Source organism: Oncorhynchus gorbuscha, linkage group LG25, assembly GCF_021184085.1.
Source record: "Oncorhynchus gorbuscha isolate QuinsamMale2020 ecotype Even-year linkage group LG25, OgorEven_v1.0, whole genome shotgun sequence".
In the NCBI taxonomy this organism is placed as follows: Eukaryota; Metazoa; Chordata; class Actinopteri; order Salmoniformes; family Salmonidae; genus Oncorhynchus; species Oncorhynchus gorbuscha.
Window position 1 is genome coordinate 23,774,443 of NC_060197.1, and position 72,089 is coordinate 23,846,531.

At 42.0% G+C, this 72,089-nt stretch overlaps 3 protein-coding genes, 1 long non-coding RNA gene and 1 other non-coding gene across 6 annotated transcripts in view; all 5 read right to left on the reverse strand.

Moving 5' to 3' along the window:
• Positions 1-252, reverse strand: part of gal3st4 (galactose-3-O-sulfotransferase 4) — a 19,325-nt gene extending 19,073 nt beyond the window's left edge. Inside the window, exon 1 of the mRNA XM_046327908.1 lies at positions 1-252. This exon is cut by the window's left edge and continues 105 nt beyond it. The gene's annotated coding sequence lies outside the window, so the exon portion shown is untranslated.
• Positions 253-4,332: 4,080 nt separating this feature from the next.
• LOC124013608 lies at positions 4,333-6,524 on the reverse strand. The gene is made up of 5 exons (XR_006834897.1): positions 6,166-6,524; positions 5,968-6,032; positions 5,421-5,506; positions 5,038-5,116; positions 4,333-4,889 (listed from the first exon to the last, which is right to left on the reverse strand). It is a non-coding gene; the product is annotated as an uncharacterized LOC124013608 (long non-coding RNA).
• A 43,203-nt stretch (positions 6,525-49,727) lies between these two features.
• trnal-aag lies at positions 49,728-49,809 on the reverse strand. The gene has a single exon. It is a non-coding gene; the product is annotated as a tRNA-Leu (tRNA).
• Positions 49,810-50,077: 268 nt separating this feature from the next.
• LOC124014565 (transcription cofactor HES-6-like) lies at positions 50,078-53,489 on the reverse strand. Of its 2 annotated transcripts, none has more exons than XM_046329719.1 (5): positions 53,368-53,489; positions 53,086-53,244; positions 52,394-52,489; positions 52,057-52,135; positions 50,078-51,510 (listed from the first exon to the last, which is right to left on the reverse strand). In XM_046329719.1, the coding sequence occupies exons 2-5, from the start codon at positions 53,155-53,157 to the stop codon at positions 51,023-51,025; spliced, it is 735 nt and encodes a 244-aa protein (XP_046185675.1). In that variant the 5' UTR covers positions 53,158-53,244; positions 53,368-53,489; the 3' UTR covers positions 50,078-51,022. The 2 variants fall into 2 exon arrangements, with proteins under 2 accessions (XP_046185675.1, XP_046185674.1); XM_046329718.1 differs by having other exon boundaries at positions 53,345-53,469.
• A 10,172-nt stretch (positions 53,490-63,661) lies between these two features.
• On the reverse strand, positions 63,662-70,819 carry LOC124013592 (lysophosphatidic acid receptor 6-like). Its single transcript, XM_046327907.1, has 6 exons — positions 70,338-70,819; positions 65,864-66,019; positions 65,577-65,775; positions 64,936-65,262; positions 64,718-64,815; positions 63,662-64,596 (listed from the first exon to the last, which is right to left on the reverse strand). Exons 1-6 carry the CDS (start codon positions 70,441-70,443, stop codon positions 64,523-64,525), a joined length of 960 nt encoding a protein of 319 aa, XP_046183863.1. The 5' UTR covers positions 70,444-70,819; the 3' UTR covers positions 63,662-64,522.
• Between the last annotated feature and the right edge of the window lie 1,270 nt (positions 70,820-72,089).

The window sequence follows — 72,089 nt, forward strand, 5'->3', positions numbered from 1 at the left end:
GAGCCCTGGCCGTGCCTTTACCGAAAACACACCGATCAAATCAAGCCATCGCTATAGATTAACGAGTATTATTGTCTTCTGTATAAAACCCCGGAGGTTTTGCTTTACGATTTTAGGCTACCGTAGGTTGCTACGTGACGCCCTCACAGTGCTGTTTTGTCAAGCTGCATTCCCTTTTATCATTGCGCCTTTCCCCTCCTGGCTAGCGGCTCCTTCAGGGCTCTGGGATAAAACAGGTTTGGACGGAGAGAAAGGGGTTGGCTTTGTGAGCGTAAATGTTTATGTGCAGGGGGGGGGGTATGAGAGGCGGGGGAGTCACACACAAACATACACAGACACAGCACACACAAACATACACAGACACAGCACACACAAACATACACAGACACAGCACACACAAACATACACAGACACAGCACACACAAACATACACAGACACAGCACACACAAACATACACAGACACAGCATACACAAACATACACAGACACAGCACACACAAACATACACAGACACAGCACACACAAACATACACAGACACAGCACACACAAACATACACAGACACAGCACACACAAACATACACAGACACAGCACACACAAACATACACAGACACAGCACACACAAACATACACAGACACAGCACACACAAACATACACAGACACAGCACACACAAACATACACAGACACAGCACACACAAACATAAACAGACACAGCACACACAAACATACACAGACACAGCACACACAAACATACACAGACACAGCACACACAAACATACACAGACACAGCACACACAAACACGAATGCTGCGACCAAAAAAGTCACATTTGCGACCGTTTGACTTGACAGTGCAACACACATTCTTAATTGGTTGCCAGGGTTCCAGTGAAAGAAATGTACATGGTCAAGTTTTTTTTTATCATCATGATTTATTCAAAACAGTAATGTGCAATTGACCCAAACTTTCTGAAGAAGCAACAACAAGGGAATGCCCCTCTGTCAGGGTCCGACATACAGGGGATGTTTTGGAAACCCGGATGACCATCCCGTCAATGGGCAGCTAGGGCCAGTTAAATGTTTTTTTTGTTGTTGTTGTAATAATGCTATTTTTGTCATCTATGCTGTATAAATATATATGTTTGTTTTTTAAACGGATGGATACCCGAAGCTGTTCGTTCACTATGTGTATTTATTACATGCGGCCTGCACACATACAGAGCACGGGCTGAGCTCTCAAACAGCATGGGGTAGGGGAGTAGGAAATGTTCCAAGTTATGATAAATGTTAAGGCAAGAATGGGTATGCAAACCAGGAATTTATGAACATGAAATACAGAAATATATCATTTACATATGTAACCTTTGGCTGCAAGTATGGCTGTGAGTCTTTCTGGGTAAGACTCTAAGAGCATTCCACACCTGGATTTATTATTTTCCAAATTGGTCGTTCATCATTGCCAGACAACCATTTTCAGGTCTTGACATAGATATTCAAGTAGATTTAAGTCCAAACTGGAACTCAGCCACTCAGGAACATTCACTGTTTTCTTGGTAAAGCAACTCAGGTGTAGATTTGGCCTTGTGTTATAGGTGTTTGTCCAGTTTTTGTCCAGGGTAAATTCATCTCTAAACATAACACTTTGCATTCAGGACAAAAAGTGAATTGCTTTGCAACATTTTTGGCAGTATTACTTTATTACCTTGTTGCTAAACAGGGTGCATGTTTTGGAAAATGTTTATTCTGTACATGCTTCCTTCTTTTCACTTTGTCAATTATGTTATTATTGTGGAGTAACTACAATGTTGTTGATTCATCCTCAGTTTTCTCCTATCACAGCCATTCAACTCTGTAACTGTTTTGGCCTCATGGTGAAATCCCTGAGCGGTGTCCTTCCTCTCCGGCAACTGAGTTAGGAAGAACGCCTGTATTGTTTTAGTGACTTGGTGTATTGATACACCACCCAAAGTGTAATTAATATCTTCACCATGCTCAAAGGGATATTCAATGTCTGCTTTTTATTTATTTTTATCCATCTACCAATAGGTTCCCTTCTTTGCAAGGCATTGGAAAACCTCTCTGGTCTTTGTGGTTGAATCTGTGTTTAGAATTCAGTGCTCGACTGAGGGATCTTACAAATAATTGTAGATGTTGGGTACAGAGATGAGGTAGTCATTAAAAAATGATGTAAAACACTATAATTGCACAGAGTGAATCCATGCAACTTATTATGTGACTTGTTAAGCACATTTTTACTCCTGAAATTATTTTGGCTTGCCATAACAAAGGGTTTGAAAACTTATTGACTCAAGATATTTCAGCTTTTCTTTTTCAATTAATTTGTAAAAATTTCAGAAAAACATCATTCTACTTTCATATTATGGGGTGGCCAACAATATAAATTGTAATCCATCTTAAATTCAGGCTGTAACACAACAAAATTTGGAAAAAGTAAAGGGGTGTGAATACTTTCTGAATCATGATTATTTGAATCAATCCAGTGTTTTTGAAAACTCTATTCCAAGTGCACTACAGAAACACCAGGGTGGAGCTGAATTAAAGAGAAAGGAAAGGGGATACCAAGTCAGTTGCACAACTGAATGCATTCAACCGAAATGTGTCTTCCACATTTAACTCAACCCCTCTGAATCAGAGAGGTGCGGGGAGCTGCCTTATTCGGCGCCGGGGAAGCCGTTGTTGGGGGTTAACTGCCTTGCTCAAGCATAGAATGGCAGATTGTTCCACCTTGCCGGCTCGGGGATTCAAACCAGCGACCCTTTGGTTACTGGCCCAACGCTCTTAACCGCTTTGTACAGCACCTTCGGAAAGTATTCAGCCCCCTTGACTTTATCCACATTTTGTTACTTGACAGCCTTATTCTAAAATGTATTTTTTTAATGAAATCGTCAGCAATCTACACACAATACCTCATAATGAAAAAGCAAAAACAGTTTTTTTTAATTTTCTCAAATTTATTACAAATAAAAAACAGAAATACCTTATTTACTTAAGTATTCAGACCCTTTGCTATGAGACTCGAAATTGAGCTCAGGTCCATCCTGTTTCCATTGATCACAATTGAGATGTTTCTACAACTCGATTGGAGTTCACCTCTGGTAAATTCAATTGATTGGACATGATTTGGAAAGGCACACACCTGTCTATATAAGGTCCCATAGTTGACAGTGCATGGTCAGAGCAAAAACCAAGCCATGAGGTTGAAGGAATTATTCATAGAGCAACAAAACAGGATTGTGTCGTGGCACAGATCTGGGGAAGGGTACCAAACCATTTCTGTAGAATTGAATGTCCCCAAGAACACAGTGGCCTCCATCATTCTAAAATGGAAGATGTTTGGAACCACCAAGACTCTTCCTAGAACTGGCTGCCTGGCCAAACGGAGAAATCGGGGAAGAAGGGCCTTGGTCAGGGAGGTGACCAAGAACCTGAGCTCTAGAGTTGATCTGTGGAGATAGGACAACCATCTCTGCAGCACTCCATCAATCTGGCCTTTATGTTAGAGTGGCCAGACGGAAGCCACTCCTCAGTAAAAGGCACATGACAACCCGCTTTGAGTTTGCCAAAAGGCACCTAAAGACTCTCAAACCATGAGAAACAAGATTCTCTAGTCTGATGAAACCAATATTGAACTCTTTGGCCTGAATGCCAAGCGTCACGTCTGGAGGAAACCTGGCACCATGTGTCACACATTATTAGAAATGCCTTTATTAATGTTTTCATTCGTAATGTAGACATCTTGCCACATTTATTCTATTACAGATCCCTTAATGCATACTTTTAAATTATATTATGAATCTAAACATAAAAACATACATACAGTATATACACTACCGTTCAAAAGTTTGGGGTCACTTAGATATTTCCTTGTTTTTGAAAGAAAAGCACATTTTTTGTCCATTAAAATAACATCAAATAGATCAGAAATACAGTGTAGATATTGTTAATGTTGTAAATGACTATTGTAGCTGGAAATGACTGATTTGTAATGGAATATCTACATAGGCGTAGAGGCCCATTATCAGCAACCATCACTCCTGTGTTCCAATGGCAGGTTGTGTTAGCTAATCCAAGTTTATCATTTTAAAAGGCTAATTGATCATCAGAAAACCCCTTTGCAATTATGTTAGCACAGCTGAAAACTGTTCTTCTGATTAAAGAAGCAATAAAACTGGCCTGGAGCATCAGCATTTATGGGTTCGATTACAGGCTCAAAATGGCCAGAAACAAAGTCCTTTCTTCCGAAACTCATCAGTCTATTCTTGTTCTGAGAAATGAAGGCCTTTTCATGCGAGAAATTGCCAAGAAACTGAAGATCTCGTACAATGCTGTGTACTACTCCCTTCAAAGGACAGCGCAAACTGGCTCTAAACAGAATCGAAAGAGTGGGAGGCCCTGGTGCACAACTGAGCAAGAGGACAAATACATTAGAGTATCTCGTTTGAGAAACCGATGCCCCACATGTCCTCTACTGGCAGTTTCATTAAATAGTACCTGCAGTCTCAACGTCAACAATGAAGAGGCCGACTCCGGGATGCTGGCCTTCTGTGCAGAGTTGCAAAGAAAAAGCCATATCTCAGACTGGCCAATAAAAAGAAAAGATGAAGATGGGCAAAATAACACAGACACTGGAGAAAAAAAAGTTTGCCATTCAACATTTGTTGGTATCCCCCTCATAAATTCCCAGAACACGTTTCTGAATGCTCAGCATAGTGTTTTTCACTGATGCTACATGCTCAATGTTAAAAACAAAATGGACTCCCATTGCCAATCTCAATCCGATGGAGATGTCCTCTGGCATGTAGCTCCTCTCCATCCAGGAACAGTTGGACTTGGCTCTAATCATTCTAGGTAATGGGGAAATTTACACACTGTAATTAAAAAAGAAATAAAAAATACACATTTTAAAATATGGTTTCTCAAGTCATATTTCAAACAGTATGTTAACAACTGAGCACCCCTTACGCAGTATTATTACTAACTTTTCATTTATCTATTTGTCCGCTGAGAAACACATACATGTCTGTGACGTACAGCCCACTTGGATCTTCTTTGAGGAGGTAGGGGAGGAGCAAAATGGCTGCAGTGGCCTCGAGACCTTCAATTTAAGGGTGTATAATAAAAAGGCTGGATTCGAATGAATGGAATTAGAATGGCTGCATACTGTAAAGGGTACATGAGAAATGTCATGACGGATTATTGGAAGTGAGGTCAGAGGAGCAGACATAGTAGTTAATTACATAACAATAGATGGTCTTTTTATGCTGCTGCGAATGTGATGGAATAACCAATGTGAGAAGTAAACATCTAAGCCAGCACATTATGGTCTGGGTAGGCACAATGGTGTAAAAAGGTTATTAGTGTGTGAATCAATGTGAGTAGGAAAATTCAAGAATTCTTACATATCCCTTCCCTGTCTGGCCTCTCAACAAGGAGTACTTTTGAATGAGAGCTGTGCACACATGTATTGCCGGGTAGTGTGGGGTACCTACAGCAAAATAGAAACATACAAGACAACGTTTAAATTAGCAATTTGGTATGTAATGCAAATTACATTGAATAATGGCGTTGGTTATCATCCAGTAAAGTTAAGTACGTGCTATGCTTATCAGCTGCAGTGACTATGACAAGAGTATGGAGAGAGAGAGAGAGTATGGAGGACAGAGACAGGCGGAACAGAACACACAATAATCACACTGCAAATACATTAGACACAATCACAACATAAACAACATGAGTATTCGATATCAAATGCATCTCACTAATCTGATTGATTTATTCTTCTTTTTTGTCAAGTTTAACATGACCATAGCATGGGTCATCTCTCTGTGTGTGTGTGTGTGTGTGTGTGTGTGTGTGTGTGTGTGTGTGTGTGTGTGTGTGTGTGTGTGTGTGCGTGCGTGCGTGCGTGCGTGCGTGCGTGCGTGCGTGCGTGTGTGTGTGCCTTACCGGTTTGTGGAGGTTGATACATTTCTCTATCACAGCTCCCAGATCCCAAACTATCTACAACTTAACTGGAGGATGGAAAGAGATGGTAAGATAATCTTTTATGGGTTGAAATCGTTTTGTCAAGTTTACAACCAAGTATGCTGGGTTGCAAGTCTAACATAACCTAGATTGGGTCATCTGTGTGTGTGTCTGTCTTACAGCCGTTTGTGGAGGTTGAGTTTCTCCATCAGAGCAGTCCATCCCGACACACCACCCTGAAAGAGATAAATGAAACACAATCAACATGAGTAGTTGATATCAAATGTAACATATACATGTTTCTTTCTTTCAGTTTAGTACATCAGCTTCAAACTGCTGAACATAAAATATTTTGGGTTATAGAAAATATATTTAAGAGAGGTTTAGATGGTACAATCATTCTTTACACAATGAATGCTTGTTTTGACACAAACTGAAATTAGGCAAACTATTAGAATTTTTTTAAATCAGGGAATGGCGGAACAATTTCTGCACATTTCACCTTTAATATAACCTAGATTGGGTTATCTCTCTCTCTCTCTCTCTCTCTCTCTCTCTCTCTGTGTGTGTGTGTGTGTGTGTGTGTGTGTGTGTGTGTGTGTGTGTGTGTGTGTGTGTGTGTGTGTGTGTGTGTGTGTGTGTGTGTGTGTGTGTGTGTGTGTGTGTGTGTGTGTGTGTGTGTGTGTGTGTGTGTGTGTGTGTGTGTGTGTGTGTGTGTGTTTGAAAGTCTTAAGGGAGGAGGATGGAAGGAATGGTGAGAGTGTATTATGGGTTTAAATGAGGATTAACATTTTGTAATATTGCTAGCTAAAGTTAGCTAACGTTACAGTAACTTTAACTAGCAAGCTAACGTTAGCTAAAATGTACCAACAATTAGCAGCTAACATTACAGGCTAGCTGTTGAAAAACGAAGACTACATTACATGATGTACTGTTTTTTTTTGTTTTTTGATATCACTTATCTTTGCTATCGAATAGCTAACATTTACTCACCTTTCTCATCGATCCTTTGCAGTTGTCTCTCACCTGCAGGGGGTCTACAACCATCCACCCGCTTCCCGCTTCCAGTGCATCTTCTGACCAACCGTCTCAATTCGAATTATACGCACGAGCGCCCTTTACTCACGAGCACACAGCTGGTTCCAAAACGCACCGCTCTTTTGAAAAGGGTTCTTCAAAGCACCCCTTAAGTCTACAAAGGTTCAAAAACGAACTGATGGAAAAGTATGGGTTCTTAAATAAACCTTAAGTGTCATTGTTTTATCTTAAATGATCATGAAGGATCCTCCAAAGCAGAGACCGGGCAGAGCGTGTGACTAAACCCAGCTGAACTTACCTAGAGGCAATAGGATCAACACTACCACCACCTAATACTGAATCAGAATACCAGTGATAATAATACTAGTGTAATAATACCCAAATACTGTCATGTCGGATTGCTGGGGTAATGTTTTCGGGTGATATCCCTTGTTATAGATTTTTAAATCTCAATGGGACCACCATAAAATAAAGGATTAATTATAATACCCCAAACTGTAGTGTTTGATTGCTGGGCATGGGGAAATCTTGTTTGGACAAATGTTCCTTTTTTAATCTCAATGGGATGAGATCGCCTATATTAAAATAAAATATAAATAAAATATATAAATAAATCAAAGGATAACCTAAAAATGTATCATCACTGCAATGTAGAGATTAATCTGTGGCAACCAATAAAAAAAAGAAAACTAGATTATTTTTGACAAATTTAAAGGGATCGTTCACCAAAATTATATATTGGTTTCCTTACTCTATAAGCAGTCTTAAGACAAGGAGAGACAGTATCAGCAATCAATGCTTTGGGTTTCATAACCTGGCTGCTATGTGCAATTTTGTAATTTGGGTGAACTATCCCTTTAATATCGACATATAATAAATACTACATCACATAATAATGTTAAGGACCTTATGTACAGTACAGTATCTATTAGAGGTCGACCGATTATGATTTTTCAGCGCCGAAACCGATACCGATTATTGGAGGACCCCCAAAAAAGCCGATACCGATTAATCGGACGATTTTTAAAAAATGTATTTGTAATAATAACAATTACAACAATACTGAAAAAACACTTATTTTAACTTAATATAATACATTTAAAAAATCTATTTAGCCTCAAATAAATAATGAAACATGTTCAATTTGGTTTAAATAATGCAAAAACAAAGTGTTGGAGAAGAAAGTAAAAGTGCAATATGTGCCATGTAAGAAAGCGTTTAAGTTCCTTGCTCAGAACATGAGAACATATGAAAGCTGGTGGTTCCTTTTAACATGAGTCTTCAATATTCCCAGGTAAGACGTTTTAGGTTGTAGTTATTATAGGAATTATAGGACTATTTCCCTCTATACCATTTGTATTTCATTAACCTTTGACCATTGGATGTTCTTATAGGCACTTTAGTATTTCCAGTGTAACAGTATAGCTTCCGTCCCTCTCCTCGCCCCTAACTGGGCTCGAACCAGGAACACATCGACAAGAGCCACCCTCGAAGCAGCGTTACCCATGCAGAGCAAGGGAAACAACCACTCCAAGACTCAGAGCGAGTTATGTTTGAAACGCTATTAGCGGGCGCTAACTAGCTAACCATTTCACTTCGGTTACATCCAGTCCCATCTCGGGAGTTAATAGGCTTGAAGTCATAAACAGTGCAATGCTTGACACACAACGAAGAGCTACTGGCAAAATGCACGAAAGTGCTGTTTGAATGAATGTTTACGCGCCTGCTTCTGCCTACAACCGCTCAGTCAGATACTTAAGATACTTGTATGCTTGTATGCTCAGTCAGATTATATGCAACGCAGGACACAATAGATAATATCTAGTAATATCATCAACCATGCGTAGTTAACTAGTGATAATGATTGATTGATTGTTTTTATAAGATAAGTTTAATGCTAGCTAGCAACTTACCTTGGCTTACTGCATTTGCGTAACAGGCAGTCTCCTTGTGGAGTGCACAAGGACGAGTTAACTGTAAGGTTGCAAGATTGGATCCCCCGAGCTGACATGGTGAAAATCTGTCGTTCTGCCTGAACGAGGCAGTTAACCCACCGTTCCTAGGCCGTCATTGAAAATAAGAATGTGTTCTTAACTGACTTGCCTAGTTAAATAAAGATTAAATAAAGGTGTCAAAATATATATATATACACACTGCTCAAAAAAGTAAAGGGAACACTTAAACAACACAATGTAACTCCAAGTCAATCCACTTCTGTGAAATCAAACTGTCCACTTAGGAAGCAACACTGATTGACAATACATTTCACATGCTGTTGTGCAAATGGAATAGACAACAGGTGGAAATTAGCAAGACACCCCCAATAAAGGAGTAGTTCTGCAGGTGGTGACCACAGACCACTTCTCAGTTCCTATGCTTCCTGGCAGATGTTTTGGTCACTTTTGAATGCTGGCGGTGCTTTCACTCTAGTGGTAGCATGAGACGGAGTCTACAACCCACACAAGTGGCTCAGGTAGTGCAGCTCATCCAGGATGGCACATCAATGCGAGCTGAGGCAAGAAGGTTTGCTGTGTCTGTCAGCGTAGTGTTCAGAGCATGGAGGCGCTACCAGGAGACAGCCCAACACCGTGCAGGACGTTTGGCATTTGCCAGAGAACACCAAGATTGGCAAATTCGCCACTGGCGCCCTGTGGTCTTCACAGATGAAAGCAGGTTCACACTGAGCACATGTGACAGACGTGACAGAGTCTGGAAACGCCGTGGAGAACGTTCTGCTGCCTGCAACATCCTCCAGCATGACCGGTTTGGCGGTGGGTCAGTCATGGTGTGGAGAGGCGGCTGCCTACCTACAGGCTTGATATCATTGGTCACTTTAATAAATGGAACACTAGTGACTTTAATGATCGGTGGCATTTCTTTGGGGGCCGCACAGCCCTCCATGTGCTCGCCAGAGGTAGCCTGACTGCCATTAGGTACCGAGATGAGATCCTCAGACCCCTTGTGAGACCATATGCTGGTGCGGTTGGCCCTGGGTTCTTCCTAATGCAAGACAATGCTAGACCTGATGTGGCTGGAGTGTGTCAGCAGTTCCTGCAAGAGGAAGGCATTGATGCTATGGACTGGCTTGCCCGTTCGCCAGACCTGAATCCAATTGAGCACATCTGGGACATCAGGCTTGATATGTCTCGACTTTAATGATCCATCCACCTCATCGCATATGTATATACTGTATACTGTCTCCTTCACTATCTATTTCAGTCTATTGCATCTTGCCACACTGTCACTGCTCATCCATGCCTGCTGCCATTCCTTACAGAGCAAGCATGGATCTGAACTGGCCAAAAGTTTGGTGCCCCAAAGTTTGGTCTTTAGATATTTTTGCAGATGTTAGCTGAATCAACTTTAGGAGACGGTCCTGAAGCTTGCTGGACTTTCTTCGGTGCCCTGAAGCCTTCTTCACAACAATTGAACCGCTCTCCTTGAAGTTCTTGATGATCTGAGAAATGTTTGATTTAGGTGCAATCTTACCGGCAGCAATATCCTTGCCTGCGAAGCCCTTTTTGTGCAAAGCAATGACGATGGCACGTGTTTCCTTGCAGGTAACCATGATTGACAGAGGAAGAACAATGATTACCAGCACCACCCTTCTTTCGAAACTTCCAATCTATTATAGGAACTCAATCAGCATGACAGAGTGATCTCCAGCCTTGTTCTCGACAACACTCACACCTGTGTTAACGAGAGAATCACTGACATGATGTCAGCTGGTCCTTTTTTGTGGCAGGGCTGAAATGCAGTGGAAATGTTTTTGGGGGTTTCAGTTCATTTGCATGGAAAAGAGGGACTTTGCAATTAATTGCAATTCATCTGATCACTCTTAGTAACATTCTGGAGTATACGCAAATTGCAATCAAACAAACTGAGGCAGCAGACTGTGAAAATTAATATTTGAGTCATTCTTAAAACTTTTGTCCACGACTGTACAGTTGAAGTCAGAAGTTAACATACACTTAGGATGGAGCCATTAAAACTCCTTTTTCAACCACTCCACAAATTTCTTGTTAACAAACTATAGTTTTAGAAAGTCGGTCAGGACATCTACTTTGTGCATGACACAAGTCATTTTTCCCAAAATTGTTTACAGACAGATGATTTCACTTATATTCACAGTACCACAATTCCAGTAGGTCAGAAGTTTACATACACTAAGTTGACTATGCCTTTAAACAGCTTGGAAAATTCCAGAAAATTATCTAATGGCTTTAGAAGCTTCTGATAGGCTAACTGACATCATTTGAGTCAATTGGAGGTGTACCTGTGGATGTATTTCAAGGCCTACCTTCAAACACAGTTCCTCTTTGCTTGACATCATGGGAAAATCAAAAGAAACCAGCCAAGTCCTCAGAAAAACAATTGTAGACCTCCACAAGTCTGGTTCATCCTTGGGAGCAATTTCCAAATGCCTGAAGGTAACACGTCCATCTATACAAACAACAGTATGCAAGTATAAACACCATGGGACAACGCAGCCGTCATACCTTCAGGAAGGAGACGTGCTCTGTCTCCTAGGGATTAATGTACTTTGGTGTGAAAAGTGCCAATCAATCCCAGAACAACAGGTACAAAAGTATATATATCCACAGTAAAACGAGTCCTATATTGCCATAACCTGAAAGGCTACTCAGCAAGGAAGAAGCCACTGCTCCAAAACCGGCATAAAAAAGCCAGACTACCGTTTGCAACTGCACATGGATACAAAGATTGTACTTTTGGGAGAAATGTCCTCTGGTCTGATGAAACAAAAATAGAACTGTTTGGCCATAATGACCATTGTTATGTTTGGAGGGAAAGGGGAGGCTTGCAACCCGAAGAACACCATCCCAACCATGAAGCACGAGGGGGGGGGGGGGGGGCAGCATCATGTTGTGGGGGTGCTTTGCTGCAGAAGGGGCTGGTTCACAAAATAGATGGCATTATGAGGGAGGAAAATTATGTGGATATATTGAAGCAACATCTTAAGACATCAGTCAGGAAGTTAAAGCTTGGTCGCAAATGGGTCTTCCAAATGGACAATGACCCCAAGCATGCTTCCAAAGTTGTGGCAATATGGCTTAAGGACAACAAAGTCAAGGTATTGGAGTGGCCTTCACAAAGCCCTTACCTCAGTCCAATAGAAAATGTGTGATCAGAACTGAAAAAGCGTGTGCGAGCAAGGAGGCCTACAAACCTTACAAACCTGACTCAGTTACACCAGCTCTGTTAGGAGGAATGGGCCAAAATTCAACCAACTTATTGCGGGAAGCTTGTGGAAGGCTACCCGAAACATTTCAGCCAAGTTAAACAATTTAAAGGCAATGCTACCAAATACTAATTGAGTATATATAAACTTCTGACCCACTGGGAATGTGATGAAAGAAATAAAAGCTGAAATAAATCATTCTCTCTACCATTATTCTGACATTTCACATTCTTAAAATAAGGTGGTGATCCTAACTGACCTAAGACAGGAATTTTTATCTGATTAAATGTCAGGAATTGTGAAAACTGAGTTTAAATGTATTTGGCTAAGGTGTAAACTTCCGACTTCAACTGTATGTAACCAATAAAATTTGATTTGATTTGAAGTCAAAAGGTCTCTGTCACTCACTTCGAATGCTGAACATCCAAGAGAACTTTGTCTAACCACTTTTTACAAGTTCACTACTTCTACATGTGCCCTATGGCCCTGGTCAAAGGTAGTCCACTACATAGGGAATAGGGTGCATATGTAGGATACAACCTCCAGTTCAAGCAGTAGCAGTAAAGAGTGGACTTGGCGCTAATTCGCCGCTGCAGAGTTCAACGGGAAGCAATGGAATGTGATAATGGAGGGGAAGGCTACAGCAGGCCGTTATCACTTCTAGTGAAGTGTGTCTCCGTGCCATGGCAAGCTGTGCAGGCTGTGCAGGGCCTGGGGGGAACATTCAGAGCACTGCACAGAGAAATATAATGAATAGGGCCAACAGTTCTGACTTTTAACACTTGAAGACTTTCTCCGACAGAGGTCTCAGCAGAGCCTGGGTTGTAATTGGGGAATTGAAATGTTCAGAACGTTGCAGAAGAATACAGATAGAAATATAATGAATAGAGCAGACAGTTATCACTTCAAGTGAAGGGTGTCTTCTCTCTGTGGCTGGCCATATAGGACCTGGAGTGAAACGTCTGACTGCACTTAGAAAAATATAGAGATTGCATATAGAAATGTAACACATAGAGCAGCAGACTCAAACACATTTCTATCTGAACAGCCTGTAATGTTGCACCCTTGAACCTTCCAAGCCAGGGCCTGGGGTGAAACATTCAGAATGTTGCAGATAGAAATATAATGACCAGACCAGAAGATAGCATTCCCTATAATTGTAGGCATACATGACAGACAAGACAGTGAGACTCATATACAGTGAGTATTCAGACCCCTTTACTTTTTCCACATTTTGTTACGTTACAGCCTTATTTTAAAATGAATTATATAAAAACATTTCCTCAGCAATCTACACACAATACCCCATAATGATGAAGTGAAAACAGGGTTTTAGAAATGTTTACCAATATATAAAAATAAAAAAAACAGACATACCTTATTTACATACAGTACCAGTCAAAAGTTTGGACACACTTACTCATTCCAGGGTTTTTCTTTATTTTTTACTATTTTCCACATTGTAAAATACTATTGGAGGCAACAAAAACTATGAAATAACACATATGGAACCATGTATTAACCCCCCCCAAAAATTACAAATCAAAATATAATTTATATTTGAGATTCTTCAAAGTAGCCACCCTTTTACTTGATAATAGCTCCGCACACGCTTGGCATTCTCACAACCAGTTTCATGAGGTAATAACCTGGAAACCATTTCATTTAACAGGTGTGCCTTGTTAAACGTTCATTTGTGGAATTTCTTTCCTTCTTAATGCATTTGAGCCAATCAGATGTATTGTGACATGGTAGGGGTGGTATACAGAAGATAACCCTATATGGTAAAATACCAAGTCTGTATTATGGAGAAAAAAAACTGCTCAAATAAGCAAAGAGAAATGACTGTCCATCATTACTTTAAGACATGAATGTCAATCAATCAGGACAATGTCAAGAACTTTGAGTTTCTTCAAGTGCAGTCAGAAAAACCATCAAGCGCTATGATGAAACTGGCTCTCATGAGAAATGAAAGGAAGACCCAGCGTTACCTCTGCTGCAGAGGATAAGTTCATTAGAGTTACCAACCTCAGAAATTGCAGCCCAAATAAATGCTTCACAGAGTTCAAGTAACAGACACATCTCAACATCAACTGTTCAAAGGAGACTGCGTGAATCAGGCCTTCATGGTTGAAGGACATCAATAAGAAGAAGATATTTGCTTCTGCCAATAAACAAGAGCAATAGATATTAGACCGGTGGAAATCTGTCCTTTGGTCTGATGTGTCCAAATTTGTGATTTTTTGTTCCAACTACCGTGTCTGTGAGACGCAGAGTAGGTGAATGGATGATCTCTGCATGTGTTGTTCCTACTGTGAAGCATGGAGGAGGAGGTGTGATGGTGTGGGGGTGCTTTGCTGGTGACACTGTCTGTGATTTATTTAGAATTCAAGGCACACTTAACCAGCATGGCTACCACAGCATTCTGCAGCGATACGCCATCCCATCTGGTTTGTGCTAAGTGGAACTATCATTTGTTTTTCAACAGGACAATGACCCAACACACCTCCAGGCTGTGTAAGGGCTATTTGACCAAGAAGGAGAGTGATGCATCAGGTGACCTGGTCTCCACATTCACCCAACCTCAACCCAATTGAGATGGACCGCAGAGTGAAGGAAAAGCAGCCAACAGGTGCTCAGCATATGTGGGAACTCCTTCAAGACTGTTGGAAAATCATTCCAAGTGAAGCTGGTTGAGAGAATGCCATGAGTGTGCAAAGCTGTCATCAAAGCAAAGGGTGGCTACTTTGAAGAATCTCAAAATTGAAATATATTTTGATTTGTTTAACACTTTTTCGGTTACTACATGATTCCATATGTGTTACTTCATAGTTTTGATGTCTTACAATGTAGAACATCGTAAAAATAAAGAAAAACCCTTGAATTAGTAGGTGTGTCCACTCCTCAGTAAAAGGCAAATGATAGCCCGCTTAGAGCTTGCCCAAAGGCACTAAAAGACTCTCAGACCATGGGAAACAAGATTCTCTGGTCTGATGAAACCCAGATTGAACTCATTGGCCTGGATGACAAGCGTCACGTCTGGAGGAAACCTGGCACCATCCCTAAGGTTAAGCATGGTGGTGGCAGCATCATGCTGTGGGGACGTTTTCCAGCGCCAGGGGCTGGGATACTCGTCAGGATCGAGGCAAAGATTAACGGAGCAAAATACAGAGAGATCCTTGATGAAAACCTGCTCCAGAGCTCTCAGGACCTCAGAATGCAGTGAAGGTTCACCTTCCAACAGAGCTATTTGAGAATATTCCCAATGTCAAACCACCTAGAGAATGTTCCTAGAACATTACCAAAATGTTAATGAAATGTAACCATTTTTTAACTTTTGGTAACATTCTGTTGAACTAATGAAATACCAAGAAAATATAGTTTCTGTCAAGTTCCTTAAATGTGCTGAGAATGTTCCAAAGCCAAGCAACTATCCTGCTCCATTCCCAGAAAGTAGTGGGAAGGTTGCATGAAGAATAACCATAGGACAACCACAATCTCACCAAGCACTAAGAAACATATGGTTCTTAGAACGTTATGTGCTAGCTGGGCAATTTTCTACACTGAGGCTTTGTGGATATGGCCCCTGTTCTATACAATACATTTCTATCTGGATATTCTGCAGCGTTTGCACCATGATGAACAGGCCCTTGTTGTACTGAGAGTATTGCGGGGTTGAGGATGCATTTCAGTGCGAATGAGATGGACAGCAAGGCTATCCAAAAGGTTATCTTCAATAGGATGCATTTCAATCATTGGGGGAACTGACTACGGCTCTTATTTCCTGCTGCTGCTGTTCAGTAATTGTATACGGGTGCTGTCGGCAATGTGTACACAGCCACATGCAAGTATGCACTCACTGCTGCACACATGAACAAGAAGGGTTCACTCTACTAAAACAAACAATTGGAACACGAGACTGTCTTACGTTGCACCAACTAAACTGTGAAAAAAGAAGAAACCCGCACACTGCTCTTGATAGTATCACTGCTCTTTATTAAGCTTCATGTATCGGCCTCAAGAACTTCGACAAGAGCTTTTGTGAGTGTTTATAATATGCACCCGTACGTAAACATTGCTCCCACCCACATCCGTCCAATGCTACGAAAGGGATTGGAGTCGAGGGAAAATAAGCAAGTGTTACCAAATATAACCATGTGCAATTCATAAGTATACTAATAAAGTGTGTACATAAAACGTATTAAACACATCTATAAAACCACAATGAGGACGTCGACCTATCAAGTCATTTTTCATAAATCATTGGGTGTAGTGCAAGAAAAAACGTCAGAGTAATCTGAAGTGGTGGCATTAACTCACGTTCACATTTACAACATAACATGCATGCACCTGCAACAAAGTTAGCTCAGTGCCTTTTGGATTTTGAACCAACTAAACTGTCCCTTAGTGGTAGAGCGTGCTCACCCCATGGACGTTGTTGTGTGCTGATGTTTGTATGGTTCTCATACCTTTCTTAATCACAAACAATTAGTTATTCTTCGGATTAATTGTCCTGGCTATAGCAAGAAGTAAGATTGTCTAACTCGCCCGAAATGACAAAGGCTAACAAGTCTGGTTGGCGTTCGCGACCATGTCCCAATGAATTAAAAGATGCTAACATATTGTCCAGTATGTCTCGGCTCGGTGCATGATCAGGCTGCCCTTGCTCATATCGGTTAATGTGCGAGGTTAGGGGACTGTGGGCACTGTTCCCCTACTAGTCCGTGGCGCAGGTTCTATTGATTATAGGGTAGCATTATCTAGGGAGCTTGGTGTTTCCGATAGTAACTTCCTCTCCCGGTTGCCCGTACCTCAGCAAGTTTGAGTTGTGGGAGGCAGAGATGCGTTTGGACCTTGGTTGGGTTGAATGTCTCCCGGCTCCTGTGCTCTCTGTCGCTGGTTACGGGAGGCTACTCAAAGAGAGAGCCCGACCAGGTTCTGTGGGTATCCCCCCAACGCCTGTGCTTGCCTCTTCCCAGAAGGGTCTGGGTCCCACCTCAGTGATCCAGTCCTACGTAGACTTTTAAGACCATGCTAGCTACCAAGCGCTGCATAGCATGCTAGCCAGATTGGCTAACTCTCAGAGTCGAGCTAGCAATTGCTAGCTATCCGGCTTCCTAACGGTGGAATTGCTTGAGTAGCTCTCTTGTTTAGTATACGTAGCTAGCGTTGCGTCGCTTGGGGGCCCCGCAGATAGCATATGAACACAATGGCAAAATTGCAGGAAATGTGCTTTAACGGTCAACTTTTGGAACAAAAACGGTCCAACTCCTCCTCTTTCTCCATTTTCAAACAGAAATGTGGTGTGCCTTTGGTGGTTCGTTGAGGTGTCATTCTGGTCATGCGCCTGGACCGCCTTGGCTAGTTTGTTAGCTAAGCTAGCCACTTGTAGCTAGCCAGTAACTCCTCCAGTATGTGTTGACGTCATTTCACAGGATTTGTTTTTGGATGGAAGCTGTAGAGATCAGTAACAAATATCTTATTCATCCATTTTTGGGATTAAGCATTAAATGACCTATGATGGTGCATTGATCAGTTATACAGTTTAAAGCCATTCATTTAGCATTTTTTTCCCAATGTTGACCTTTGAAGAAACTGTGCAGTGTTTCCAGATTTCTATGAAATAGATTTCTTTGAATATTTTCATCCAAAAATGTTTAATTAAGTATATTAAAAAGCAGCTTGTCTGTGTTGGAATGGTGTGGGTGTTCCCCAACAACAGAACGGTGTGGGCGTATACCGGGTCATTAAAAATATTAGTGCGAGTAGACCGCTGATTGGCCATCCTTTATGAGGAAAAGGGAAGCATTTGAGATACAAGTTTGAGGGTTTTAACATGTTTTTATAGGATGAGTCATAGAGTTAATAGAATATGAGATTTTCACTGGACAGGTACTTAAAAACTGCAACATTTTCTGTCATCCTCATGAGTAGCAGAAAATTTGCTTTAAAACTGGGAAAAAAATAATCCTCATGGAAAAATGTAAGGAATAGCATGAGATGAGCTATAAAACAGCATTGTTTTCAAAATACCTCCCCAGAGAGTCATAATTCATGTTAAACTGTGTATATTTGCAGGAAGTGCGTTTTAAAATGTAGGGGGAAAATGGGGGGGGACTCATCTACTGTTCGTCCGACCCCTATATATACACCACAACTTTCAAGAGGCTAGTTAGCCTAGATTAGACTAGAAGCCTCATCATGGCTAACGTTGTCGGATAACCCCCAGAGCGAGGGGACTTGGCGCGGGTCTGAGCGACCGGTGCGCCACCCGCCACAAAAGCATTGCTGTGACGTCAGTGCCCCTACGTTTGGTTACAACCAAATGGGGTGCTACGTCAGCCATTGCCGGAGCCCCCTGTGTCCATAACGTCTCCGGGTTCACCCAGGCTATACAGTCTCACGGAAGGTAGGGATGTGACGGTAATAGAATAACCGTGTAACTGATGGATGAAGACCGTCGTGAAATTGAAATAACCATCAAAACCGTTTAAATAGGCCTACATTAATTCTAGGATTTAAAAAAAGGTTTTATTAACTTTATTTTCATATAGATAAACTAGACTTAATAGCAGAATTGTTTACTAATGATTATAAGCAATTGTTTTGCTAACTTTGTCTGTATATTAAACTACTTTCTACTTTCCAACTGTCCTTTGTTGCTATAGCAGCTAATCCGCTCATAGCCGCGGGAAGTAGTAATTTTTTCCCCACGTTTTTTCAGGGGGTGCTACAGCACTCGCAGCACCTCTACTTCCCACAACTATGAATCCGCTAGATGTCAGGGAGTGTAGAGCGCTATAGGCTATGGCACTTCAGTAAAACATATCTTTGATGTGTGGACTTTCTTTTATACAATGCAGGTTTTCATTGCTTGCTAGTAAATCAATAAATGTTATCTTCTTTTGAGGATATGTCTTTAATTATTCAACAGCAGTCGACAAGGTTGTTTTGGCTCTGAGGCCTATAATGCACTAATGTTGTATCAATGGACAATGTGCCACTCTTCTCCAAGCTGGCATGTATAATGTTATATGGAATCTTTTCTTAATTCATAGACTAATCAAAGCTGATCAGCCCCAGTCCTGCACCAGGCAAGACAAAAAAAATAGCCGCCCTCCTATACCTGCAAAGTAGAATAGTAGCCTAGGCTATACAGTGTCGGCCTTGCACTTTTATGAATACCCATGTGGTAGCCTACCGTTTGTAAAACAGGACATTTACCATTAATCCCTGTCATTTGGTTACTTTAATTTCTGTTTATTCATTTATTAATTATAGTCATTTACCATTCTCATTCGGAGTGGAAACATTGTTTGCAGAGTTCACAACCTGCTTAGCTTGTGAGAAACAAGTTTTGGTTTTTCTCACGCCATGTGTCTGATTTCTCTGTCCTGTTAATGTAGACGGAGCACTCGCACCTGAGCACGCATAGAAGTACCTGGCCTGTTTCTCGTAAATGTTAAATGTAAGAAAGTGCCCAGCTGGGCTTCTCAGTGATTTTTTCTTCACCTCACACAGTAAGTCAATTCAATTCAAAAGATAATACACTGAAAAAAAATATAAACACAACATGCAACAATTTCTATGATTGTACTGAGTTAAAATGCATATAAGGATATCAGTCAATTGAAATGAATTCATTAGGCCCTAATCTATAGATTTCACATGACTGGGAATACAGATATGCATCTGTTCATCACACATACCTTAAAAAAGTAGGGGTGTGGATCCGAAAACAAGTCAGGTCCACTCTTAAAAGCTAACTTTTTTGATGAATTTAAGCAAAATTCCCAAAATTGACCAAAATTAACTTCCCATGGAAACTTTCTGGAAAGTTTCCAGAAATTTACATGAAAGTTTCCGACCCTTTGCAACCCTGGTTAATTTTGGTCAATTTTGGGAATTTTGCTTAATTTCATCGAAAAAGTTAGCTTATAAGAGTGGACCTGACTGGTTTTCAGATCCACACCCCATGTCTGGTTGCAAAGGGTCAGGGTTGCAAAGGGTCAGAAACTTTCAGGTAAATTTCTGGAATTTTTCCGGAAAGTTTCCATGGTAAGTTAATTTTGGTCAATTTTGCTTAAATTCATCAAAAAAGTTAGCTTAAAAGAGTGGAGCTTTTTGTGGGATACACATCAGGCAATTCTAGGTCTTGTGGTATATTTCAGTTAAACTATCCCCAATTCAATGGAATTGCAACCCTCTGCCTGCACAGTACATTCTTCCATCACATATGCAGTGCACTCTTCCATCACATGTACAGCTGATTCTCAAGATCTTGCACACTAATGAGATGCTATTGAGCCAACACTACTACACTGTCTGAGCCAAAAACGACATGCTTTCTGATTATTTTTAATTACAATACTGGGTGGGGTGAAGATATTTTAGATGACATACATTATTTTTTGTTAACTAGTAAATAGTAGCCTACAGCAAAGTGTGTTTAAATAATTTCATACTTGTTAACAATTTCTGGTACCATGTGGGTTTTAGCTTGCTTGAGCCTGCTAACTGAGGAGTGTTAATTCACCTGTTTCCATACCTGTTTCATTTTAAAACATTTGTCATACAAAGGAGTTGTTTAATCGAACTGATTAACTATTTATCTGTACATGGAATTGTATTTGGTTTTTTTTAAACTTATGATCTTCTAATCTTTACAGGAAAATGCCACGGACACTAACTGATGTGTGGAGACATTTCACTGCAGCTAATGTAGAAGGAAAAGCTGTGTACATTTGCAAATACTGTGCCAAATCATATGTGAAGAATGCAACAAAGATGCAGAATCATCTGGCCAAGTCCCCTCAGCGCTCACAACAAGCAACCTCTGACAAAAAGTACTTCTACTTCTATTCGAGGTGAAAATGATGAATCAGACACCTTATCGATTGCAACAGCTCATGGTCCTCCTGGAATCAGGAGGTTTTTTTGACTCAATGAAGGAATGTAGTCAGAGAAATGCAGATGAATGTCTTTCTCGAGCTGTGTATGCAACTTGTTCACCTCTGATGCTCACAGGCAATGTGTATTGGAAGAGATTTCTGAATGTTCTTTGCCCAGCATACACCCCTTCAGCTTAATCTACTAATTTGCTGGATGCAGAGTTCAACAGAGTTCAAGTGAAGGTCAAGCAAATCATAGAGAAAGCAGACTGTATTGCAATCATCTCTGATGGGTGGTCGAATATTCATGGGCAAGAAATAATTAACTACATCATCTCCACCCCTCAACCAGTATTCTACAAGAGCACAGACACAAGGGAAAACAGACACACCGTCTCTTCATTGCAGATGAGCTGAAGGCAGTCATCAATGTCCTTGGACCACAGAAGGGATTTGCACTGGTGACAGACAAAGCTGCAAACATGAAGGCTGCTTGGTCTAAAGTGGAGGAGTCCTACCCTCACATCACACCCATTGACTGTGCTGCTCATGCATTGAATCTGCTCCTCAAGGACATCATGGCACTGAAAACAATGGATACACTACAAGATAACCAAGGAAATGGTTAGGAATGTGAAGAGTCATCAAATTATAGCAGCAATCTACCTCACCAAGCAGAGTGAGAAGAATAAGAGCACTACATTGAAGCTGCCCAGCAACACCCGTCAGGGTGGTGTTGTCATCATGTTTGACAGTCTGCTGGAGGGGAAGGAGTCTCTCCAAGAAATGGCCATATCACAATCTGCTGATATGGACCACCCCATCAAGAGGATCCTTGGGAGAGAGTGATAAGCAGCCTGAAACTCCTGAAACCTATAGCAGTAGCCATTGCACAGATTGAGGGAGACAATGCCATCCTGTCTGATGTTCAGACTCTGCTTGCAGATGAAAGAGAAGAAATCCGTACTGCCCTGCCCATTTCACTGTTGCTCCAAGCAGAGGAAACTGCAGTTCCTCATCAAAAGGCGTGAAGACTTCTGCCTGAAGCCCAGCATACATTTTGGACCCCAGGAATGCTGGCATCACTACCGTGTCTCGCCACCTAGGCCTGGATGAGGGCAAGGTTCTTGGCAGTCTGGTAAAGTACACTTCCAAGCGAGGGCTTTGGAATGGAGATGCAATATGGCAATCGTGCCAACATATCTCATCAGCCACCTGGTGGAAGAGACTTTGTGGATCTGAGGCTCTCTCCCCTGTTGCCTCCATCATCCTTCAGATCCCACCAACATCAGCTTCCTCAGAGTGTAACTGGACCTTGTTTGGGAATACACACACACACCAAAGCACGCAACAGGCTGACCTGGGTTGAAAAATTGGTGGCCATTGGGGCAAATGTGAGGCTTTTTTAGCCTGACAACAAGCCATCCTCGACAAACCGCCGGAGGCGTGGGAGCCCGACGAGCCGCATGAGGGCGTGGGAGCCCGACGAGCTACATGAGGTCGTGGGAGCCCGATGAGCCGCATGAGGTCGTGGGAGCCCGACGAGCCGCATGAGGGGATGGGAGCATGACGAGCCGGCTGAGGCACGGGCCTGGCCCTGAGAGGGCCAATCTGATGGCTAGAGGGTTACCTCCATATATAATAACTATCTTCAAAGTAAAGACTTCGGGGCGTCGGTTTTGAAATGAAAGCTTATTTTAGTAATAATACATGTTCACGTTACATTTAACAACTTTAGATTCTACAAAACAATAAAACAAAGTTGCTAGCGAAAGTCAGGATAATCACTTGTCACCTTTTTTTCTACTACCTGTTGCAAGGCATTCTGGTACTTGCAGTCAATAGTGTAATCCAATACCAACCAATACAACAGAAATACAGTGCCTTGCGAAAGTATTCGGCCCCCTTGAACTTTGCGACCTTTTGCCACATTTCAGGCTTCAAACATAAAGATATAAAACTGTATTTTTTTGTGAAGAATCAACAACAAGTGGGACACAATCATGAAGTGGAACGACATTTATTGGATATTTCAAACTTTTTTAACAAATCAAAAACTGAAAAATTGGACGTGCAAAATTATTCAGCCCCCTTAAGTTAATACATTGTAGCGCAACCTTTTGCTGCGATTACAGCTGTAAGTCGCTTGGGGTATGTCTCTATCAGTTTTGCACATCGAGAGACTGACATTTTTCCCCATTCCTCCTTGCAAAACAGCTCGAGCTCAGTGAGGTTGGATGGAGAGCATTTGTGAACAGCAGTTTTCAGTTCTTTCCACAGATTCTCGATTGGATTCAGGTCTGGACTTTGACTTGGCCATTCTAACACCTGGATATGTTTATTTTTTAACCATTCCATTGTAGATTTTGCTTTATGTTTTGGATCATTGTCTTGTTGGAAGACAAATCTCCGTCCCAGTCTCAGGTCTTTTGCAGACTCCATCAGGTTTTCTTCCATAATGGTCCTGTATTTGGCTCCATCCATCTTCCCATCAATTTTAACCATCTTCCCTGTCCCTGCTGAAGAAAAGCAGGCCCAAACCATGATGCTGCCACCACCATGTTTGACAGTGGGGATGGTGTGTTTAGGGTGATGAGCTGTGTTGCTTTTACGCCAAACATAACGTTTTGCATTGTTGCCAAAAAGTTCAAATTTGGTTTCATCTGACCAGAGCACCTTCTTCCACATGTTTGGTGTGTCTCCCAGGTGGCTTGTGACAAACTTTAAACTACACATTTTATGGATATCTTTAAGAAATGGCTTTCTTCTTGCCACTCTTCCATAAAGGCCAGATGTGTGCAATATACGACCGATTGTTGTCCTATGGACAGAGTCTCCCACCTCAGCTATAGATCTCTGCAGTTCATCCAGAGTGATCATAGGCCTCTTGGCTGCATCTCTGATCAGTCTTCTCCTTGTATGAGCTGAAAGTTTAGAGGGACGGCCAGGTCTTGGTAGATTTACAGTGGTCTGATACTCCTTCCATTTCAATATTATCACTTGCACAGTGCTCCTTGGGATGTTTAAAGCTTGGGAAATCTTTTTGTATCCAAATCCGGCTTTAAACTTCTTCACAACAGTATCTCGGACCTGCCTGGTGTGTTCCTTGTTCTTCATGATGCTCTCTGCGCTTTTAACGGACCTCTGAGACTATCACAGTGCAGGTGCATTTATACGGAGACTTGATTACACACAGGTGGATTGTATTTATCATCATTAGTCATTTAGGTCATTTAGGTAACATTGGATCATTCAGAGATCCTCACTGAACTTCTGGAGAGAGTTTGCTGCCTGAAAGTAAAGGGGCTGAATAATTTTGCACACCCAATTTTTCAGTTTTTGATTTGTTAAAAAAGTTTGAAATATCCAATAAATGTCGTTCCACTTCATGATTGTGTCCCACTTGTTGTTGATTCTTCACAAAAAATACAGTTTTATATCTTTATGTTTGAAGCCTGAAATGTGGCAAAAGGTCGCAAAGTTCAAGGGGGGCGAATACTTTCGCAAGGCACTGTATGTATGTTGTTCTCTCAATCTCCATCACATTTGTAATTAACTGTAAAGAAAATATCTTTAGACACAGCTCAATTAATTAACTGTAAACATTAACTCTGTAACCCATTAAAAGTTACAACACTCCGAACGTTATTGCTACTATTCAGTGTGCAAGGGCGGGGGGGCTGTAGGCGTGTAAAGTGGCAAGCGTTTGAGCTCTGGTGCCAAGATAAAGGGCTGGTTCCTTGTCAGTGCTTATGTTCCTACAGGAACATGGGGCATTTCATTTGCGAGAGTGTGACACCCTAGTATTTTGTACCTCGTTTCCCTCCTTCAGGGAACAGTAGTTATAGTCATAACATTACGGTCTCAGTTACTAGAAGGAAAGCATCTTAGTGTGCAGGGTTTTGCTAAGAGCGAGACTATTTAAGTAAAGTAATCGAGCTATCAGAATCAAATTCATAGTTTTTTCTTGGGTAAGGCCTATTCCCAGATTTGACAGAAATCCTGGTTGGACAATTCCTGGAATCAGGAGGTTCCTGGAATCAGGAGGGAATAAGAAGACATTCCAGAAATCCTCCAATCCTCCAATTTCCAGAAAAGGTGGAAATTTCGTGAAAACTAAGCATACATAGCATTAACCTATTTCCTCAAGTGACCCATTGGCATGGCAGTCAGACAGGGTAGTGTAGGTAGGATTCATTTGTAGACAGTATAGTACTATAGGGTTCATTTGGAGGCATTATAGTACTGTAGGGTTAATTTGGAGACGTTTTTCCTCATGATTCCTTAGGCCTATAGTGTGGAGAAGAAAGGCCCTTGTTCATAACGGAGATAACAATAGAATAGAATAGAATAAATAGAATAGAATAGAATAGAATAGAATAGACGTAGCTAAATGGAGCTAAATTAAATTGTAGGATAACAAAGCATCAAGAGCCCAAAGCACATGACCAACCAATCTGATTGCGGTCCCTTAACATCGACCCTGAACTTCTCGTAGAGACAGAGCGAGTGATAGACTTAAACATGACTCGGCAGAGTTGACATTCTTGCGTGTGTGTCTATGCGTGTGTCTTCAACTCAAAATTATGAACTAGTTCACACAATCGTGTCAGCCGGAGGTGTCACTCACAGTGACTGCCTAGTTATGGTCGCTACAGTTACTGTCTTAGCCATCCTCCATTGGGTGCACTAGTGGAAGCTTAGGGGTTCAAACAGTATTTGAAACCTTTCCTGGAATGGCAACTCTGCCAGGGTTGGAGTTTGCACTTCAGGATTTTTGTGGACTATTCCATTGGTTTCATTTGTGCCTTCAAGTTCAATCACAGATAAAGTTATTTTATCTTTCTAATACTATTCGAACCCAGATCTGGCTTAGGGAAGGAAGACCTTAGGTCCTGAGGCTGAAGATATATTTAGTTTTAAAGCCACTAATCGTTTAACTGTAGCTGGTCCTTGGCAGAGAATGGCCCCTAGGCTCTAAGCCCCAACACACCAGCTGCCCAGGTCCTGTATCCCAAATGGCACCGTATTCCCTTTACAGTGCACTACTTTTGACCAGGCCCCATTGAGCTCTGGTCAAAAATAGTGCAATATATAGGGAATAGGGTTCCATTTGGTTTGCATCCCAGACCTTCCACCCTTCTCCTTTCCTCCTTCCCTCCCTCACATTAAGCATCTGTGGAGGAGGAAAATGTGCCATGTGGTAGAGATAATGATCACTCAGATCTGTAAGGCTGATCTGAATGCCTCAAGTGTTTCTTTCTTTACCCTGGTCCCCACCAGTGAACTAGTAAACTATTTGTGATTGATTGTCTTTATGATAGTCATGAGAGCTGTTGTTTGACAGGTTGTAAGATTTCAGATAGGCCCATAGGCAACCTATATGTTGGTATGTACTGAACCTTCATTACACAATTATGAATATAGAGTGCTTACACTTTTTTACGATTGCTTACACACAAAAAATGTACTTTTCCCACAATTAGCAAAACCTTACACTCAAGGAGCAAAACACAAGGTTAGATTTGCAAAACTGTAAGCACATTGTCAGCTATTTGCAAAACATTACACACAGTAATTTGCAAAACACTAAACACACTTGTATACATCAGACACAGAAGTATATCATGATGTCACTTCCTTGCAATTCCAAATCACTGACTGTCAAATTACCACACCTATGAGCCAATCTGTTAAACACAGCCATCAGGTGCACAAACGCACGATTGCTAAATTGTAGACGCACCAATCAGGTTTAAGCACTATAAAAATGCAGCAGGTAGGTTCACCTGCCTTCAACCAAAATGGAAGGAGTCAGAAGAAGAGTGAGGGTGAGAGGAGGAGTACACAGAGGAGGAGAAGGAGGTAGAGGAAGAGGCAGAGGCCGAGCCAGAGGTCGAGAAAGACCTGAAGCAAGAGGAGAACGTGCACAAAGAAGAAGAGGACCAAACTTATCAAATGACATTCGTGCAACACTAGTGGACCATGTTGTGAACCACGGATTGACGCTGAGGGAGGCTGGACTGAGAATTCAGCCAAATCTTAACAGATATACAGTGGCATCTGTCATAAGGACTTTTTGACAGGAAAACAGGTAGAAGATCTGTCTAGTTACAGTAATCAGCAGCTCATTGTCTGCACCATATCAGCACTTGTGATACCCCTTCCTGTGACATTGTACAGTAAGTTACATGTATTATTCTGTACATAGGATTGGGGGTCGGGAACGACAAGGAGGAAGGGGGGCCCATATTCAAGCAGGAACAAGAGAGAGAGATAATAAACATGGTTTTGGCCAATAATGCTATCAGACTCAGAGAACTACCATGCCATTTTCAATAATGTCCATCAGGTCTCTCAGTCAATACTGGCACGCATCTGGAAAATACATCAGGTTCAAATGAAACAACTTTATCGAGTGCCTTTGAGCGGCATTCAGAGAGGGTCAAACGGCTGCGGCATGAGTATGTGGAGGTTTGTATTGTTCACTTTAGCACTGTGGTGTTGCATACTGCACACATGACTTTTTTTTACATTGACTGTATACTAGACTTATCCTGAACTACACAATCTTGTCTTTCACTGTATTTCAGGGAGTTTTGCAGATGGATGCTGAGGAAATCCTGCATGAATTCATATATATTGATGAGGCAGGGTTCAACCTCACAAAAGCAAGAAGGAGAGGCAGAAATATCATTGGCCACAGGGCTATAATCGAGGGCAACGTGGGGGTAACATCACCCTTTGCGCTGCCATTTCACAGCATGGGGTTGTCCTTCGTCATGCCAAAATGGGCCCTTACAACACACCTCACATTCTCACATTTTTGGACTGATTGAACCACATCGTCACAGCAGGTAATGTAATGTACCAGATGCAATACACGGTCATCTGGGACAATGTGTCATTCCACCGCTCTGCTTTGGTCCAGAACTGGTTTCAACACCATCCACAGTTGACAGTACTATACCTTCCACCATACTCTCCGTTTCTAAACCCTATCGAAGAGATTTTCTCTGCATGTGTAACGGATGTGAAACGGCTAGCTTAGTTAGCGGTGTGCGCTAAATAGCGTTTCAATCGGTTACGTTGCTTGCTCTGAGACCTTGAAGTAGTAGTTCCCCTTGCTCTGCAAGGGCCGTGGCTTTTGTGGAGCGATGGGTAACGATGCTTCGTGGGTGACTGTTGTTGATGTGTGCAGAAGGTCCCTGGTTCGCGCCCGGGTATGGGCGATGGGACGGTTTAAAAATTATACTGTGACATTGATGCTGTTGACCCGGATTACTGGTTGCTGCGGAAAAAGGAGGAAGGTCAAAAGGGGGGTGAGTGTAACGGATGTGAAACGGCTAGCTTAGTTAGCGGTGTGCGCTAAATAGCGTTTCAATCGGTTACGTCGCTTGCTCTAAGACCTTGAAGTAGTAGTTCCCCTTGCTCTGCAAGGGCCGCGGCTTTTGTGGAGCGATGGGTAACGATGCTTCGTGGGTGACTGTTGTTGATGTGTGCAGAAGGTCCCTGGTTCGCGCACGGGTATGGGCGAGGGGACGGTTTAAAATTATACTGTTACACATGGCGGTGGAAGGTTTACGATCTCCAGCCCCAGGCTCAGGTACCCCTCATTCAGGCCATGGAGGACGCCTGTAACCAAGTCTACGCCTCAGCTGTGCAAGGATGCATTCGACATTCAAGACGGTTCTTCCCGCGTTGTCTTGCTAATGACGATATTGCTTGTGATGTTGATGAAATTCTCTGGCCAGATCCAGCAAGGCGAAGAGATAATGTATGGTATGTTTACTGTAGTATTTTCTGTACAATATTTTTTCTGATTATTTTATATGTTTGTTGTTGTTGTTATTTACTGTAATTATAACCTGTACTGGATACAGTACTTTACCTTTGTCTGTTTGCTGAGCTAACAGTGTTGCTACTATAGTAGCATGAAAACTGGGACATGTTTTGTTGTGATTCTCCATATTGACATGACTGATTTGGGTATATGGAGAGAAATAAATGATATTTTCCTCAGTCTGCAGCATTGGTCTTGTGTAGTATTTGTATTATCGCACTTTCTCTGTGTACTTCATTTACAGTAATCTAATCACTGACAATTAGACTTGCTAAAAGTGTTTTAGGTTGGCAACAGCAGTGTGTAACTGGTTCAAAAAGATTGAAGTCATCTGAAATGTGTGTTTTGTATGGTAACAAAATATTATTTTTATGAAGCAGTGTATAGTTTTGACAAAAGTGTTCCATTTTGCAAATGATCTGAAGTGTTGTGCTACTTTGGTGTAGGGTTAGGGCCCTGTTTTCAAAATTGTGCTTAAACAATTGCAAAAAACTGTAAGCTCGCTATGGGTTGCAAGTGTTTTCCCAGCAAATTGCCCTCCATCTGTTAAGGATGGCCAAAAGGTAACTAGAAACAGTGTGCAAACAAGTAGGGGTTTCATTCTCCAAATTTGCAAAAATACAAATTACTACAAGAGAAAATAAACCAAAATGTGCTTTAAAATAGACTAAATTGATAATTTATTTTAAAACAAACTGTAATTAAATTACTGTCATATTTTAAAGTTTCAACTTTTAAAAAAGATGTATGATTGCCTGTTTCTGCCTGAATGCCCGTCTGTCTGACTGCCCCTCTGTGTGTGTGTGTGTGTGTGTGTGTGTGTGTGTGTGTGTGTGTGTGTGTGTGTGTGTGTGTGTGTGTGTGTGTGTGTGTGTGTGTGTGTGTGTGTGTGTGTGTGTGTGTGTGTGTGTGTGTGTGTGTGTGTGTGTGTGTGTGTGTGTGTGTGTGTGTGTGTGTGTGTGTGTGTGTGTACTGTAGTGTGGCTCGCAGGCAAGAGGCTGTACAGGACAGGGTGGAAGGTTAACAGATTGTGACATTTTCAGTAGGGCAGAGAGATCCACCGAGAGAAAGAGAAAAACTGTGAGAGAGCTAGAGAGAGAGAGATCTAATTATATTCCAAACCAGTGTTCTAGAGTTCCATCTCGAACTGTAAACACACTTAATCACCTAATCATAAAGCCTTGGATGAGTTCAATGAGGTGTGTTAGTCTTGTCCTGGGGCAGCAGGGGTGATTTACACTAATCTAAACCATGTCTCAGCACTGAAGGGTCAGTCAGTATCCTTACTACTACAGACATTTACATTACATTTACATTTAAGTCATTTAGCAGACGCTCTTATCCAGAGCGACTTACAAGACCAGATGTAGGCTACATTCTATCGGAAGCAGGGGAGTTGTTGTCGAGACACTTTGACAGAGAAATGAATGTGTATCGTCCTATCCAATGTCTATAAATTGGCCAGAGAGAGTATCATGTGATAGATTAACAGACTAGCTAGCGACTGAAATGGTATCCCAAAGGGGACCATTAATTTTGACTCTATGTTCATGTATCATCACTCAACGTTCACCCCTCCATATAGCACGTCAGACAGTCTTTGGGAGTTATATTTCTATAGTGATTGGGAGTTCCATAGGGCGGCGCACAGTTGGCCCAGCGTCATCCGGGTTTGGCCGGTGTGGGGAATTTGTTCATAACTGATTTTTTTTTTTTAGAGGGTGGATCAGCTTAATAATGTGGAAAGAATGTTGCTTCCAATGTAATTGTCTGCATCATTTCCTATCCCCCATATTTTGGGGGGAAATATATATATCCATACACGCATACATACACATACCTATATAGACATACATACCTTTTGAAATAATATACCTTTTTTGCTAAAATAATTATTATATTATTGATTGATTGACTATGACTTTTCAAATCACCCAGTATTGCTATCTGTAGTGTTAGTTCTAGGCAAATGTTGCAATTCTTCATAACGGTTCATAACGGACTTGCCTAGTTAAATAAAGGTTACATTTTTAAATTTAAATTAAAAAGCACCGTTGAGAGCCACTGGTGGAGGCGGAGCCGGGGCCAGTCTATTGATTTGACTGTCCAAGCCCCCACCCAGTATGGTCATTATATAATTCAAACCCCATGATACGATGCCTCATTGAACACATCAAACGGCTGTCAGATATTTCACAAAGATATTGATGTTTTTTTCTGCTGGCAAATGTCAACCAATGTCATTGCTTACATGAGATAATTGAAAATGCATTAAATATATATATTTAGCTGAAATAGCCCAATTCAGTGTGTTTATAACTGTTTAATAAACTAGTAATAACATTAGTACTAAAATGGTGAGTATTTGACGTGGTTGATGGAGTCAAATTGAATCAGGGTTATGTTCAACATAAAGAAAGTTTATCAATTGCAATGAAATTGCTGACATTCCAATTTAGTTCCATGTAGGCCTACTTCACAGTGAAAAACAGGTGCTTTGTTTAAAATGGCCTAAATCAAATCAGTACTCAAGGAGGAAGGAACAAAACAATATTGTGTGCATTCTTATCCAACGAAAATGTCACAGGTGAAGACCTGAGTTGTATCCTCTCCATCCTATGCTATCATGAGAAGGCTAAATGTAAACACGTCAAAATGCTCTTACTTAAAGCAGTTTACTGAGAACCTTCACCAGGGACCACAACAACACGCATACCTAGATATACTGAGCCATAGGATCAGCCTAAACTAGATTAGCCCATCTGATTGTCCAAAACCCTGGCCATAAGCTGTCTACTGCCCAGAACGAGTTCAACAACAGGGGACAGACAGCCCCATATAGTCCCTCATTGTCTTGTAGCCTAGTCAGTGAACGATCGATTCACCTATGTTTATCGACTACCTGATGTTGTGCGTCTGAGCCTCAAATACTATTGTTATCATTGCTAAAAACCCAATTATACAAGACTTCGTGATGTTTACATGGTTGAGTATAACAACTGTATGACTTAGTTGGTATGGTAAGGGAATTGCAACGCCAGGGTTTGGGGTTCGATTCCCACGGGGGACCATTACGAAAATGAATCCAACAAAATACGACTGTTTAGTGCAAAGTAGCTCGCTAGCCCTTTTATGGAGAGTTAGTTGAATAATTTCTCGTGTGAACGTGATGTGTTTTCTAAAAAATAAATATCCCCAAAGTTATTATTAGCGACGTGAATTACCAGTCTGTCCATTGTGGATTCACATGGCTAGCAAGATCTGTGCTAAAGTTAAAATCAATATTTTCCAACCATAACTTATAAAGTATGCACCATTGTTATGCAGACATTTTACTCACCCGATAGGTCGTTAAGTGGAATTTTCTTGCCAATGTCTGGACGAGGATTTTTCTCGATATTGCCAACCCTTTCTATGAAATAATATTTACTTCTTAAACTAGCTAAAGGCCAGTATGCCGCTAACTCATCTCATGTCTAGCGAGTTCGGACCTAGCACTCGCACTTCCAATATCTACAAGGAACAACAGTGAATGTGGTCATAAAGTTCACTAAACGTGTATCCTAACGTTATCATCTGAAAATCGAATAGATTTCAACCAGACAGCATATTTTCTTGCAGAGTGCACTGCTTCTGAAGTCCTCTCTCCTCAGCAGCCTACTTGCTCTAACAATCAACCCTTCCCCCACTCTCCTCCTCTTATCCCTCCCTCTCTCCCTCTACACCAGGCCAGTCTGTCAGTGCTGCCTACTTCCCCTCTCTCTACTTCAAAAGTAGCTGTAACCATAGACTGTGTTTGAGTGAGAGTGCGTGTGCGTGTAAAGTCCCCAGTCATGCAAGCTCGAGTGCTGTAATCTTCATTTGTGAGATATTAAACCTTATGAAAGAGCTGGCTGAGGTCAGCAAGCTACCTTTCTCTCCTATAAAATCAAACTTTAAAAATATTTATTTAGTAGGGGACTAAGTCAATGAAGTGATATAGTCTCTAAAGTAAAGGCTATCTGTTTTATTCAAACAATAATGGCAACTCTGGTGGTTGGCCAAAAATATTTAGGCTAAACCATTCAAAGCCTTGTAAAAACGTTTTTAAATGGATGTAGACTAGACTATAGAGACCCAATGCAGTCAGTCAGTCAAGAGAGGTTGAGCACAAGTCAGCATCCAAGCTCTTGTGTCATGGTCTATCGGTCCCTGTTCCTCTTCCTCTAACCCCCATCTGTTCGCCAAGCATTATATTCCCGCAGAAAACAAACGCTCCATTCATACATGCTCCTCACGCGCTGGCGCAGGAGAATGAAACCATGAGCCCTACATGAGAACAAACTTTCTGGGCCCCGAATGAATGAGCAACCTGGACTCAGGGGTAGACGTAACATAGTAAATGTAAACCCAAAACACTCTACTTATGAATGTTACGTTACATATGTTATGTATTCATTTGTGGATGTCGATCATCCATTTCAAATAATATATTATGAATTTGCAAAATGTATATGTTACAGGTTACAATTTTTTGTGGGTAACATTAGCTAGGTGGCTAATGTTAGCTAGGCTAGGGGGTAGGGGTTAAAGGAACCTGGTCTCAGAACATTTCATATTATTCTGTATGTAAATCCGAGACACTCCATTTAGTATGATATGTTACGGCCGTATCGGCACTTCTGATTTTTTGGGGGAAATGCATACCAGTTCCTCTATAAAATACAAAGTAGCCTATTGCTGGCCAAGATTCACACATCGAGGCAAAAAAAGTTGATCAAAGCGGAATGAAGGCAGGACCTTCATTGAATAGCAGTGGGGGTTTATTTCCTCATTCCGCTTTGTTCAAGTTTATTTGGCGCAATTCTGTGAATCTGTGAGTGACAGTAGGCTGTTCGAGATAGTACAGATTGGAAATGTGCCAGCCTTAATGGCATGATGTGCTTTTCCAAGTTGTCAAATGAGGGTTTGTACATTTGTTTCAGAATTCTTGTTAATGTAATTCATCAAAGCACCCTTTTAAATATGATCAATCAATTTTTTTAAAAACATATCAGTGTCACGGTGGTCGTAAGAACTGGACCAAGGCACAGCGTACGTAGAGTTCCACATCTTTATTATAAAGTGAAACTTAAGCAAAACAAAAAAAAAGTAAATGAACAACGAAACGTGACTATGTGATGCACATGCACAAACACAAAATAATATCCCACAAACACAGGTGGGAAAAATAACTACTACAATATGATCTCCAATTATAGGCAACGATTACCAGCTGCCTCTCATTGGGAACCAAACCAAAACACCAACATAGAAATTTTACTAGAACACCCATCGTCACGCCCTGACCTACTGCACCATACAGAAACAAGGGCTCTCTATGGTCAGGGCGTGACAATCAGCCATTATCGGAATGATCCTTCAGTGCATGTCTGTGGTGCAGCTTGTGTGCAAGTGAGAGTGGACAATTGCCAAGGAGAGAGAGGGCAACATTTCAGCAGCAAGTATAAAATAATGACAGACTAACTAACTAGATCACCAATTCAAATAATAACTTGTAGCAGTTATTGCACTAGTTAACTATAGTTAACCAATAATTAATTTCGTTGTTGCCTTTCCACTGTAGAGTCTAAATAAATCTGCACTGTTGGAAAGCTGGGATTCCCCTCTATTAAACAGTGGCCATGTAATTGCGACAACATAAACAAATATTCTAAGAATAGCCTAATTGACAAATGACTTGCTGTGCATAGATCTCCCCTACAACATAAATATTTTAGTCTGATATTTACAGTGAATTTGGAAAGTATTCAGACCCCTTGACCTTTTCCATCTTATTTATCTACACACAATAGCCCATAATGAAAAAGCGAAAACAGGTTTTTATACATTTTTGCAAATGTATTAAATATAAAAAACAGAAATACCTTACTTACATAAGTATCAGACCCTTTGCAATGAGACTCAAAATTGAACTCAGGTGTATCCTGTTTTCATTGATCATCCTTGGTATGTTTCTAAAAACTTGATTGGAGGCCACCAGTGGTAGATTCAATTGATTGGACATTATTTGGTGTCACGCCCTCATCTGTTTCACCTGTCCTTGTGATTGTCTCCACCCTCTCCAGGTGTCGCTTATTTTCCCTGGTGTATTTATCCCTGTTTCCTGTCGCTCTGTGCCAGTTTGTCTTGTCCTCTTTTACTAATCCTCCCAGTTTTGACCATTGCCTGTTTTTCTGGACTCCATTCCTGCCTGCCTGACCATTCTGCCTGCCCTGACCTCGAGTCTGCCTGCCATTCTGTACCACTGGAACTCTGAACTGGTTTTGACCTTTTGTCTGTCCATGACCTTTCTCTTGACTGCACCTTTTGGATTGTTAATAAACATCTTGGACTCTAACCATCTGCCTCCTGTGTCTGCATCTGGGTCTCGCCTTGTGCCCTTATAATTTTGAAAGGCACACACCTTTCCTCTATATGAGGTCCCACAGTTGACAGTAGAGGTTGAAGGATTAATCGGCATGGCCGATTTACATTAGGGCCGATTTCAAGTTTTCATAACAATCAGTAATCTGCCTTTTTGGACCCCGATTATGGCCAATTACATTGCAATCCACGAGGAAACTGCGTGGCAGGCTGACCACCTGTTACGCGAGTGCAGCGTCAAAAGGATCTTGTGGCTGCAATGAGCCAAGGTAAGTTGCTAGTTCGCATTAAACTTATCTTATAAAAAAAAATCAATCTTCACATAACCACTAGTTACCTACACATGGTTGATATTACTAGGTTAACTAGCTTGTCCAGTGTTGTATATAATCAATGTGGTGCCTGTTCATTTATCATCGAATCAGCCTGCTTCAACTTTGCCAAACGGGTGATTTAACAAAAGCGCAATCGTGAAAAGCACATTCGATGCACAAATGTACCTAACCATAATCATCAACGCCTTTCTTAAAATCAATACACAGAAGTATATTTTTTGAAACATGCATATTTAGTTAGCAGCAGTATTAGCTAGAGAAATTGTGTCGCTTCTCTAGTGTTCAGTGCAAGCAGAGTCAGGGTATATGCAACAGTTTGGGCCACCTGGCTCGGTGCAAACTGTTTCTTCCGAACAAAGACCATAATTACTTTACCAGAATTGTGCATAATAATGACATAACATTGAAGGTTCTGCAATGTAACAGCAATATTTAGACTTAGACTTGGGGTTGCCACCCATTCGACAAAATACGGAATGGTTCTGACAGAATAAACGTATTGTTTTTTAAATGATAGTTTCCGGATTTGACCATATTAATGAGAAAAGGCTCGTATTTCTGTGTTTATTATAATAAAGCCTATGATTTGATAGAGCAGTCTGACTGAGTGGTGGTAGGCAGCAGCAGGCTCGTAAGCATTCATTCAAACAGCACTTTACTGCGTTTGCAAGCAGCTCTTAGCAATGCAACTCCCGAGATTAGGCTGGCAATACTAAAGTGCCCATTAGAACATCCAATAGTCAAAGGTATATGAAATACAAATGGTATAGAGAGAAATTGTCAACGCGTCATAATCCCTATAATAACTACAACCTAAAACTTCTCAACTGGGAATATTGAAGAACTGGGAATATTGAATCACCAGCGTTCATATGTTCTCATGTTCTGAGCAAGGAACTTACATTTTAGATTTTTTTACATGGCACATATTGCACTTTTACTTTCTTCTCCAACACTGCATTTTTTAAACCAAATTGAACATGGTTCATCATTTATTTGAGACTAAATATATGTTATTTATGTATATTAAGTTAAAATAAAAGGGTTCATTGTTCATTCAGTATTGTTGTAATTGTCATTATTACAAATATATATAAAAATCGATAACGGCTTTTTTTTGGTCCTCCAATAATCGGTATTGACGTTGAAAAATCGTAATCGGTCGACCTCTAACTAACAGTGCATGTTAGAGCAAAAACCAAGACATGAGGACAAAGAAATAATCCGTAGAGCTCCAAGACATGATTGTGTCGAGGCATAGATCTGGGGAAGGGTACCAAGACATTTCTGCAGCATTGAAGGTTCCCAAGAACACTGTGTCCTCCAGTGGCGTAAAGTCCAGTAGAAACAAGTAGAAATACTTTAAGTTGTTTTTTGGGTATCTCTACATTACAATTTATATTTTTGATAACTTTTACTTTAACTTAACTACGTTCCTAAATAAAATAATGTACTTTTTTCTCCCCACATGTTCCTTGACACCCAAAAGTACTTGTTACATTTTGATTGCTTAGCAGGACAGGAATATATTCAAATTCACACACTTATCAAGAGAATATGTGGTCATTCCTACTGTCTCTGATCTGGTGGAATCACAAAACACAAATGTATCATTTGAAAATTATGTCTGAGTGTTAGAGTGTGATTTTCTCATTATGTCAAGCAACAAGGCACTGAGTTTGAAGGTAGGCCCTCAAATACATCCACAGCTACACCTCCAATTGACTCAAATTATGTCAATCAGCCTATCAGAAGCTTCTAAAGCCATGACATCATTTTCTGGAATTTTCCAAGCTGTTTAAAGGCACAGTCAACTTAGTATATGTAAACTTCTGACACACTGGAATGGTGATACAGTTAATTAAAAGTGAAATAATCCGTCTGTAAATACTTGTTGGAAAAATTACTTGTGTCATGCACAAAGTAGATGTCCTAACTGACAAGAAATTTGTGGAGTGGTTGAAAAACAAGTTTTAATGCCTCCAACCTAAGTGTATGTAAACTTCTGACTTCAACTGTATACCTTTACTCAAGTATGACATTTGGATACTCTTTCCACCACTGGTGGACTCCATCATTATTAAATGGAAGAAGTTTGGAACCGCCAAGACTCTAGAGATGTCCGCTTGGCCAAACTGATTAATTGGGGGAGAAGGGTCTTGTTCAGGGAGGTGACCAAGAACCTGATGGTCACTCTAACAGAGCTCCAGAGTTCCTCTGTGGCGATGGGAGATCTTTCCAGAAGGACAGCCATCGCTACAGCACTCCACCGATCAGGCCTTTATGGTAGAGTGGCCATATGGAAGCCACTCTTCATTAAAAGGAACATGACATCCCGCTTGGAGTTTGCCAAAAGTCACCTAAAGTACTCTCAGACCATGAGAAACAAGATTCTCTGGTCTGATGAAACCAAGATTGAACTCTTTGGCCTGAATGCCAAGTGTCACGTCTAGAGGAAACATGGTACCATCCCACACCATCATGCTGTTTTTCAGCAACAGGGACTGGGAGACTAGTCAGGATCGTCGAAGGAAAGATGAATAGAACAAAGTACAGAGATCCTTGATGAAAACCTGCTCCAGAGTGCTCGGGACCTCAGACTGGGGCAAAGGTTCACCTTCCAACAGGACAATGACCTTAAGCACACAGTCAAGACAACGCAGGAGTGGCTTCGGGACAAGTTTTTGAATGTCCCTGAGTGGCTCAGCCAATCGAACATCTCAGAGACCTGAAAATACATAAATACATAAATACACAAATACATATTTGTAACTTATTTTGTACATAATGTTTCTGCCACTGTCTCTTATGACCGAAAAGAGCTTCTAGATATCAGCACAGCGATTAATCACCTCGCAAGGGAATAACTTTTTTCTGTAACAAGTCGGACGAGAAGGATTTACTTCAGACAGCCGACAAGGCCCAAATCCCTGTGATTGGCATGAGAAAGAAATGGAGATATCGGGGACGTAGGTCAGGGTGCCTTGTAAGGATCTGACGGCGAGTGGGTAATCTTCCTCTACCATCAGTCATATTAGCCAATGTACAATCATTGGATAACAAAATAGAAGAACTACGATCACGAATATCCTACCAACGGGACATTAAACTGGAATATCTTATGTTTCACCGAGTCGTGGCTGAAAGAATACATGAATAACATACAGCTGGCGGGTTTTACGCTGCATCGGCAAATAGAACAGCCACCTCCGGTAAGACAAGGGGTGGCGGTCTGTGTATATTTGTAAACAATAGCTGGTGCACAAAATCTAATAGTAAGGAAGTCCAAGGTTTTGCTTGCCTGAGGTAGAGTATCTCATGAAAAGCTGTAGAACACACTATTCACCTGGAGAGTTTTCATCTATATTCTTCATAGCTGTCTATTTATCACCACAAACCGATGCTGGCACTAGTGAGCTGTATACATACTCAATGAGCTGTACACAGTCATAAGCAAACAGGAAAACACTCATCCAGCGGCGGCGCTCCTAGTGGCTGGGGACTTTAATACAGGGAACCTTAAATCAATTTAACCTCATTTCTACCAGCATATTAAATGTGCAACCAGAGGGAAAAAACTCTAGACTAGCTTTACTCCACACACGGAGTCGCATACAAAGCTCTCCCTCATCCTCCATTTGGCAAATCTGACCATAATTATATCCTCCTGATTCCTGCTTACAAGCTAAAACTAAAGTTGGAAGCACCAGTGACTCGGTCAATAAAGAAGTGGTCAGATGATGCAGATGCTAAGCTACAGGACTGTTTTGCTAGCACAGACTGGCATATGTTCCGGGATTCTTCCGAGGAGTACACCACATCAGTCACTGGCTTCATCAATAAGTGCATAGATGATTTTGTCCCTACGGTGACTGTACGTACATACCCCAAACAGAAGCCATGGATTACAGGCAATATCGGCACCTTAGCTAAAGGGTGGAGCTGCTGCTTTCAAGGAGAGGGTGTGACAATACAGAGGCGGATGCAAGATGCAAGCAACGATAGTTTAATGAATACAATTATATCAGCAACAGGACAGACAGACTGTACTCAGACGGAATCCGACCCAGGGACTAGGGCGCATCCTCCGGTGATAGCGTGCTGAGAAATCCAGGGGAGTGTGTCCGGATGGGAAGGAAGGAGCACAGCAGATAATCCACACAAGGGCGGCGAGAGATGAGCACTGACACACGACACAACCTCAGGGAAGTAACAACACAACCTCAGGGAAGTAACAACGATCTGACAACAAGAAACACTGGTTACAGAACATATAAAGGGAAGATAAGTGGTTCCAGCTGGCGCAGACAATCAGGTTTTGGCAGACTCCAGACAGGACGGCCGAGATTGGGAACCACGCCCACACAAACACGGGAGAGAGAGAGAGAGAGAGAGAGAGAGAGAGAGAGAGAGAGAGAGAGAGAGAGAGAGAGAGAGAGAGAGAGAGAGAGAGAGAGAAAGAGAAAGAGAGAGGGAGGCAGTGGATTCATGAACCGTGACAGAGGGACTCTAACCCAGAAGCTAATAAGAAATCCCACCATGCCTACAATGCCCTCCGACAAACCATCAAACAGACAAAGCATCAATACAGGACCAAGATTGAAATGTACTACACCGGCTCCGATGCTCGTCGGACGTGACAGGGCTTGCAAACTATTTCAAACAACAAAGGGAAGCACAGCTGCGAGCTTCCCAGTGACACAAGCCTACCAGACGAGCTAAATTACTTCTATGCTCACTTCAAGGCAAGTAACAATGAAGCATGCATGAGGTCATCAGCGGTTCCGGACTGTGTGATCACGCTCTCCGTAGCCGATGTGAGTAAGACCTTTAAATAGGTCAACATCCACAAGTCCGCAGGCCAGACAAATTACAAGGACGTGTACTCCGAGCATGCTCTGACCAACTGGCAAGTGTCTTCACTGACATTTTCAACCTGTCCCTGACTGAGTCTGTAATACCAACATGTTTCAAGCAGACCACCATAGTCCCTATGCCCAAGAACACTAAGGTAACCTGCCTAAATGACTACCGACCCGTAGCACTCACGTCTGTAGCCATGAAGTGCTTTGAAAGGCTGGTCATGGCTCACATCAACACCATTATCCCAGATCCACAGATGATGCGATCTCTATTGCACTCTACACTGCCCTTTCCCACCTGGACAAAAGGAACAACTGTGAGAATGCTGTTTATTGACTACAGCTCAGCGTTCAACACCATAGTGCCCTCAAAGCTTATCACAAAGCTAAGAACCCTCGGACTAAACACCTCCCTCTGATCCTGGACTTCCTGGCGGGCCGCCCCACGTGGTAAGGGTAGGTAACAACACATCTGCCACGCTGATCCTCAACATGGGGGCTTCAGGGTGAGTGCTCAGTCCCCTCCTGTACTCCCTGTTCACTCATGACTGCATAGCCAGGCATGACTCCAACACCATCATTAAGTTTTCCGACAACGATGAGACAGCCTATAGGGAGGAGGTCAGAGACCTGTCCATGTGGTGCCAGGATCACAATGTCTCCCTCAATGTGATCAAGACAAAGGAGATGATTGTGGACTACAGGAAAAGGAGGATCGAGCACACCCCCATTCTCATCGATGGGGCTGTAGTGGAGCAGGTTGAGAGCTTCAAGTTCCTTGGTGTCCACATCACCAACAAACTATCATAGTCCAAACACATCAAGACAGTTAGTGAATAGGACAAAGCTTGAGAGGATCTGCAGAGAAGAATGGGAGAAACTCCCCAAATACGGTGTGCCAAGCTTGTAGCGTCATACCCAAGAAGACTTGAGGCTAAAATTTCTGCCAAAGGTGCTTCAACAAGTAAAGCTGTCTAAATGTGATATTTCAGTATTTTATGTCTAATAAATTTACTTACATTTCTAAACCTGTTTTTGCCTTTTCATTATGGGGTATTATGTGTAGATTGATTAGGATTAAAGAGTGGTGGAAAAATAACCAAATTGTCATACTTGAGTTAAAATATAGATACCTTAATGGAAAGTTACTCAAGTAAAAGTGAAAGTCACCCAGTAAAATATTACTTGAGTAAAAGTCTAATAGTATTTGGTTTAAAATATACTTCAGTATCAAAAATAAATGTTATTGCTAAAATATACTTAAGTATAAAAAGTCGCTCTGGATAAGAGCGTCTGCTAAATGACTTAAATGTAATGTAATGTAAAAGTATAAATCATTTTAAATTCCTATATTAAGCAAAGCAGATGACACCCTTTTCTTGTTTTTCAAATGTATGAATAGCCCAGAGCATCCAACACTCTTGGGTGCGTTCATTTTGTAATTTTCCTGTGCTGCTAAGTATTCAAAATGTAGTGAGTACTTTAATTACCTAGATCAAGGACACAACTGCAGGAAGTGGTAGGTCTACATGGGATCAGACACAGTAGCCTCCCAATATCAATACAATGCTTACTTTTTCATGTAGGCTATAATAATAGCAATGAAAAATGTGTTAAAAGTCATGAAGAAGTCATGGAAAATGTGCGTTAACAGTGATTAATCAACATATAGCACTCTAATGGACCGACTTCGACAAAGACGGCTCCTGCACTTCTTCCATCCCAAGTCAAGCACTGATGGTATGTAATTCATTTCTGGATGTCCATCACAGGGTAGCAGGGTTTCCGGACATTTAACCGGCAACATTTAATTTACTGGACATTTGCGAAATTTAACGGACCAATAAGCATTGGGTGCCTAACCTGATTAGTGCGTCCACCCACGCTGCTCGGAATTAAATAAATCACATTTAGAATATGGTAATTCATATTAACAGAACATGCAAGTCGTCTTGTTGGCTGAGCAAAAGTAAATGTGGACAGTTAATCTTACATGTTCAACGTGTCACTTTGAACATGAAAGATTAACTGTCTACATTTACTTTTGCTCAGCCAACAAGACGACTTGCATGTTCTGTTAATATTAATTACCATACAACAAGACAACTAATGAACAGCTAAAATCACTATCCTATGTCAATCTACTATAGTAGAAACTTTTAGGTTAGCTATTATATTGGTCAGCTTGTCGAGCAAGAAATAGGCTATTCCAAACAGACAGATCCCAAACTCATACAACCAATAGGCTACATACAAATTAAAACAACTCTAAAACCAATGAGACCGATGCAACAGATCCAAACGTTTTCCTTAAAATGTTGATAATCTATTATTTCTTCTCATTATAAACGCAGAAATACGCATACGGTAGTAGGCTATGCATGAATGTTCGTTCCATAATGCAATTAGCAGGAAAACGCAGTTGTCAAAAGGGCACTGCGTGTGGGAGCGGTTTTATATCTGTTAGAAATGTTGAAAGAGAGTAGATCTAATAGGCTACTTGAAGGCAAGGTAAGACACGCCACATAATATGTATCCTGAACAAAAATATAAATGCAACATGTAAAGTGTTGGTCCCATGATGATTCATGAGCTTTAAATAAAAGATCCCAGAAATGTTCCATATGCACAAAAAGCGGATTTCTCTCAAATTTTGTGCACAAATTTGTTTACATCCCTGTTTGTGCGAATTTCTCCATTGGCAAGATAATCCATCCACCTGACAGGTGTGGCATATCAATAAGATGATTAAACAGCATGATCAATAAACACATGCACCTTGTGCTGAGGATATATTATAATAAAAGGCAACTCTAAAATGTGCAGTTTTGTCACACAACAAAATGCCACAGATATCTCAAGTTTTGAGGGAGCAAAAAATTGGCATGCTGACTGCAGGAATGTCCACCAGAGCTGTTTCCAGATCATTTAATGTCCATTGCTCTACCATAAGCCGCCTCCAACATCGTTTTAGAGAATGTGTCAGTAAGTCCAACCGGCCCCACAACCGCAGACGACGCCAGCACAGGACCTCCACATCTGGCTTCTTCACCTGCAGGATCGTCTGAGACCAGCCACCTGGACAGCTGATGAAACTGAAAAGTATTTATGTCTGTAATAAAGCCATTTTGTAGGGAAAAACTCGTTTTGATTGGCTGGGCCCGGCATCCAGTCATGTGGAATCCATAGATTAGGGCCTAATGAATTTATTTAAATTGACTGATTTCCTTATATGAACTGTAACTCAGTAAAATTGTAGAAATTGTTGCATGTTGCATTAACATTTTTGTTCAGTATATTAAAACGTTCAGGTTTCAAACAATTAAGTATATGTTTTCAAAATGCATATTGCTCATTTCAAAGTGGTGTGTGATGAAGCCTGCCTTCTGTTGCCGTTAGATGCCATGGATATCTCATACTTCCAACCTCAGTGCATTCAAGACAACTGGGAAAATAACGAACTCTGACTGCGAACAATCTTTTGAACGGTCATCTAACTTGGAATTCCAACTCGGGAAGCTCCGACTTTCCGACCTGAAGATCCCTGACATCAGGATTTGACCTCGTATTTTTCAGGGTTCCCAGTTGTCTTGGTAGCATCACAAGATGCTGCAGGGGCAGCTATTGCACTGTCTGACAGATTTTTCCCTCAAAGGCTCTGTATCTGTATGCTGTACACATGTGATAAATAAGAATATACATAACAAATATGCTGTATACATGCAGCAATTTAATTCTGATAAATTATGCAAATTACCCTATAGACCAATAAGCATGACGAGTCAAATGTATTTACATTTACTGGTAATTCCATTAATGAATAGGCTAAAAATAATTATTTCATAATGGGATTTTTTCTTCTTCTTCCGGAGAACTGGCCGATGCCAATATGATTTATCGTCCTTTCTGTTATTTTTGGGGGGACAAAGCCGGCTATTACCGGCTAACAGAAACCCTGCTCCATCATCCATTTCTTATGTTATGAATTGCAATGTGTACATTATGTTAGGAATTGCAATTTGTACAATATGTTAGGAAGTTTGAAAACATACTATGTGTTACAAATTTGCTAAACGTATCATACGTTGCAAATTCCAATTTGTTGATGCTAATCTTAGCAAGGTGGCTAGTTGGATAATGCTAACATTAGCTAGGCTAGGGGTTAGGGTCAGGGGAAGGCTTAGCTAAATTGGGTTAGGGGAAGGGTTAGCTAACATGCTAAGTAGTTGCAAAGTACTTCAAAACATGTAAATATTTGAAAAGTTGCTAATTAGCTAAAATTGCCTGTGATGAGATTCGAACACACAACCATTCACCCATCCATCCTGACCAACTACCCTCCATTTGTTTTTTCCTTAAGTAACCTTCTGTCTTATGTACAGTTGAAGTCGGAAGTTTACATACACTTAGGTTGGAGTCATTAAAGTTGTTTTTCAACCACTCCACAAATGTCTTGATAACAAACTATAGTTTTGGCAAGTCAGTTAGGACATCTACTTTGTGCATGACACAAGTAATTTTTCCAACAATTATTTACAGACGGATTATTTCACTTATAATTCTGGATAAGAGCGTCTGCTAAATGACTTAAATGTAAATGTAAATGTAATTCACTGTATGTGTGACACTCCAGTGTGTCAGAAGTTTACATACACTAAGTTGACTGTGCCTTTAAACAGCTTGGAAAATTCCAGAAAATAATGTCATGGCTTTAGAAGCTTCTGATAGGCTAATTGACATTAGTTGAGTCAATTGGAGGTGTACCTGTGGATGTATTTCAAGGCCTACCTTCAAACTCAGTGCCTCTTTGCTTGACATCATGGGAAAATCAAAAGAAATCAGCCAAGACCTCCGAAAAAATTGTAGACCTCCACAAGTCTGGTTCATCCTTGGGAGCAATTTCCAAATGCCTGAAGATACCACGTCCATCTATACAAGCGATAGTACGCAAGTATAAACACCATGGGACCACGCAGCCGTCATACCGCTCAGGAAGTAAACTCAATCTGTCTCCAAGAGATGAATGTTCTTTGGTGCGAAAAGTGCAAATCAATCCCAGAACAACAGCAAATGACCTTGTGAAGATGCTGGAGGAAACCGGTACAAATTTCTATATCCACAGTAAAATGAGTCCTATATCGCTCAGCAAGGAAGAAGCCACTGCTCCAAAACCACCATTAAAAAGCCAGGCTACGGTTTGCAACTGCACATGGGGACAAAGATCATACTTTTTGGAGAAATGTCCTCTGGTCTGATGAAACAAAAATAGAAATGTTTGGCCATAATGACCATCGTTATGTTTGGAGGGAAAAGGGGGAGGCTTGCAAGCCGAAGAACACCACCCCAACCGTGAAGCACTGGGGTGGCAGCATCATGTTGTGGGGGTGCTTTGCTGCAGTAGGAACTGGTGCACTTCACAAAATAGATGGCATCATGAGGTAAGAAAATTATGTGGATATATATTGAAGCAACATGTCAGGAAGTTAAAGCTTGGTCGCAAATGGGTCTTCCAAATGGACAATGACCCCAAGCATACTTCCAAAGTTGTGGCAAAATGGCTTAAGGACACCAAAGTCAAGGTATTGGAGTGGCCATCACAAAGCCCTGACCTCAATCCTATAGAAAGTTTGTGGGCAGAACTGAAAAGGCATGTGTGAGCAAGGAGGGCTAAAAAACTGACTCTGTTACACCAGCTCTGTCAGGAGGAATGGGCCATAATACTTATTGTGGGAAGCTTTTGGAAGGCTACCCAAAACGTTTGGCCCAAGTTAAACAATTTAAAGGCAATGCTACCAAGTACTAATTGAGTGTATGTAAACTTCTGACTCACTGGGAGTGTGATGAAAGAAGTAAAAGCTGAAATAAATAATTATCTCTGCTATTATTCTGACATTTCACATTCTTAAAATAAAGTGGTGATCCTAACTGACCTAAGACAGGGAATTTTTACTAGGATTACATTTCAGAAATTGTGAAAAACTGAGTTTAAATGTAGTTGGCTAAGGTGTATGTAAACCTCCGACTTCAACTGTACCTCTCAGTCAAATCAAATCAAGTTTAATTTGTTACATGTGCCGAATACAACAGGTCTAGGCCCTTTCCCAACAGGCCCTTTCCCAACAGGCCCTTTCCCAACAGGCCCTTTCCCAAAAATGCTGAGTTAAACAATAAAATATATTTCAAATGAATAGGGGTAAAAGTGACTAGGCAATCAGGATAGATAAGAGTAGCAGCAGCATATCTGAAGAGTGTTAAAGTGTGTTTATGTGTGAGTGTGTGTCATCAATATGTGTTTGCAATATGTGTTTTCTGTGTATCCATTAAAACAAAGTTATGCTGTAGTTTTACTTGGGTCAATCGTTTCGGGTGTGTGTGTGTGTGTGTGTGTGTGTGTGTGTGTGTGTGTGTGTGTGTGTGTGTGTGTGTGTGTGTGTGTGTGTGTGTGTGTGTGTGTGTGTGTGTGTGTGTGTGTGTGTGTGTGTGTGTGTGTGTGTGTGTGTGTGTGTGTGTGTTGGATAGTGGAGGCTGGTGGGAGGAGCTATAGCCTCCACTGGTGTTAGAGTGTCAGTGTGGTATGTGTAGAATTTTTGGGTAGAGTCCAGTGAGCGTGCATAGAGCCAGTGCAAGAACTGTGCATTCGGAAAGTATTCAGGCCCCTTGACATTTCCACGCTACAGCCTTCTCCTAAAATAATCCATTTACTCACAATACTCCATAATGTCAAAGCTAAAACAGGTTTTTAGAAGTGTTTTCAAATGTATATATAAAAAAAACTTTAATATCAAATTTACGTAAGTATTCCGACCATTTACTCAGGACTTTGTTGAAGCACTTTTGGCACCGTTTACAGCCTCGAGTCTTCTTGGGTATGACGCTACAAGCATGGCACACCTGTATTTAGTGAGTTTCTCCCATTCGTCTCTGCAGATCCTCTCAAGCTCTGTCAGATTGGATGGGGAGTGGCGCAGCACAGATATTTTCAGGTCTCTCCAGAGATGTTCGGTCGGGTTCAACTCTGGGCTCTGGCTGGTCCACTCAAGGACATTCAGAGTCTTGTCCCGAAGCCACTCCTGTGTTGTCTCGGCTGTGTGCTTAGAGTCATTGTCCTGTTGGAAGGTGAACCTTCGCCCCAGTCTGAGGTCCTGAGCCCTCTGGAGCACATTTTCATCATGGATACTCCGTTCATCTTTGCCTCGATCCTGACTAGTCTCCCAGTTCCTGTCGCTGAAAAACATCCTCACAGCATGATTCTGCACCGTAGGGATGGTGCCAGGTTTCCTCCAGATGTGACGCTTGGCATTCAGGCCAAGGAGTTCAATCTTGGTTTCATCAGACCAGAGACTTCTCTCCTTCCTCCCCCATTAACGTGCCACCCATATCCTGTGACCTACACAGAGTAGCTGGACCAGTCAGTTGGTCAAAGTGGTTTGAGGTTTACTCTTTTTTAACAACTCGTGGTTCAGGCTACTTTATGGAAATTCCATGTTTCATGGATGGATTTTCTTGGTTTTAAGATTAAACACATTTTGGTACTAATTATGTTTGAATTGTTACAAAAATGTCTTACACTGTTAGAGCCTACTGTTATAAAATGATGTGACCCACAGTTGCATGGTCACGTGGTGATTTATTATTATCATCTTATTAATAATGCCTTCACGAGTGTGTGTGTGTGTGTGTGTGTGTGTGTGTGTGTGTGTGTGTGTGTGTGTGTGTGTGTGTGTGTGTGTGTGTGTGTGTGTGTGTGTGTGTGTGTGTGTGTGTGTGTGTGTGTGTGTGTGTGTGTGTGTGTGTGTGTGTGTGTGTGTGTGTGTGTGTGTGTGTGTGTGTGTGTGTGTGTGTGTGTGTGTGTGTGTGCCTGCAATCATGCCTGTACATGTTTGTGTCTAGGCTACATGTCTGAAAGTTGAAAATGGACCTCAAAATATGTATCACATTACTGAGTGAGGCATGGGCCTCCCTAGCCTGGCTAGACAGCAACATTTCCCATGTGTTGCTCATTCAAATGTCACATACCTATCTTCACCCCACGCACCTCCCACTGGACACAGACGTCAATTCAACGTCTATACCACGTTGGTTCAACGTAATTTCATTGAAATGATGTCGAAACAACGTTGATTCAACCAGTGTGTGCCCAGTGGTCTCCCTCCTCCCTCTACATCTGTATCTGATTCCACTGCTCTTTCTCTCGTAGTCTCTTTCTCTCTCTCTCTCTCTCTCTCTCTCTCTCTCTCTCTCTCTCTCTCTCTCTCTCTCTCTCTCTCTCCCTCACCTTAATACATTCTCTCTCTCTCAAACAAGTACAAACTTCCCCTGCTCTCTCTATACCCTCTCTTCTTACACACTTCTTATATACAGTCTATCTCTCGCTATCTCTCTCTCTCTCTCTCTGATCTCTCTTTGTCTCACACAGATGTGCCAAAGGCCACAGATCCCCCGTCTCTCTATACCCTCTATTCTTACACATAGTCTTTTTCTCTCACTCTGGTCTCTCTCTATCTTTGGTCTCTGGTCTCTCTCTGTCTGTTTTTTCAAGAATGATGGAGCCTATGGAAAAAAGCATCGAGTCTGCTGTACACTCCGTTCTTATAGATATCGTTGTATCCCTTGAATTCCATATGTTCAACCACTCAGACAGTGTTTCAGGCTCTCACTCTGTCTCTATCTCTCTCGCTCTCAATTCAATTCAAAGGGCTTTATTGGCATGGGAAAGAAATGTTTACATTGCCAAAGCAAGTGAAATGGATAAACAAAAGTGAAACAAACAATAAAAAGTGAACAGTAAATATTACTCTCTCTATCTGTGGGGTAAAAAAGAGTAATATATAGGCCTAACCAAGAGTTTAGCAGAATATTTTGGGAATTTTGATGTGTGGAAATGTCATTGAAGGGAACGCAGACAAGCCAGAAGTACCCGAAAAAGGCCATTAGTAACGCAACAGTGCGACCTAGTGGTTAATACATTTAGTCTTCCTCGGACATCATGTTTAATTTGACATTCACTCCATGCAACTCTTTCTACTATGGATAGATCTATGCATTACAGCATATCTACTTGGAAATGTATCTCTCTGTTTGGAGTGGTTTACGCGGCAATAATAACTGTTTATTTTACATATTTAGAGAACCTTTTTACGTCACTAAAGTTCCGTCAAAAATATTACCTGACAGCGGTGGGATTCGAACCCACGCCCCCGAAGAGACTGGAGCCTTAATCCAGCGCCTTAGACCGCTCGGCCACGCTATCTTACGTCGACAAAACGCACGAGAACGAATGGTATCCTACATAACAACATTATTATATTTATCTTCAGATGCACTAGAAATATAATTCTATTTTTATGATTTGATATTCATACAAAATAAATGATATTCTTTAATTATATTCTGATATCATAAACTCCAAATGTTAACCAACTTCACACTTTATTTTGCCTGCTTGAATATGAGACAGGTATAAAAAGATTCACATTTAGGCTACAGTTGTAATACATTTTTTATTTAATTTCGAGACCATACAACACTTCAACTGTCAGCCAATTAACACTTTATTGAGCTGCTTCAATATGAAACAGCCTAGCAAATTCTTGTAATATACAAGGATGAGTTGTTGAGTTTCAATTTCCAAATTTAACTAGACCTGAATCAATTAATCAATACCAAATCAGTTGTATCAGTTAATTAATCAATCAATTAAAGATGAGTGACAAAATATTCAACAAAAACATTGTGATTCACTTCTAAAACACAAAATATGAACTATTTGAAAAGAGAAGTTTACAACATAGGAAGACAAAAAAACAAGAAAACTGTACAAACTTGAAGTAGATATAATGCTTACTCTTCCCCAATCTCAAACAAATATTTGTATGTCTAAAATGTATAAATGACCAAACATTTAAAAGTGAAAATTAGACCCTATCATGTTGCCATGTGGCTATAGAACTGCTGGCATTGTTTTACTATAGCAGAGCACCAGAGCCATGTTCCTAGGGGGCTGGCCCAGTTGCACCACAAAACATTGGTTTTAACTTTACATAAGTGAAACTGCAGATACACCTGGATCTGCATTTTCTGAATCCTTAACTAGATCCAGGAAAAACAGAATTGAGCGATCCCATGAGATGGGATTCATAAAACATAAAAGGGCCCTGAGTTTTTCCTTGCCACAGCGTTTATGACCTGACTGGGAAAACTCCAGGCCCTAGTCGGCCTACTGCCTGGGCATTTTCCTTGTCAGGTCAAGGGGTCAGGAAAAAAAATCAGGGTACCTAACTTGATGGAAGGTGTGTGTGTGTTTGTCTGTTCCCTGAGGTCTTCACCAAGGCCTCCACATGGAGGGGTCTCCCCCGGGGGGTGAAAAAGGGGACAGGGGGTCGGGGTGAAACACCCCAGGCTGGGGCAGATTGGGGGAGCAAGGAGGGGAGGAGGAGACAGACTTCTGCTGATCCCTCCCATCTCTACCAGAATATACCTGGCTGCAAAGGGCGTGGAGTGGTGAGCTTCCTATTGGTGGGGGTGATGGCTGCAAGGGGGGGCGTAGCATGATGCATCTGTAAACAGCAAGGCTGGAGTGACTGCGCTCCACCTTCAGATGACAGAGAAAGTGGAGACTGGGGAGGGGAGACAGGCCCAGATCCAGACATGGGACTACCACCATTACTACTACCACCACCAACGCAACCACTGTTACTATTACTCATACCAATAGCCCTAGTCGGAGTCCCATTGATACCATTGGTCCCATTGCCACCAGTGTTCCCAGCCCCAGTCTCAGAGCTGATGTGGTGCAAAGACTTGAGCAGGTGGTTGAGGAGCCGGGCCCCCAGTGGCTTGTCCATGCCTGCGCAGCTCTTGAGCAGGTTGTGGACCTCATGAATACATTGCATGTATCCACTGCTGTAGCGCTGCCGGGACTCAAACCCTATACTGGGACCAGAAGGAGAACCTAGAGAGAGATACGAACACAAGGGGGAAGTGGTGAGGGTTGAACACCAACTCACAGGTTTAGTAGGCCTACAATGTATATTAGTATAATATATAATATATATATATATAATATAGTAGGGTATGCAGTATATGGATGGTATTATGGACTAATGACTATGCAGTGAGCTTTGTGAGCAAGTTTATATCGGTCAATATAATATATTACTTTATATAACTTGAAATAAAACAAATCAGCTGATATCAACTCGTGAAATGTGTGATCAGGGTAGCGAAGGAGTTTCTATCCCATTCCCTGGCTTGTTTTTAATCCCAATTATTGTTGTCAATCATTTGACTGATTTGACCCAATAGGAGCTCATTGATATGTAGAGTGAAGGACCCCTATTGGGCGACATTTTCAGTGATTGACAACACATGATAATCCTGCACATCATGGGAGGTTCCAAGGCTTCTGTTTCGAATTTAGAACAATGTTTTAAGAACGAAAACAGCCAAGTGGACTACTGTCCCCCGAAGTGACGGTGTGTGTGTGTAAGGCACTTACCTGAACCGTGACCTTTCTGCAGACCCTCCATATGTTGCACAGTAACCTCCAGTACATCAGCCTTCTCCAGTTTAGATTGCTGTGTAAAAGAGGAGTGATTCAGAAGGAGATGGGAGGAAGAATGTCATTTGCAATTGTACTTTCAAAATGTTCTCATCGTGTGTGTGTGTGTGTGTGTGTGTGTGTGTGTGTGTGTGTGTGTGTGTGTGTGTGTGTTGTGTGTGTGTGTGTGTGTGTGTGTGTGTGTGTGTGTGTGTGTGTGTGTGTGTGTGTGTGTGTGTGTGTGTGTGTGTGTGTGTGTGTGTGTGTGTGTGTGTGTGTGTGTGTGTGTACTCACATCCAGGTTGTATGCATCCACCATGATTCCTTTCAGTTGTTCCAGACTGCAGTTGATGCGCTCCCGCCTCCTTTTCTCAATTAGAGGCTTCCGCAACTATCAAATCAAATCAACAGGGCAATTAATGTATCTGTCTACATATTAACCCAATTGACGCCTTGGCGATTGTTTGAACCTTTACAGTGACCATTTACGATATTTCAAAGGAAAGGCATAAAGAAATAGAAATCCACCCATGTTTATCAATGTTGATCTAAACTAATCAATCAGTTTTGCTGTGGCTTGAAAGGATTTGAATGGATGCAATCAGAAATTGTTGTTACATTTCGGTGGTTTCAATGTAATATTTGGGGAAATGTGATTTTGATACTCAGATCAAGTCTGCAATAGACACTTTGGAATAAGAACACCCTAGCCAAGCCCCCACCTGCGGATGCAAAGTCTGCAAACTCAACCAACTCTCTGCACATTGCATCAATGCATGCATCTTATTATCTGTGGTAGTACAGTATGCATGCCTATATTTTCATGATGCATGAATGCAATTAAGGGTTTTAACTGCAAAATGGTTTTACGAAGCACAATTTCTGCACAACCCTTTACTTGATGTATTACCCAGTTCCTTAAATGACGCCCAAATGCATCATATCGAAACCTTTTCATATTGGCCAATTTGATTGCAGCAAGCTTACCTTTCGTTCTTCTTTAGCGCTAAAATTTCTCTCGCGCCCATTTCCCCGGTGTCCCATGTTGAAGGCCGTCATCCTCGAGCTGCAAGGCGCACGCACCAAACCACCTGACGAACTGAGAGCTCCACAGTCCGTGTCCTTGTGGGCCCCTCTCTTCTGCAGCTATAGTCCCCCACAAAACTCAGTTTACACTGTTTTAGTATTTTATGAACGAATAGTTCAACAGAGAGGGAGAAAGGAGCACTGGAGAAGGGGTACATACATGTATATATGCATTTTACGCACCACAGCCTCGCGCCTCCAACACCTCCACCCACCAACATTACCATGACAATGTGTGGGTGCTCTCTCTCCCGAACTTTCCCACAGCCCTGCCGTGGGCACGTTTCATGGCACAGGGTCCGATTCTCCCCGCTGTTGTCAAGCGGGAGAATAGGGAGGGTGGGGGAGGGGCGCGTTCGGGTGAAGGGGGTGGGGACGCGTACGGGTTTCGACACGTAGAGCACGGATGGAAAAGGGAGTTCTGAAAGGTGATGCGCAAATAATTTCATCGCTACGTAGAATGTTATGATCGATGATATCTCTCGGTATTAGGAAGCGATTTTGCGGGTAAGTAACCTGGTCCAGTGCTAAAATTGCCGAACTAAAGGTAATTGACATGATGATAATTCCGTTACAGTTGCCAATGATAACACATCATTACCCTCCATAAAGTGTCACTATAATTTGCTACTTAAATTCATCTATGCCTGTAATCCATGTATTGATAAGAAAACGGCAATCCTCTGTTAAGAAAATGTATTGATTTAGACATAAACAACATGTAATCGAAGAAACTGCACAAATAACTTTATATAGCCTTCAGATATTTCAGCACCCAAACACAAAAGAAAGTCTGACGGGATGAAAAAAAGTCGCACAACAATAGCAGCTAAAGAGATCTCCCCACAACACTTCTTTTCAATATCGCTATAGGAGAATCCTCAACCTATTATCCCTGTCCCTTCTCCCTGCCACCTTTCTTTTCCCTGTCCCCTTTCCTGAGCTTCTTTACCAACCCCTCCCCCTCTTATTATTGTGTCCGTACCCCCCCCCCCCCCCCCCTGGACACACTCCAGTGGTTAAGGTCTCCCTCTTTCTTTTCTACCCTATAGTCCGGCCGTAATGACCCCCAATTAACAGAATAATGGTCTGTGTGCTAAAGCCTTAATGGCTATCTTATTAAGTCCTTCAATCCGAACCCCCCCTTTCAGCTCACTCTTGCACCAGATCAATGTTTTCGGGTGTGCAGGAGGGAATGGTGTTAAGTTATTAAGGCCTATAGACTATAGCCTGGTCTACGACAGTCACAGACTTTGTTCTGAAATTGGTCATCTCTACAAATCGACTATAAAGCATATTTACAAGGCTTACCTATAGGCCTACTTCCAAGTATAAATCAGCCTAAGGTAGTTTGTTTGATAACCTATGAGGCTTAGAGGTTGCTGTAATAGATATGGCCTAAATAAACAGTTGTGGGAGTCAATCCCACTGTGTTCGGGGTATCCCCCTTGGGGTGGTTGTTTGGTTGTTTGCACTTTGCAGACTGTGGTAGTGACTTCGTGACCTTTTCTCATATACAGAGAGATGCGACTGGAGCAACACAGTTCAATAGAGGTCAGATACTTCACACAGATACCTATCTATTGAGGTGCTAATACGAACACACATGCAGGCGCACACACAAGCGTGATTTGCACACACACGCACACACACACACACACACACACACACACACACACACACACACACACACACACACACACACACACGCAACTTTCAAACTGCACGCAGAGACAAATGGTATCGACAAGTTCATCTGACTCTGAGGGGTTTGTCCCTTTCACCACTCTCCTGTATTCTCACACACACACACACTGTCACACAGACCAAGGAGCAGTTTGTCATCAACATACTGGAGAGGCCTGCAGGCAGACCAGAACACATACTGATAACCTTAGTTATAAAAGGGAAATAATGTAATGTTAATGTAAATAAATACGCACGCACACACAGACACACACACACACACACACAACCCACTCAACACACTAAAACATAGCCAAAATAATCAAACAAGGTGTATCTCAGGGGTGTTGGGTATGGCAGGACCAAAAATGTTAACTATGCAAAAAAATACATTGACTAAAGTGATTCCAAACTCGATTAAAATGCAATGTGGAGAACTGTTTGGAGACCAGCTGCCAGCCTGCAGCCTTTCCTCCCACTTTTAGAAAGCAATTCATCCATTTTAATCCCACTTCATAACACAACCAAATTTGGAAATAGTCAATGGGTGTGAATACTCTCAGAAGGCACTGTATATACACTCCATGGCCATAGGTATGTGGATGCTGCTCGTCGAACATCTCATTCCACAATCAGTTGTTCCAATTCATCCCAAAGGTGTTTGATGGGGTTGAGGTCAGGGCTCTGTGCAGGCCAGTCAAGTTCTTCCACACCGATCTCAAAAAAAAACATTTCTGTATAGACTTGACTTTGTGCACGGGGGCATTGTCATGCTGAAAGAGGAAAGTGCCTTCCCCAAACTGTTGCCACAAAGTAAGAAGCACAGAGTCGTCTAAAATTTTATTTTATGCTGTAGCGTAAAATATTTCCCTTCACTGGAACTAAGGGGCCTAGACCGAACCATGAAAAACAGCCCCAGACCCTTATTTCTCCTCCAACTTTACAGTTGGCACTATGGGCAAGTAGCGTTCTCTTGGCATCCACCAAACCTAGATTAGTCCGTCGGACTGCCAGATCATGATTCATCACTCCAGAGAACGCGTTTCAACTGCTCCAGAGTCTAATGGCGGCGAGTTTTACACCACTCCAGCCGACGCTTGGCATTGTGCATGGTAATCTCCGGCTTGTGTGTGGCTGTTTGGCCATGGAAACCAGTTCTTGCGCTGACGTTGCTTCCATAGGCAGTTTGGAACTCAGTAGTGAGTGTTTCAACCGAGGAAATACCATCTCTACGAGCTAAACGCTTCAGCACTCGGCGGCCCCATTCTGTGAATTTGTGTGGCCTACCACTTCGCGGCTGAGCCGTTGTTGCCCATAGACTTTTCCACTTCACAATACCAACACGTACAGTCGACTGGGGCAGCTTTAGCAGGGCACAATTGTTCAAACTGACTTGTTGGAAAGGTGACATCCTATGACAGTGCCACGTTGAAAGTCACTGAGCTCTTCAGTATGGGCCATTACATTTACATTACATTTAAGTCATTTAGCAGACGCTCTTATCCAGAGCGACTTACAAATTGGTGCATTCACCTTATGACATCCAGTGGAACAGCCACTTTACAATAGTGCATCTAAATCTATTAAGGGGGGGGGGTGAGAAGGATTACTTTATCCTATCCTAGATATTCCTTAAAGAGGTGGGGTTTCAGGTGTCTCCGGAAGGTGGTGATTGACTCCGCTGTCCTGGCGTCGTGAGGGAGTTTGTTCCACCATTGGGGGGCCAGAGCAGCGAACAGTTTTGACTGGGCTGAGCGGGAACTGTACTTCCTCAGTGGTAGGGAGGCGAGCAGGCCAGAGGTGGATGAACGCAGGGCCCTTGTTTGGGTGTAGGGCCTGATCAGAGCCTGGAGGTACTGAGGTGCCGTTCCCCTCACAGCTCCGTAGGCAAGCACCATGGTCTTGTAGCGGATGCGAGCTTCAACTGGAAGCCAGTGGAGAGAGCGGAGTAGCGGGGTGACGTGAGAGAACTTGGGAAGGTTGAACACCAGACGGGCTGCGGCGTTCTGGATGAGTTGTAGGGGTTTAATGGCACAGGCAGGGAGCCCAGCCAACAGCGAGTTGCAGTAATCCAGACGGGAGATGACAAGTGCCTGGATTAGGACCTGCGCCGCTTCCTGTGTGAGGCAGGGTCGTACTCTGCGGATGTTGTAGAGCATGAATCTACAGGAACGGGCCACCGCCTTGATGTTAGTTGAGAATGACAGGGTGTTGTCCAGGATCACGCCAAGGTTCTTAGCGCTCTGGGAGGAGGACACAATGGAGTTGTCAACCGTGATGGCGAGATCATGGAACGGGCAGTCCTTCCCCGGGAGGAAGAGCAGCTCCGTCTTGCCGAGGTTCAGCTTGAGGTGGTGATCCGTCATCCACACTGATATGTCTGCCAGACATGCAGAGATGCGATTCGCCACCTGGTCATCAGAAGGGGGAAAGGAGAAGATTAATTGTGTGTCGTCTGCATAGCAATGATAGGAGAGACCATGTGAGGTTATGACAGAGCCAAGTGACTTGGTGTATAGCGAGAATAGGAGAGGGCCTAGAACAGAGCCCTGGGGGACACCAGTGGTGAGAGAGCGTGGTGAGGAGACAGATTCTCACCACGCCACCTGGTGTCCCCCATTCTACTGCCAATGTTCGTCTATGGATACTGCATGATGGTGTGCTTAATTTAATCACCTGTCAGCAACGGGTGTGACTGAATTAGCCAAATCCACTAATTTGAAGGAGTGTCTACATAATTTTGGCCATGGAGTGTATTTTGTTTCTTTAAAAAAATAACCATTGAAACAGCCTGATTTTTGGGGTGCATGACGCCCCTGGATACAATGCTTCAATATTCTCAGAATGTTTCCCTTCCCTGGCGAATAATGTAGACGGACAAATGAAATAATTACGCACACATTATAAGGAACATCTCTGAATGCAGCAGCGCAATCAGATAAAAATTGACTACCCGAAATACATAGGTTTGACAAGGTGAAGTGTAGATTAAAAAGGCACATGTATATTTTCCTTTTGTTGACAAAAACTGGATGAATCAACTTTGTTTCCACGTCGTTATTATTTTCTTTAATCTATGTGATGATGTTGAATCAACGTGGAACATTGATCGGATTTGAAATAAGTCATCAATGTAAGGGAATTTAGTATTTTTTGATTTTTTGACCTAAATCCAATGACTGTCATGTTTTGTCATATATTGTCATGTCTTGTCCTTGTGCTTTCTCTTCTATTCGTTTCCCCCTGCTGGTCTTATTAGGTTTCTTTCCCTCTCTCTCTATCTCTCTCTCTCTATCCCTCTCTCTCTCTATCCCTCTCTCTCTCTATCGTTCCGTTCCTGCTCCCAGCTGTTCCTCATTCGTCCTAACTACCTCGTTTACTCTTTCACACCTGTCCCCTATTTTGCCCTCTGATTAGAGTCCCTATTTCTCCCTCTGTTTCTGCGTCAATCCTTGTCGGATCCTTGTTTGATGTTTGCTGTGCTGTGTTCTTGTTCCGTCGTGTTTTTGCCTTCTTCAGATGCTGCGTGTGAGCAGGTGTCTATATCAGCTACGGCCTGCGCCTTCCCGAAGCGACCTGCAGTCTGTGGTCGCATCTCCTGTTGTTCCCCTCTACTGACTAGAGGGTTTCAGTTTTCCTGTTTGGACTTTACCTGTGATAGTATCCAGGATTATCGTTTTTGTTATAGACTGGAATAAACTCTGTTTCTGTTAAGTCGCTTTTGGGTCCTCATTCACCTGCATAACAGAAGGATCCGACCAAGAATGGACCCAGCGACTACGGATTCTCTCTACTCTGCTGTCGAGCTCCAGGGAGCGATGCTAGGCAGACACGAACAGGAATTGTCTGCTGCTCGACATGCCGTTGAGACCCTGGCCGCCCAAGTCTCCGGCCTCTCGGAGGAGATTCACAATCTCCACCTCGATCCACCGGTTACCTCCTGGGCTTACGGGTCTCCGGAGCCCAGAATTAATAACCCACCGTGCTACTCTGGGGAGCCTACTGAATGTCGCTCGTTCCTTACCCAGTGTGATATAGTGTTCTCTCTCCAGCCCCACACGTACTCCAGGGGTATTGCTCGGATCGCCTACGTCATATCACTCCTTACTGGACGGGCTCGGGAGTGGGGCACAGCTATCTGGGAGGCAAGGGCTGAGTGTACTAACGAGTATCAGACCTTTAAAGAGGAGATGATATGGGTTTTTGATCGTTCTGTTTTTGGGAAAGAAGCTTCCTGGTCCCTGTCTTCCCTATGTCAAGGTAATCGATCCATAACGGATTACTCTATAGAGTTTCGCACTCTTGCTGCCTCCAGTAACTGGAACGAGCAGGCGTTGCTCGCTCGTTTTCTGGAGGGACTCCACGCTAAGGTTAAGGATGAGATTCTCTCCCGGGAGGTTCCATCCAGCGTGGATTCTTTGATTGAACTCGCTATTCGCATTGAACGACGGGTAGATCTTCGTCACCGAGCTCATGGAAGAGAGCTCGCGTTAACTGTGTCCCCCCTCTCCCCGACACTACCATCTTTCCCCACTGACTCAGGTGTTGAGCCCATGCAGCTGGGGTGTATTCGCATCTCGACTAAGGAGAGGGAACGGAGAATCACCAACCGCCTCTGTCTCTATTGCGGTTCCGCTGGTCATTTTGTCATTTCATGTCCAGTTAAAGGCCAGAGCTCATCAGTAAGCGGAGGGCGACTGATAAGCGCTACTACTCTGTCCTCTCCGTCAAGTACCTGTACTACCTTGCCGGTCCATCTACGCTGGACCGGATCGGCAGCTTCCTGCAGTGCATTAATAGACTCTGGGGCGGAGGGCTGTTTTATGGACGAAGCCTGGGCTCGGGAACATGACATTCCTCTCAGACAGTTAGGGGAGCCCACGGTCATGTTCGCCTTGGATGGTAGTCCTCTCCCCAGTATATTATGTGAAACACTACCTTTAACCCTCACAGTATCTGGTAACCATAGTGAGACCATTTCTTTTTTGATTTTTTGTTCACCTTTTCACCTGTTGTTTTGGGTCATCCCTGGCTAGTGTGTCATAATCCTTCTTTTGATTGGTCTAGTAATTCTATCCTTTCCTGGAACGTTTCTTGTCATGTGAAATGTTTAATGTCTGCTATTCCTCCTGTTTCTTCTGCTCCCTCTTCACAGGAGGAACCTGGTGATTTGACAGGAGGGCCGGAGGAATATCATGATCTGCGCACGGTCTTCAGTCGGTCTAGAGCCACCTCCCTTCCTCCTCACCGGTCGTATGATTGTTGTACTGATCTCCTCAAGAAGCGTTTTGCATCCGCTCCTATCCTTGTTGCACCTGACGTCACTAAACAGTTCATTGTCGAGGTAGACGCGTCGGGGGTGGGCGTGGGAGCCATTCTGTCCCAGCGCTCCCATACTGACGATGGGGTCCACCCTTGCGCGTATTTTTCTCATCGCCTGTCGCCGTCGGAACGTAACTATGATGTGGCTAACCGCGAACTGCTCGCCATCCGTTTAGCCTTAGGCGAATGGCGACAGTGGTTGGAGAGGGCGACCGTTCCTTTTGTCGTTTGGACTGACCAAAAGAACCTTGAGTACATCCGTTCTGCCAAACGACTCAATGCGCGTCAAGCTCGTTGGGCGTTGTTTTTCGCTCGTTTCGAGTTCGTGATTTCTTATCGCCCGGGTACTAAGAACACCAAGCCTGATGCTTTATCCCGTCTCTTCAGTTCTTCTGTAGCGTCTACCGACCCCGAGGGGATTCTCCCTGAGGGGCGTGTTGTCGGGTTGAATGTCTGGGGAATTGAGAGACAAGTCAAGCAAGCACTCACTCACACTCCGTCGCCGCGCGCTTGTCCTAGTAACCTTCTTTTCATTCCTGTCTCTACTCGTCTGGCTGTTCTTCAGTGGGCTCACTGCCAAGTTAGCTGGCCAACCCGGCGTTCGGGGTACGCTTGCTTCTATTCGCCAGCGGTTTTGGTGGCCTACTCAGGAGCGTGACACGCGCCGTTTCGTGGCTGCTTGTTCGGACTGCGCGCAGAATAAGTCCGGTAACTTTCTTTCTGCTTCTGCTCCTGGCCTTGCTGGGTCTCAGTCTGTCCCCAGCCACCGCATCTCTCCTGCCCTTGCTGTGTCTCAGTCTGTCCCCTGCCACCGCATCTCTCCTGGTCCTGCTCCTGCACTTGCTGTGTCTCAGTCTGTCCACAGCCACCGCCTCTCTCCTGTTCCTGGTCTTAGCCTTGCTGTGTCTCAGTCTGTCCCTAGTTGTTACTCTCCTGGCCTGTTTGGTCCTGATTGCTCTAACGCTTACAGTTCTCTACCCGTGTCTCAATTTTATAAGAGTTATTGCCCTAGATTCCCTCTTCATCGTCTCCCGTTACGGTCCTGAGGAGAGGAGTTGGGTTCTTTCTCGGGACGTGTTGGACCGTTCGTTGATCAATGATTTCCTCCGTTGCCGCCAGGGTTCCTCCTCGAGTGCGCCAGGAGGCGCTCGGTGAGTGGGGGGGTACTGTCATGTTTTGTCATATATTGTCATGTCTTGTCCTTGTGCTTTCTCTTCTATTCGTTTCCCCCTGCTGGTCTTATTAGGTTTCTTTCCCTCTCTCTCTATCCCTCTCTCTCTATCCCTCTCTCTCTCTATCCCTCTCTCTCTCTATCGTTCCGTTCCTGCTCCCAGCTGTTCCTCATTCGTCCTAACTACCTCGTTTACTCTTTCACACCTGTCCCCTATTTTGCCCTCTGATTAGAGTCCCTATTTCTCCCTCTGTTTCTGCGTCTGTCCTTGTCGGATCCTTGTTTGATGTTTGCTGTGCTGTGTTCTTGTTCCGTCGTGTTTTTGCCTTCTTCAGATGCTGCGTGTGAGCAGGTGTCTATATCAGCTACGGCCTGCGCCTTCCCGAAGCGACCTGCAGTCTGTGGTCGCATCTCCTGTTGTTCCCCTCTACTGACTAGAGGGTTTCAGTTTTCCTGTTTGGACTTTACCTGTGATAGTATCCAGGATTATCGTTTTTGTTATAGACTGGAATAAACTCTGTTTCTGTTAAGTCGCTTTTGGGTCCTCATTCACCTGCATAACAATGACAGGGTGACATTTTTCATTGAATTCACATTAGTTGACAACTTAACCATATGTAAATCAATACTAGATGTTGATTAATAAACGATTGTCTATTTCACCAATATTTTCTTATTTTTTTGCAAAAAAAGGTATTGTGTAGTTCCAGTAGTTAACTACACCGCTACGTGGCAAAAACATAATTAACTACTGAAAAGACTGCCAAGATTTAAGTTGAGCTCAATTACCACCAAGCTACGGCAAAATGTAGTTAAATTGCTAGTTGAACTACATGTAATTCACTACTCCACACTATTCATAAATGCAATGGTGCAACAATGGCAGGCAGATGTGAGTTGGGGACATGCAACGCTTCCTTATGTAGCAGTAAAATAATTCAGGCTACTCAAAATCATTCAAGCTTCAGTTACTGTAGATATATTGCTGCATTGCCTTTGCATATGGTCAGTGTTAAGTTCTCTTCAGGCAGGGGATGTGAGAAAAAAACCACTTCAAAACTTCATCTAGATTTACAAAACAAACATTCTAAATACATTTCATGACGTTACAATATTTTGCCAATTCAAAATAACCGTTTATAAAAGAGCTTACTCATTGTATCATCGTTCAAGATCATTAACATATATTATACAACGGGTGGGTCTAATCCTGATTGCTGATTGGTTAAAACTGCATTCCAGCCAGTGTCTATTCCACAAGTTACCACTGGCTAAATCAATGGCGTTAAAATGCCTATTTACTCTGTTCCATCTGACTGCGCAATCCACTGTCTCATCAACCCAGCCAGGCACTTTATTAACTCGATCTCCACTATGGCTCCTTTCGTTCCGTTATTTCCGGAAGGCATTCTAGATGGATTCCGCTAAGGTCAAGCTGTCAGTGATTGGCCCGTTCCAGGTCAGGTTGCAAAAGCATCTAGACATTATTGCATATTTCTTTTAGACTAACATTTCATTTTCAACAGTGGAGATTTGTATAAACCTTGCTGTCTTTCTCTCAAACATTTGCAACATTGTTTTAATATTGAATTCCGATCTCCACCTGTCCCATAGCAATGACCGTATCGGGAGTCGGGACGAGACAGACAGGCAGGCAGCATTTCTCAGCCAGTCGAAATCCTGAATCAGCTGGCATCATTTATATGGATATATACAAAGAAATAAATGTCAATTGAAAAAAGGTCAAACGCAATGAAGTGCAGCTAGTTTCCAGTTTTTCCAGCCTCAGTTTGAGGTGATTGTGTTAACTGTGTTGTTGGCTGGCTCCTCTGAATAACAGTGTCCCGACGAGTGAGCACATATTCTATGCCAGGCGAAATTGCGCCTCATTAGCTCATTGTTATGGATGTATCCAAATAAATGTCATTAGAAAACAGCTTGAACAAATGAAAATGCAGCTACTTTGCTGTTATTCTGACTGCACTTTTTGACGTGACTGACTGACAGCCGTAGTGGGCCAGCTAGCAAGCAAGGGATACGGGTGTTGCCAGTCAATATGGCAATGGAACATTTAGAACGAACAACTTGGCTGTGTCCATAGATACAGAACAAAAAGACTAAACGGCTGGGTCGCGTCTCTGGCAACCGAACCGATAGAACGAACGACCAGCCGGCTTGGGTAGCAACCCTAGATTTGTGTCAGGACTATATCTTGTGGAAGGCTGAAATAGTATGAATAAATGAATCCAAATAACTTTTTTAATTAAAATATGGAAATTATTATTTGAATATGTTGGTAACCCGCTGTATAAAAGTGATAATGCCCTCGAAGCCGGTGTTTGGGGGATATATTGGCACTGTTTGTTCAGTGGCTACATCTCACGCCATCTCCGCTAGTTCATTTGTCACTGTTTGTGTTGCACCTTCGCAACATACAAAAAAACAGAATTCAGGGTAGATCAACTCCAGCTATCCAGTCCATGGAAGCCATAAACTGGTTCTCCATATTACCTTGGGTCTACTCTTCATCTAACTGACTAAACTCCACTTCGTGGTGAAGGAAGTTTCCAACCACCGACCGTTTCCTTGTTGAGATTCAATTGGCACGTGCATTTGGGCTGAGTTGCCATCTTAGAGCAACAGCAATGAGCAAACAGTCGGTGGTTGTATTTGATTAATGTTTCTTGAAAAAGCATGGATTTCAGCAAACAAAGAAAGGCACGCAACTAAAGAGTACAAACATAGACACAAGGTAAGCGTTTCATAAAGCATTGACCTTGGGCGAATCAATGTAGTTGGAGCTGAAATACACAAAGCCTGGCCTCTGTCCACTCTGTTGGTGTATTTCATCAGAAAGTTTAGTTAGCTGCTCTTCATCAACCAATTAATGTCAGTGAAAGGCTGAAAAGTCATCAAAACAGGATTCCCAAAGCAAAGACCCAGCAGGAATTAGTAGATCCCGACACCATTTGAGCCATGGACACCTGGGCCTGCATCATTTCGCCTCATGTGTAACATCTGCAAACGTCAATAACCGATGCAGCTCTGTAGACGAGGCTTCATTGGATAAAAATTCAATGAGAATCGTATGCCTGTGGATCCTTTCATAAATTCACAATTGTTATAAAGACTCCACATTTGAACTATATTTAAAGTCTTTCAGGTATTGACAGGTCCCCTGGATCCCCTCATGTTGATCCCCTCAGAGCTGTGACTGTTTATAGGGAACATCCATAATGCCCAAATGTTAGACTCCGCCCCCCCCTAATGTTCAAGAAACTGTTACACCCTTGATGGAACATCTTTAAAGTATCGACTGGTCCTCTGGATTCCCTGTTGTTCCTCTAAGAGCAGTTCTGACAGAATCCTTATCCATCTTCCTCCTGAACGTGTCTGTTGTGAAGTAGTAGGCTAGTGGGTCCAACATGGCATTCAGACAGGCCACCATTAGGCTGTAATAATAATAATAATAATAATATTTTTAATAACAAACTAATAAGTCATATTAATTCAAATACAACAGACAAGAAATGTACAACATAAATAGATACAGTAAACCTAAAGCTACCTACCTATAGTGGTATGCTGCCAGAAGGGGGCATGTTATCGCCTCCCTATGGACATAGAGGAGGGCCAGAGTCCCATGGTAGGGCAGGAAACAGGTGAGGAATATCACCAGGCTGATGGTGATCATCCTCTGAATCTTTCCAGAGTCGATGAATTCTGTTTGGGCTATGGAGCTCCTTGTGATGGCCTGGATCAATGCCCAGGAACAGACTAACATCACCAATAAGGGGATGCCGAAGCCGACGGTTAAAGTCGAGGCGACCGCCATGGGCTGCATGGCGTAGACTGGGAGGTTCCCGAAACAATTGACATCGATGTCCTTGGACACCTCTCTAAAGAGAGAGGGTACAGAGAGAGAGGGAGAGAAAGAAAGAAAGAGAGAGAGAGAGAAAGAGAAGAGAGAATATCAGTGTCTGTAGAAATGAAAATACGTTTAGGACTGACGTGATGTTATAGGGCCATGAGTTCTCTCTGACCAGGGCCTGTATTCATAAAGCGTTTCAGAGCAGGAGTGCTGAACTAGGATCAGGTCCCCCCCTGTCCATGTAGTCTTGTTAATTGTGATCAAAAAGGCTAAACAGATCTTACATCAGCACTCATGTTAACCTGACCAGGAAAAACTCTTGGCCCTAGTTGTATCCTATACCTGCGTTTGGAGATGTAGATGGGGAGGCTGGCGCCTGCGGTGAGCAGCCACACCCCAAGGCAGACCAGCGGGGCTTTCTTACGCCCCTCCTGGACCCAGGACAACATGGGTAGGCACACGGCCATGCAGCGGTCGAAACACATGCAGGTGAGGAGGAATATGCTGCCATACATGTTGACCAGAAGAACCAGGCCCATCCCTGAAATGAATGAAATATAAGGATTGACTTGACTATATGTACATGTTATAGACCCCAGTCCTGGTAACAACCCCGAGCCAGCCATTACCTTCACACAAGACCTGAGGTAACCCGGACAAGCCCAGATGGTAGTAGATCCTCAGGGGTAGAGTGAGGACCAGGAGGAGGTCTGCGATGGCCAGGTTTGTCATGTAGACCATGGTGTGGGACCACAACTTGGTATAACAGAAGAAGACTACCAGCGCTATAAGGTTGAACATTGAAAATGGGAAAAAAAGCTTGAATTGCAACTCAAGTGAGTGCTGCAGTTGTATTTTTACAGGCTTTGGTTTTTTCATTCAGCATATGGGGTGCACCGATTGGTGACACCTTGCTAGTCACTATGTGTTACACCTGTGCTGGCTTGTCCATCTGGTTAGTCAGAAAGTGTTTCACCTGTGCTGGCCCAGGTGCTGTTTAAGAGTGGCTGGCCCAGTGATCCATTTGGTCTGGATAGATGCAATGAGTTAACGCCTTTAGTTGGCTCTCCCTATTATTATTCTATACAAACAATCCTTTGAAGGAAACTGTTGATGGGGATAGAATAGGGTCGGACCATCAAATAATTTGCATATACATCACTCTTACATAATTTCCACATGGGAGAGGATATTGGACATTTTATCAAAGCCTATTGGATGCTAACTTGTTTTTAACCAGGACAGAATAATTTATAACTGACGTTTTCTGACATAACATAGGTGCCGCAGATCCCCTTATTGTATGGGACACTTTTAAATGTGTCTTTAGAGGCCATGCAATCCAATATCACTTGTATAGGAAGACTCATGTGAAGGCCAAATTACAGAGGAGAAACTTCTTGATGCAATTAAAGCCTTTAAGTCCGGGAAAACGCCAGGGCTGGATGACATACCAGTTAAGGTATGCCAAACCTTTTACGATGTACGCAGAGGACCGTTATTAGCATGTTTTAACCACTCCTGTAAAAATGGTAGATTATCAGATACTCAACTAGGTCTGATTTCATTACTAGTGAAAAAGGACCAAGTGGTAAAAATAAAGATCCAGTCCATTTAAAAAAAAATGGAGGCCCCTTACAACACTGTTATACAATTGTGGCAAAATGCATCGCGGATAGAATTGAAATGGTATTGACGGATATTGTTCATCCTAATCAGACAGGTTTTTTACACAGACGATACAATGGAGATAATATAAGACAATTACTGGAAACAATAGAGCACTATGAAAAATCTGTGAAACCAGGTATGGTATTCACATAGCTGACTTTGAAAAGGCTTTTGATAATGTTGACTCAAATGTATTTATAAATGCCTGGAATATTTCCATTTTGGAGAATCTCTTAAACAATGGGTTACATTTTATTTTAGATTTTTTTATTGAACCTTTATTTAAGTAGGCAAGTCAGTTAAGAACAAATTCTTATTTACAATGACGGCCTACACCGGCCAAACCCAGACGATGCTGGGCCAATTGTGTGCCGCCCTATGGGACTCCCAATCACGGCCGGTTGTGATACAACCTGTATAGTAACCCTAGATGTGAAATATTAAATAATAGCTACTTCTCAGAAAGTATTAAACTGTCAAGAGGAGAAAAACAAGGTTGTCCACTATCAGCATATTTATTTATTATGGCCAACAAAATGTTAGCTATTAAAATCAGATCTAACAATAATATCAAGCGGCTAGAAATCCAGGGCTTAAAAACAAAGGTGTCATTGTACGTTTTCTTTTAAATCCACAATTTACAGACTCATAGAGGATCTAAATACATTTTCTAACCTTTCTGGATTACAACCAAATGAATGATAAGTGTCACGTTCTGACCTTAGTTCCTTTATTTTGTCTTTGTTTTAGTATGGTCAGGGCGTGAGTTCGGGCGGGCAGTCTGTTTGTTTTTCTATGTTGTATTTTGCGTTTGGCCTAGTATGGTTCTCAATCAGAGGCAGGTGTCGTTAGTTGTCTCTGATTGAGAATCATACTTAGGTAGCCTTTTCCCACCAGTGTTTCGTGGGTGATTGTTTTCTGTTTCTTTTTATTCCACACGGAACTGTTTCGGTTTTCGTTTCTGTCTTTTCAATTTGTTATTTTGTATTTTCGTGTTCAGTGATTTTGTTCAATAAAACATGACGAACACGTACCATGCTGCATATTGGTCCGATCTCTCATACTCCTCGTCAGAGGACGAATCCCGTTACAATAAGTGTAATAATATATTGCATATTGGATCACAAAAAAATCTAACTTTAACATTACTGTGTAGTTTACCAATACAATGGTCTGACGGTGATGTGGACATACTCGTTATTCAGATCCCCAAATAAATAAATTATATTAGTACAATACCTTTTAATAGAAAGTTAGCAAAAATAGATAACATCTTGTTACCATGGAAAGGAAAATACCTGTATTTGTGGAAAAATCACCCTGGTTAACTATTTTGTCATATCCCGGTGTACCTATTTACTTATGGCCTTGCCTACGCCTAGCAACTTGTTTTTTAAATGATATGTGCAAAAAATATTTCATTTGATTTAGAATGGCTACCCAGACAAAACTAAACAGGCTATTTATATAATGAATATGAATTCGGGAGGGTAGAAATGATTAAATATTAAAGCATTAGACCTCTCACTAAAGGCTGCAGTCATACATAAATCCAAAATAGTTCTCCAGTAGATTATTAAGAAAGACTCACCCTTTGTTCAATAATTGCCCTTTTCCCTTTACAAAATTTCACTATTTGAAAATGAAATAATCTCCAAAATATTTGTATTTTTAAAACAAGCCATAGAAAGTTGATTGTAATTTAAGTTTTATCCACCAGAAAAGACAGAACAAATAATACAACAAATATTATGGTTAAATATACTAATAATTTATTTTAAAAAACATACTTTTTTGGAAAAAATATCTTTGTCAGTTATATCATAAAGAGGACTGGTGAAGTCATGTCACACATGCAGCTAACAAAAATGTATGGAAATGTCTCCTCTACCCAAATATACAACCAACTAATTGCAGCATAACCGCAAAAATGGAAGAGGCAAGTGGAAAGGGGGAAAAAGTAAGGAACTTGTCTGTCAGCCCTGCATTAAAAAACAAAATTGGTTAAATAAAATTGTGTTACATAAAAAAGTATACCAGTGTCATTTTAGGACAAAAATTGACAGCTGTGCCATACAGATTGCAAACAAATGGGAAGAGATTTTCGATGTACTGATTCCATGGCACATGGTTTATGTGCTGATACACAAAACGATGCCGGATTCAAAACTTAGAATTTTCCAATTTAAATGATTATACAAAATTCTTGCAACTAATAGAATGTTATATATATGGGGGATACAACCATGCCAGCTTTGTAGATTTTGCTGCGAAGAGACAATCATTAGATCATTTGTTTTGGTACTGTCCATATGTAGGTTTGTTTTTGGTCGAAGGTTCAGGAATGGCTGAAGAATTGCAACATTTACCTGGAGCTAACTCTGCAAATAGCACTGCTGGATGATTTTAAAAGTCATAGTCAATCGATCAAATAAAATATAATATGTTGAGCAAAATGTTTATCTCTAATTTACAATCTGTAGAAACTATGAGAATAAAAAGCTTCTGAACTTTTGTGAAACAGCGCAAAAATATATGTCAAATAGAAATCAAAATGAGATGGTCTTCAGATATCGATGGGAGGGGTTGAGGGCAGCTGAAGCTGAAAAAAAGATTAGTTACAGTATTCAGGCCCTTTGATTTTTTCCACATTTTGTTACATTAGAGCTTTATTCTAAAATTGATTAAATAAAATAAAAATCCTCAGAAATCTACACACAATACCCCATAATGACAAAGCGAAAAACATGTTTTTGGACATTTTTGCAAATGTATTAAAAATAATATCAGGCCTCCCGGGTGGTGCAGTGGTCTAAGGCAGTGCAGTGCTAGCTGTGCCACCAGAGACTTTGGTGACACAGGCTCTTTCTCGGCCGGCCGCGACCGGGAGGTCCATAGGGCGATGCACAATTGGCCTAAAATGTTTCATTTTTTTATTTTTAATACATTTGCAAACATTATTTTTTTTAACTGTTTTTGCTTTGTAATTATGGAGTATTGTGTGTACATTGATGAGGGATTTTTTTTAATAAGGCTGTAAAGTAACAGAATATCAAAAGTCAAGGGGTCTGAATATTTTCAGAATGCACTGTATGTGTCTCAGAGAAGGAGGGCTGATTTAGGATCAGTTTTGCATTTCACATCCCAATGAATAAGAATACATGGATGGGGAGGGCCTGATCCTACAGTAGATCCATTCTGAGATGCCTGATACATATGACCCGAGGAGGCTTCATTTGTGATGTGATAGATTGTTGGCTCCATGAAAATAAAGGAGAGAGGGCTCTGCTTTATTTTCAAGTTTTCTACTCCGCTAGCCAGCACCTCGCCTAAATAGGTGTGCGTTTCTTTTTCTTCTAGATCGTTGGCTCCAAGCACCCTTTTATTTCTTTATGCAAGAGGGTAAGAGTTGAGTATGTTCTCTCCTTGTACCTGTGAGATTGAGGAAGAGGCCGACGGTGAAGACAATGACGTAGACCCCCACGAAAATGAGGTTAATCTGGGGCTCAGTGCAGTTATGGGTGGTGTTGATGGTCATGGTTACCTCGTCTTTGGTGGTGCTTTTCTGCAGAGGGGGAGAGCGTGAGAGAGAGACAGAGAACGTGCGGGGGATAGCGAGAGAGAGCGATAATGTCAGTTACATGTGGACATGGCTGGTTTCCTGCTACTGATATGTGAATTCTGTTGTGTCAGGAAGACAGGAAAGAGAGGCGAGACAGATAGAAAGAGAGAGATAGAAAGAGAGCCAGATCAAACGGTTTCCTTTGAGGTACCTCTACCACAACCACCACCATTTCCTCTGAAGAATCTGTAGTCCCCTATTAACCAGTTGTGTTTGTGTATGTTTGTGTGTGTGCAAGAGAGGTGGTGGGGGGGGGGGGGAGTGTCAAAACCAATAAAAGTCGTTTCGTAAGCATGACTCCACAGCAGAGAGGTGTGAAAGTAATCTCTGCCTCTCAATTCAATTCAATTCAAGCAATGTATTGGCATGGGAAACGTGTGTAAACATTGCCAAAGCAGGTGAAGTAGATAATAAACAAAAAGGAAATAAACAGTAACAAATTAACAATAAACATTACACTCACAGAAGTTCCAAAATAATAGATTTCAAATGTCATGTGTGTATATACAGTTGATGTCGGAAGTTTACATACACTTAGGTTGGAGTCATTAAAACTCGCCTTTCAACCACTCCACAAATGTCTTGTTAACAACTATAGTTTTGGAAAGTCGGTTAGGACATTTATATTTTTCCAACAATTGTTTACAGACAGATTATTTAATGTATAATTCACTGTATCACAATTCCAGTAGGACAGAAGTTTACATACACTAAGTTGACTGTGCCTTTAAACAGCTTGGAAAATTCCAGAAAATTATATAATGGCTGTAGAAGCTTCTGATAGGCTAATTGACATCAATTAAGTGAATTGAGTGATTTGAGTGAATTGGAGGTGTGAGTGAATTGGAGGTGTGCCTGTGGATGTATTTCAAGGCCTAACTTTAAACTCAGTGCCTCTTTGCTTGACATCATGGGGAAATCAAGACCTCAGAAAAACAATTGTAGACCTCCACAAGTCTGATTCATCCTTGGGAGAAATTTCCAAACGCCTGAAGGTACCATGTTCATCTGTACAAACAATGGTACGCAAGTATAAACACCATGGGACCACGCAGCCATCATACCGCTTAGGAAGGAGCGGGTTCTGTCTCCTAGAGATAAACATACTTTTGTGAGAAAAGTGCAAATCAATCCAAGAACAACAGCAAAGGACCTTGTGAAGATGCTGGAGGAAACAGGTACAAAGTATCTATATCCACAGTAAAATGAGTCCTATATCGACATAACCTGAATGGCCGCTCAGCAAGAAAGAAGCCACTGCTCCAAAACCGCCATTAAAAAGCTAGACTACGGTTTGCAACTGCACATGTGGACAAAGATCGTACTTTTTGGAGAAATGTCCTCTGGTCTGATGAAACAAAAATAGAAATGTTTGTCCATAACATCTATCGTTATGTTTGGAGGAAAAAGGGGGAGGCTTGCAAGCCGAAGAACACCATCCCAACCATGAAGCACGGGGGTGGCAGCATCATGTTGTAGGGGTGCTTTGCTGCAGTAGGAACTGGTGCACTTCACAAAATAGATGGCAACATGAGGGAGGAAAATGATGTGGATATATTGAA

Coding starts and splice junctions, on each gene's coding strand:
- LOC124014565 (XM_046329719.1), bottom strand. CDS start 53,157: ATGACGGCCTTCAACATGGGACACCGGGGAAATGGGCGCGAGAGAAAT. Junction 52,490..53,085: donor GCGCTAAAGAAGAACGAAAG/GTAAGCTTGCTG, acceptor TTGATTTGATAG/TTGCGGAAGCCTCTAATTGA. Junction 51,511..52,056: donor GCAGAAAGGTCACGGTTCAG/GTAAGTGCCTTA, acceptor ATCTCTCTCTAG/GTTCTCCTTCTGGTCCCAGT.
- LOC124013592 (XM_046327907.1), bottom strand. CDS start 70,443: ATGACCATCAACACCACCCATAACTGCACTGAGCCCCAGATTAACCTC. Junction 65,776..65,863: donor ACCTCAGGTCTTGTGTGAAG/GTAATGGCTGGC, acceptor CATTCATTTCAG/GGATGGGCCTGGTTCTTCTG. Junction 64,816..64,935: donor CTGGCAGCATACCACTATAG/GTAGGTAGCTTT, acceptor TTATTATTACAG/CCTAATGGTGGCCTGTCTGA.